Source organism: Gossypium arboreum, chromosome 3, assembly GCF_025698485.1.
Source record: "Gossypium arboreum isolate Shixiya-1 chromosome 3, ASM2569848v2, whole genome shotgun sequence".
In the NCBI taxonomy this organism is placed as follows: domain Eukaryota; kingdom Viridiplantae; phylum Streptophyta; class Magnoliopsida; order Malvales; family Malvaceae; genus Gossypium; species Gossypium arboreum.
In genome coordinates, this window is record NC_069072.1 from 4544810 (window position 1) to 4614552 (window position 69743).

The following is a 69743-nucleotide window of genomic DNA, read 5'->3' on the forward strand; positions in this document are numbered from 1 at the left end:
AAGAAATCTCTGAACTCTTCCAATCCTATGACATGCCATCTATATCTGACTCAGCCTGATACAGTTAATATTATTTAATTTCACTTTCCAAATACAACCAAAATTGAATTATCATATTTTCACACATAGATATATTCATTTCAATTCAATAATCAATACTTTCATAATATATATATATCAATTCAATCCATTCAATTAATTTTAATCCAATTCAATGTCAAAGTGTCAAATACTCACCTCAACACTTACCATATGCATTAAATCAAAAAATACAACAATTAATAACTAGTGTCGGATTATAGAAATACAAACTAAAAATTCTGAGCTATTCGATATCGACTTTATCTTTCCCCTTTTTAGTCAAAGATTTTGGTACGACATTAGCTACAAAATTATGACAATTAAAATTCATCAATACAACACAATTCAATTTCATATTGCATATTTCAACATTTGCCTAATTTTCAATTTATTCCCTAATCGTGACTAACTTTATTTCTTTACAAATGATTTTATATTTTCACACAAATTTCACTTTTAACTAAATTTAACTCATTATTTTCACTTAAATCCCTAATTTTAGAATTTTTACAATTTAGTCCTTATTATTCAAAATTTACAATTTATTCTACAATTTAGTCATTTTCATTTCTAGCTTAAAATCTATCAATTTAATCCTAATACTAAAATTATTCAACATTAATAAAATTTAAGAACTTAATAATTGCTAAAATTTTGACATGGGTCGGGTAGTACTTAACACCGGAATTCCAAAAACATAAAAATTATAAGAAAAAGGGACTAAATTGACTAACCAATTGAACTTGAAACTTTGAAACCCCTAAGCTTTCGCATTTGTTTCTTTCTTCGTTCTCTTTTTCTTTTTCTTTCTTTCCTTTCTGTTTCGTTTTACTTTCTCTCTTTCTTTTTCTTTATTTCATTTACTTATTCATTTGTTTTATTATATAATATATATACTTAAATATTAAGTAAACATATTATAATATATATTTTAACTTTAGTTATTATAATATATATAATAATAAAATTCACATCTTATGTCGCCTTAATAAAAATAATGGCATAATTCTTTTTAGTCCCTTTAATTTTTCTTTAATCTATAATTCAACTTTCACCCTATATGTAATTTAGTCCTTATACCTAATTACTCTTAATTCATGCAAATTCACTTAACCAAAACCTAATTAACTACACAACTAGCTTTGTAAATATTCTTAATAAATATTTATGATCAGTCTAATTTATGAGAACAGGGTCTCGAGAATACACTTTTTGACACTCCTGATTATCGGGTCATTACAAAATTAGTGCCCGGTGTAACAGCCCGATTTTGGGCCTAATCAGAATAGTGGTCTCGGGACTACAAATCCGAAGTCAAAGAAATTATTTTATTATTATTTTGATATTATAGCATGTTTTTAAGAGTGCATGAAAATTTGGTGAAGTAATTTTAGCGTTTGTGAGCTTAGTTGCGTAAAATGACTAAATCGCATAAAATGCAAAAGTCTTATTTTGATAGCTAAAAGTGCCAAATAGCTAGAGAACCTAAATTGGGGGTCTTTAAAGGGAAATTAGACCCTTTAGGGAGGCATGTCCGGCCATAGGAGACAAAGGTGGTAAAATTTTCAAAGTTTGGTAATTTAGGTGACTTATTTTGACTAAAATAGGAGTAAATAAAGGAAAGATGATATCATCCTTTTTTCACCTTCTTTCTCCACTGAAAATCAGCCATTGAAAGGGGTTTGAAAGCTTGAAAATTTTAGCAACTTGTAATCCTTACAAGTAAGTGATTTTGATAGTTTTTCTTGATGATTTTTATATTTTTAAGACCCTAGAAGCATGAGCTTTCAAATGAGGGTACTATTTTGCAAAATTATTAAGTGTTTAGGGTTTTTCCATGAAAAGATTTGTAATTTTTGCTGAGTTTTTAAGGAAGAAAATGAGTCTTGGGTGTCTAATAAACAACTTTTGTGAAAGATGTTAGCATGAAAACACCTAAAATGACTATTTTGCATAAGTTGTAAAATAGATGATAAGTGTGTGAAATAGTGAGAATTTGGATATGCTATAAGAGTAAAAAGGGGTCGTCTAGGCCTAATATGTGAAGAAATTCGATAAAAATTAATTTCCGGGCTTAGGGGTAAAATGGTCATTTTGCAAAAGTCTAGGGGCAAATTGGACATTTTGCCCAAATATGAATTGTAGAGTCTATGTTGATAAAGTGATTAAATAAGTGTACTTTTTTTATTATAGATCAAGAAATACTGAATCCAAACCTAGACCGAGGGAAAGCCAAGCAAATCGACTAGTCGCCACATTTTGTAATCTGAGGTAAGTTGTGTGTAAATAGTACAACTACATTAATAATATATGTATTTGAATTGTATTGAAACTATTATAGCATAAATTGCTTGATTGTGGAAATAAGAAAATGTGATGAGAATAGAGATAGTAGAATTCCCGGTTGAACCTTAGGAAATAAATCGGATATTCATGCCATGACGTTTGGGTACATGCATCAGCCACACATGGCATCGGCATTGAGACGAGTGCTAGTGTAAGACATGTTTGGGACATGCATCGACTACGAGATGTACCAGTGTAAGACTATGTCTGGGATATGGCATCGGCACAGATATGCTAGAACTTGTATAAGACCATAACTGGGACATGGCATCAGCACTTGGCCCCATGTTTGACGCTAAATGAGTATTCGGTAATGTTCTAAATGGTTCAACGGTGAAAGTATGATTTCAAGTTAATAAGGAAAGTATAACCGAGTTGTGAATGGTATAGGTACCTATATGGTATGTATGAAATGTGAGCTCAATATATGCTATATGAAGTGTTTTGAATATTGATGACTAAGTTTTGCTTATGCCACTTGTGTATTGTGATACTTGTTGATGAATGAGAAAGTTATGTTGTATATTTATTTATATGCAACTTACTAAGCTTTGTGCTTACTTCCTCTCCTTTTTCATTTTCTTATAGTGTCGTCTATTTAGCTCAAGGACCAAAAGAAGTCAGAGATATCGATCACACTATCAATCGAAGCATTCGGTATAGTTTGATTTATATTTTTGAATATGGCATGTATAAGGCTTAGACTTTACTATTTTTGTGTCATTGAGAACAGGCCAAATGTGTTGGCTTGGGTTGGAAACCCTTCATTTTGTATTAAGTCTGGAATGATGGCAAATATTCATTTTGATATATGCAAATGAAGTTACTCTCATGAATGAGTAATTGCTTAATTGATATGTAGTCTATTGTGGCTGATTGGTTTAAATAAATTATTCTTGTATTGGTGTGGTTGCTATTATATAGGTTATGTAAGTATGGGTGGTAAATAGGCTTGGTAAATAGTCTTATATTGTCCACATGGGTAGACACACGGGCATGTGTCTAGGCTGTGTGTGACACACGGTCTGCCCTTTGAGCGTGTGGTTCGGCCGTGTGTCCCCTGCACGTAAAATTTTCAAGTCGATTTGCATTGTAGTAAACGCACGGGTAGAGACACGGCCGTGTGTTTTAGCTGTGTGAAGGACACGGCCTAGCACACGGGCGTGTGCCTTGGCCGTGTGACCCTTAAGAAATGCTGACATCAGAAACATAATGTCTAGGTTTTTGCACATGGGTTAGGACAAGGGCGTGTCATGGCCGTGTGAAGGACACGAGCCAGGGACACGGGTGTGTGCCAGACCGTATGAAAACCCCTTGTAGGTATAAATTAGGAATTAATTTCACACGGGTGTCGGACACGGGTGTGTCCCTGTATTGCCTAGGCCGTACAAGCCACACGGGTTAACGGCACGACCATGTTGAATTGGTCACACAGGCGTGTTGCCCCTCCCACACGAGCATGTGCCCTTGTGTCAAGTATCATTTATCTAAAGTTGACTAAAGAACCCGATTTGGTTCCAAATGATTTCTGATGTGTGTTTTGGGCCTCGTAGGCCTATATTAAGGACGTGTTGATAAGCTTGAGAAAGTTTTAAATTTGTCCAAGTCTTGGAGACTCAGAATTTGGTCGTAAGCACGAGTTTAAGTTAGGTAATGCCTCGTACTCCATCCCGGCATAGGATACGGGTATGGGGTGTTACACCCAGTAAGATCTCCTCTCGGTCTCACTAATCTTAATTTCCCTTAGGGCATCAATCATAATTTTTAAAGTCTATTTGATTTAGTCCTTTAACCCGAAAATCACATTCCCCGTATTTCCATCAACCAACCACCTATGATTTAGCTACTCATGTTCATATTCAAACCCAATAACAACAAGAAATTAAATGAAAGTATCATTAACTTAAACCCTAAGTAAATCAATAAAAACCCAAGCTTTCTTGCAAAAACTTGACTAGCATAACAATGAAGGCAAGAACAATAAACAAAAACACCAAAGAAATGATTTTTAACCAAGGAAATTAAAGAAAACTGAATAAAATTAACATGCGATTAAAATGTAAACAAAAGAGGTTGAAGGTTTAACTAAACAAATAAACTCTAGCTACAATTAAAACTAACTTAACTACCAACTATGAAACTAAGAAAAGAAAAGAAAATGTGCAAGAAAAATAAAACCTAAGCTATGGATAAGAGAAGATAAAACTAAAACCCTAAAAGAGAAAGAGAAAACATAAGAAAACTAAACTAAACTACGGCTTATATCTAATGTATGTCTCTCAGCCAATTTTGGCTTCTTTTAGCTATTTTTTTACCCTACTTCTTATGCCCAAAGTACTCCTCAATGTGTGTTTTTTATTAGTGTTGAAGTTGGACAAGTTTACCCCTGCTGTCATTTTTCTTGTCACTTTTGTCTATTCTCGTCAGGGGTATCGCGATACCCATGGTCATGTATCACAATAACCACATCAGTCTTGACTTAAAGGATTCCTTGAGAGTTTGATATCATGATTCCTATAGCTGGTATCTCGATACCACTAGGAATGGCCTTGATCCTCTTCAATTTAGCGGTGTTAGGGGTATCACGACTTCTAAGTTTCGATAGTGCAATACCCTTTTCTAGGTGATGTTTTCGCTTATGTTCAAGCCTCTAATGACTGCCTACAACATTCAATCAATTATTAGGTCCTCGATGACGTATTTAGCCATTTCGGGTCTCAAAAGTAATCAAAAACATACTAATTCACTTATTAAAGCTAAGAACGAAAATTAAGTAAAAACATAAAGAATATATATAAATTGCTCAAAAGCAAGCTTGTTAACTGTACTAGGGAGGCTAATTTGACATATTAAATTACGATAGATCAGTGGTGAAACGTTATTCACAACAACAAGGTTTAGGTTATGATGACACATTTTCTCCCGTTGCTCGGTTTGAAACAATAAAATTTCTAATTGCATTACCCGCTCAATTAAATTGGCCCATTTACTAATTTTATGTGAAGTCAGCATTTTTAAATCAAGAACTCGAAGAGAAAGTGTATGTTTCTCAGTTGGAAGGTTTTGTTGTTTGTGGGAAAAAAGAACAAGTAAGAACAAACCTACCCATACCTTCTTTTATAGCTTAAAGAAAGCTTCATGGGTGGAGTACAACAAAATAAACTTATACTTTCTTTTTAATGGCTTCGAGAAAAGTAAGAATGAACATACTCTTTACATGGATTTCTCTCATTAATAAGTTTAAATTGTGTAGGGAAAGAAAGTTTGAGATGTCAGACTTGGGTCTGTTGCATTTTTTTCTTGGGTTAAAAGTGAAGCAAGTTAAAGACGAAATTTTTGTGTAACAAGGGAAATATACAACTGATTTACTTAAAATATTCAACATATTAAATTGCAAAATTGCAACGACCCCAATGAACTTGAACAAGAAGTTGTAGATAGATGATGGGACTAAAAAAGCTAATATAAGTCACTTTAGAACCATGGTTGATAGCTTGATCTATTCGACTCAAACAAGGCCTGACATAACCTTTCTAGTTAGGGTAATTTCAAGATTTATACACGAGCCTTCAAAGCATCATCTTGGGGGCAGCAAAACGAGTTTTGCTCTATAGGGCTGAAACAATTGATTTTGGGTTATGGTATGAAAAAGTTCCAAATTTCAAGCTAGATGGGTTCAGAACAATTATTTGACTAGGTGTTTGGAAGATAGAAGAAACACTTTAAGTTACATATTCAATCTTAGATTGACTATTTTCTGGAGTTTAAACAAGCTACAATAGCCTTGTCTTCATTATAAGCTGAGTATGCAGAAGCAACAACATTAGCATGTCAAGGAATATGGTTGAGAAGAATTTAGTTGATCTTGGTCAATAATAAAATGGAGCAATTGATATTTATTGCGACAACAAAGCGTAAATTGTTATGTCCAAAAATCTAGCATATCATGGAAGAATATAGCATATTGAGATTCAAGTTCACTTTATTCGTGAACTTGTAGCAAATGGGTGATCAAGTTGCAATATTGTAATACAAATAAGCAAGTAGTTGGCATTTTGTAACGACCTGATTTTTAGTAATGTCGGAACAATGATTTTAGAACTCTATTTCTGTAAACTGAGTTTGTAAATATTAAATAAAGATATTTTCGAAATTATTATATAGGTGAATTGAAATTTGGGTAGTCAATTTAGTTAAAATTGTGATTAATTAAGGTTTAAAGACTAAATTGTAAAGTCTAATCACTATAGATTTTTAATTAGAAAATTGCTTGGGGACTTAAATTGCAATTAACCAAAAATTCAAAACAACAATTAAACCATGTTTAAATATAAACTCATGGACGGTAGTGTTAATAATTAATTAACTAAGTAAATTTGATTTAATTAACATAAAACACGATTTATTTTTTAATTAACACAACTTATTTTTTAATTACAACTTAACCTATGTATAAAATAAAAAAATTTGGTGGAAAGAGAGATAACTTCATCTCTTCCAACTGGCCACAAGAACAAAAGAAACGACTTTACGCCATTTTTGGGTTTTTAGACTCTTTTGGTCCTTTATTCAAGTAAGTCCCTAGTTATTTTTATAGATTTTTTTATATTGAAAACCTGATTAAGCTAACCCAAGGATTAATTTGAGCAATTATTAAAGTTTCAATGATATGCCATTGTTGAAAATTGAAAGTTTTAGATGTTAAATTGATAGAAATTAAGCTTAGTTTTAAAAAGGACTAAATTGTAAAGCTTGGTTTTATGTGGACACTATGACGCAAAATATCATGATTGCATTCCCATCTAAGTGTATTCATTAGAGATATAAGGAGTTTCCAACAACGATATGGAACTATTAATCAACTTGCATATCGAGTCCGGTGTTCCAATTTGTGAATCCATTAAAGGGCTCCTAGGCGAGCTTCAAATATCAACCCCCATATTCTTTTTCAATGCTGTCAAGCTCAACTTACAACTCCACTCTTCCAATACCATTAGACTCATGAAGTGCAATAATTGTTTCTAGATCATCATCATATGCTACATGATTAATTGCAAAATATCTCACTAGATTGTCACAAGTAATAAATTTATACCTCAACAAGCCTATTGGAGCTCCAATTTTTTGACCAATTTTGCATCTCATATCCACTAACTTGATATCCTTTCTAAACATCATGTTAATCAGACTTTCATGCTTGAAGATTACATCGATATTCATATCTCAAATCCAACCATTATTGTTCACCACATCACAAAACATGTTACTCATTTTGTAGATTATAGAAGGTAGATAAAGATTGCAAATTATTTAAAAGATAATACCAAGAAGAAGATAACAATGCTCAAGGAAAGAAGTTGAAAAAACTTAGTTCTCCCCTTGAACTGCTGTGACGATGTTTATATATAATCTTCAGCCCCGACAACTTTGTCATTATTATTTCAATTAATCATTATTATTTCAATTAACTCTTTACTAAACCGCAAGCCTTGTTCCATCATCAAGTTTCCATCAACTCATCCAGAAACTTGTTGTATTGTCTCAATCTTCCATCTACTCAACCAAAAGCGTTCAGTGCCTTTTTCTATCATCAGGCTTCCATCAACTCATCTAGAGACTTGTTTTATCATCTCAATCTCCCATCTGCTCAATCAGAAGCCTCTAGTTCCATCATGCTAGGCTCTCATCATCCCAAGTATGCATGCATGTACAGCAAAACTATATTACTTCAATCTTATGTGAACCCTTAATTAATTGGTTGCCTTCATGTGAGCCCTAACATTTGATAGGTTGCCATAGTCTAACCCTAACATTGATTGGTTGCCTTACCCTAATAAGAATACTAAAGTCGGCCCCTCAGGGTGCTGACTTCAACTATATCCCTAAATAATTTCTATACCCAACTAATTTGCAAAATAGATTTTGAAACTAGTATATATGGTTAATAAAGCCTTGTTGTTATTTCCTCGTAATAATCAACGTATGTAGAAATATGTTATCACGACTCTATCAATAATGAAGGGCGAAATGATTATTAAGCAATTATTGTGAAATAAGTCAAACCACAAATGGATAACTAATGGAGCAACTATTATAACTAAAAGCTAAAATCTTAAAGTGTAAGTAAGATATTACAAAAATTCAAATATTAAATCCATTGAAAAATATAATGATACAATTAACAAGAATACTAACATTGCATAAATACATAGGGAAAAAATCATGTGTACTATTTTTTTTTTAAATTGCTTAAAATATTTTTTAGATTTTTTCATCAGCTTACGCTAATTGAGAAAATAACCATCACCCCCACGATTTACTGCATAAAACTGCAGTTAAATTAGTTAATGGCAGAGCAAATTCTTCGAATTTCGCCGTTAGTGCCCGTCTTCACACCAATGTTGCTCATCTTCACCATGGACCTTGCAAATTCCACGTTAAAGTTCAAAGGCCGCGAGCCTCTCTCACCCAAGAAGCGCTGCACAAAAGTCCTGGTGGAGGGATCAGTCCACAATTTTTGATCGGACTCTAGTATTCCCCGACCATTCCTCAAGTTGGCGAAGAAGGAGGTGTCGAACCTGTTTCCACTACCAGTGTCCAAATCAATGCGCCTTGAGCCGTCACCGTTTTGTGGGCAAAGTGCTTGCAGTTGAGGCACGAATGCTGAGTTGATTGTGGGGTCTGGACCACCGTTGGTGAAGTTGTATAATCTGTAGCTAAAAAGCTGGCAAGCTGAAGTCCCTATGGTGTGTCCTCCTGCAACAACAAGGAACAAATGTTAAGTCAACCAGACTCGATATTAATCAGATAAAAGCTTTGGAACATTATTGAAGCAAAATTACTTACCAACGAGAGCAACAAGGTCTTGAGTGTTAAGACCAAAGGCGGCGAACTTTTGCTTTTGAGAATCAATGGACTCTCTAAATCCAGGCAAAATGGTGGTATCCGATGCCAATGAAACCCTCCCATCTCTGCGTCCAGTAGGAACCGCCCAGTTTATTCCTCTCGTCTGCATTTCATATATGCAAGAAATACATAATCAGCCATTCATTGACAGAGCTTTTAGTAGTATATGATTAAGAAAACGTAGTAATGTTTACCAGAAAGACGGAGTCACGAGCTGCAAGGGTTAGAATATCAGCGCATGAGACGACACCAGGACATGTAGCTTCGAGCTGAGTTTTGGCATCGTCAATAACTTCATACCCTCTCAACAATCTGTTTGGAGGGGCAGTTTTCTCCGTATTAGGGCCATCAATGAGGATGGAGGCGTCACATCCCTGAACAAAGCAGTCATGGAAGTGCATCCTCAGCAAGCCAGGTGCAATGTTAGGATTAGAACGGAAATGGGACTGAACTGTTGACCTAACAATGGATTCAGCTCGAGGGCATGTTCTTGCATAGAACCCAACTCGAGTTCCCTGAGCTTGCACCAATGCAGCAGCCATGGCAAGCATGACAGTCATTGCAAGGAAGAAACGTGGGTTGGTGTGAGCACCCTTCATTATCGTAGTTAGTAGACTGGGATTATAATTAAGGATAAAGAGCTAAGAGAAAGATATGGTGTGTGTGTCCAGTGGATGTAATTGATTGTGAGTTTGTGGGATGGGAGAGCAGAGCAGAGGTGGGGGTTTATTTATAAACCAAAAATTTAGTCAACATAGAGAAAAAGTAAAGAAAGCCGGCTATAAGAAAAGGGAAAAATGGGCTAATTCAAAATAACAATAATGGAGGAATGATGAGTTGGTAGACAATTAGCATGTAGCTGCTTGCCTGCTTCTGCTTAAGCATAGTCGAAACGAAAAGCAAATTGCAATGGCGAGCTGTCTTTCAGCTTCACGTGAAGACCTAGTAATTTTTTCAAACATCATCTATTTAATAACACAGATATAAAATTATTATTTTTATTTTATGTATGTTAAAAAAAATGTATATGTAATTAGATATGTACGACTCAATTGAACTTGCCAACTGGCTAATTTGAAGGTGACAGCTAACTGCAGGCTTGCAATGTATTAAGATTTTCACTTGATTAAGATTTAAGACTCGTTAATTTTATATAATTCTTAAATCCATCGAATAAGACAAGACATTATCTTACCAACTAATTTTTATATATTTTCAAGAAATCTTATCAAATAATAAACAACTCATCTACGCCAAATTTGTCACATTAAATTGGGTAGCAAACTATAACTCTATTAATTTAAGATTTAAAATTAAATCTAAATGACATTATGAATAATATAAAAATTTATACATTATCACTATATCAAATAACATCCAATATAAATTATATATATTCATGTAGATGTCATCTATTTATTGTATGATTCAATAAAAATAAAATAATGAGGACCCTAAAAGGCCACTATATCTAAAAGTCTGTGTAATCTATGGAAAAGGAATGATTGTAATATTATTAAATTGCGCAAGTGTTTGTTTTAATGGGATAAATAAAGTAATTAATTAATTTTTGTAGTAAATAATGATTAAAACTGTTCGTGATTATCTGTTTAATATATACAGTGTTTTCCGAATTTAGAACATAAAATAACCCAAAATGTGAAATTTCGTTAACGCGTGCATTGGATTCCATGCAAATCCCTTTGTTGAAAGACATGAAAAAACCTGCTTTACTTTTCTACTCCTTAGCTTCATTTCCGTGTAGCATCAACAGTAGTAAATACCACTTTATTCTTAGAAATATATAAATTCAAAGAATGGTTTTAGGAAAAATATAAATATAAATTCAAAGAATGGTTTTAAGCAAAAATATTAAAGTTCATTTAAAAAATTAACAGACCTCAAGTAAAATTTTTTAGCTTAGATTTGGCTTGATTTGAATTTGCAAAAAAGAAAAAATATATATTGTTTAGTTATTGTTTTTACTCATGTTTTGTCAGTGTTTTATTATTTTTTCATTATTTTGTTGTTATTTCACTATTATGTTACTATTATTTTGTTATTACTGATTGAATATTATATAACTCTTGTTTTATTTTTAATATTTTGATGTATTATTATTTTTATATAAAAATTAATAAGAATGGGCAAAAAAATTCACCAAATTTTATATGCTGTCTTCGATGTTAAAAATAAATTATGGTATTGTATATTTTAAAATGTTGAAGAAAGGTTATGAGTAATTTTTTATAATGTGTAAAAATTAAAACGGTTTTAGTTTTTAGCTATAGTTTCAACAATTGTAATTTTGCTATGTTATGATAGAAGAGGATAAGCTCGCCCTACTTATAGTCAAGAGGTTACCTTGTACAAATGAATCACTTCACCGTACATTGCATGATCACCTTGTCTAAGCTAAGGGATGAGTAAAATTCGATTCAATTCGAAAATATTAAAAAAATTAAAATTCGAGTTAATCAAATTGAATTATTCGAGTTATTCAAATTATTCGAGTCAATTTGAATAAGAAATTTCAGATTTCGAGTTCGAGTCGAGTTGAATTTTTACAATTTGAATAACAGATTAGTATAAATACCCTTTTGGTTCCTATCAATTTTGAAAATGAGCAAATTGGTCTCTCTCTTAACAAAAATTACAAAAAATAAAATAATTTTAAATCTTCAAAATAATTTTAAAATTAAAATATTTATAAAATTCAAAAATTTGTATTTTTAAAAATTATATTTTTTAAAATCTAAAAGTATATAAAAAAGTTGAAATTTTAAAATTTTATACAATAATAATTTTGGAATCTAAATAAGTGATTAATGATTTTAAGTTTATCATACTAAAACATCTTATTATTATTATTATTATTATTATTATTATTATTATTATGCTTTAAAAAGTTTTCAAATATATATGTTTTCAAATTTATGTGCTCTAACATAGAAATAGTTATATTGTAACAAGATTTTAAGTTGACATGATTATTAATTTTTCTAATTTAACTCGAACAATTTCACTCAATTCGACCAAAACGCTCACACTTAATTTGAATTATTCGAAAATCCAAATTAGAAAAAGCAAAATTACATCGTTTTAATAAATGTTTACCTGATTTAAAGTAAAAAGTCAAAACTATCAAGTTAAAAGGCAAAACTACGTTGTTTTAATAAAAGTTTACCCGGTAGTCTTACTTACCTTCCCGAATCGCCCCACTTTCCCTTTTTCCTTTACTCAAAATTAATCTAAAAGCTTGTACTTCGTCTACTAGTTAAATAGTCGATCCATGTAAATGCAACATTTAACATAAATAATAAGATTCGTTAACTTGACTCAACTTGAAATTTTTTTACTCGATTCAGCTCGATTAAAAAAAAATTCAAATTGAGTTCAATTACTAAATTAGAATTCGTCAACTCGACTAACTCGAAATTTTTTAACTCAATTCTACTCGACTTAATCGAATACTCACCCTTAATCTAAATTACACTCTTTATCAACACATCTTCCCTATAAGCTTAGCATTTGTGTACATCGAATCTCCCTATCACATCTAAATATATTTTTGGAAGACACCATGAATAAAATACCTATTCTTCTTAGCAATACACCTATTTTAAGCTATCCATATTGTCGAAACCATTTTTAAATTTAAAAGCGAAACGGGGATCGACTTTTTAAAATAAAGTGCGGAGTCGCCACCAATCTTTTTTGTTTAGGTGTGATTGGATCACAAAAAAGTTTGGTCATTTTAATAAAACATTTTGGTTTACTAAAACAACGATTTTGGCCTACGTAAATTTGAGAAAACAGGTTCGGGAGCTGGTTACGTATGAGGAAGGATTAGCACCCTCATTACGCCCAAAATTGGTACCAAATTGATTAAATACTGTCCTTATGTCTGAGATTTAAAAAAATGTTTTTCGAAATGTGATTCCTTTTATAAACATTTGAATAGCCCAAGTTGGTAGTCAAAATTCTCTTGTTTCAGAGGAATACAGCATCACGTCTAGCACGATAGGACACGATCCTTTATACCCTCGAAAACTCAATAATTTCGACTTCCAAAAGTTTATATGTTGAAAATCATAAAAGGATGCCTAATTATTTAGTCCAACAAAAAAACCGAAACCCAGCACAGTAGGGCACGATTCCTCGAATTTCTAGACATTGAACATTGCCTTGTTTTAGAATTTAGAAAACGTGAGTGAAATTCTAAAGGGATATTCGATTATTTTGAATAAACGGGAAATTGCAACCCAGCACGATAGGATACTATTCCTCGAATTTCCAAACATCGAACATTACCTTCGTTTTGAAGAATTTTTAAAGACATGAGTGAAATTCCAAAGGAATATTCGATTGTTTTGAACAAACGGGAAATCGCAACCCAACACGATAGGGCATGATTTTCGAATTGCCAAACATCGAGCATTGCCTTCGTTTTAAAGAATTTTTAAATGAGCAATTATAAAAATAGCTCAAAAAATGTTAATGCGACTTGAAATAAAACGAAATTAATCTTAAAGATTTGGACCTTATAAAGCCACATTTCGTAAACCAAGTGGAAAACAATGATATGGGATAATATACACACATAAAATACAATACTTGATGAATGAGGATAATGTGTCTTATTTAATCAACTAACGAAGTAAACAATTAAGCATAACTAACCTAAAAAATATAACCCGATTATGATCATGCATGGGAAATAATTGATATAATAATACAATGATGAAAATAATAATATAACAATACAACACAACAAAACAATACACACAATAATATGCCACAATAATATACATAGCATGATATAAAACAATCAATGCAAGATGTAAAAAAACAAAACAAAATGGCAATTAGAAGCTAATGTGCTATAAAACGATTTTAAAATAATGACAAATAAATGAACACGTAATATATATAAGTTGACAAATTTGCATAAAAACTAGGGATATATTTTTATTGAAATAGATATTATAGAAATAAAGGTTGAATCAAATCATATGCAAAATATTTTAAACAGAAATTTATTTAAAATTGACAAGGTACATGATAACTTAAATAATATATAATATGAAAGAATAATAAAATACAAGATAAGATATAATACACATAATAGATTTACAAAACATGCATATATAAATAAATTACTTGTAAAAATAGCATGAGATTAATAATATATATATATAAAAAGGTTAACCTATAAATTATATACATACCATTATATAAAAACATTTAAATGAGATACTATATAAAACATAAAAATAATATAATATAAAGAAACATTTCAAAATAATAACTTTATAATTACAAAGATGAAGTTCCTAAAATAGTTTCATATATACATAAAGAAAAATACTTAGCGAATCATAAAGCAAGAAGTATTTTAAAATAAAAAATCTATTAAAGTAATAGGTTTATTAATATATATATTAATATTTGAACAAGAGGTTATATAAGAGTATTAGAATAGCTTAATGCAAAAGAAATTTAAAATGATGATTTTATAAAATAAAGTCATGCATGTACAAACATATATATATAGAAATAAAAATATTGTACAAAATATTAAAATAATCTAATAAAAAATCTTCAAAATGATTGTATGAATAAGTAATTAAGAATAAAAAGGGCCTAAATTTTTGTTCAAGCTCGATACGAGATAAAAATGTTAAACTCGACCGGTCATATTAAATTTTTTATACTATTTTTATATAAAACAAATTTAATAAATATAATATATCAAGTATACTAAAACATTAAAATAAATGTTTCCCAAAAATTAAAAATACATTAAAAAGTCTTTATACTTAAATAACAGTTGCAACTTAGCAAAGCAGATGCCTCTAAAATAGTAGAAAAATTAATAATAAAATAAGAGTTATACAATATCCAAATAATAACAAAATAGTAGTAACATAATAGTAAAACAGCAACAAAACAATAGCAAACAACAATAGGAAAAAAACTTTAGGCAGATTCGGGTGGGGTCGGACAAAAAAAAATCTTACCCGAAGCCCAACCAATTTAGAAAATGGGCCTTATTTTTTGTCCAAACTTATATTTTTTTCCAAACCCTCCCACTTTCCAGACCGACCTTTGGGCATAAGTGAATGGCCCGACTCATAATTAAATCTACTTTGCCTCTATCTAACATGTGAATATGCCTCTATTTATAAGTTTAAGTATTTCTATAAATCTAAATATTAATTCTTTGTATTTCTAGTTTGCATGGTCCAATCATTGATCCCAAAAATTTCTATAATAAAATTAGGTAGGTCACAAGTATAGTTCCTTAGCCACGATTCCGCTATTTACTTTTACTAAAAATTGAAAAAAAAATGACTGAAATAGAGGAGAAATTGTATTCTCCTAATGGGTAGAAAGAGTAAAGTAAGTACGACTTTACATGCTTTGCTTATCTAGAAAGTAAGAAAGATGATAACTGAATCCGTGAATCCTTTTTTAGTCTTTCATTGAATGATAAATAACTACAAGTGACAGAGATACACGATTTAAATAACGAAAGATCTATTATTTAAAATTTGTATCTAGAATGAATGTAAAGGTAGGAACAAGACTAGATATAATTAGATCATTATAAGCACATCCAAAATCTTTATAGATAGAGCCAATCATTAGTTCCCAACTGGGGGGCGAATGAAATCCTATACATAAATATATTAATAAAAGAATAGAAAAAGCTTTTATTGTGTTGCTTAAATTATATAGTTCTTGAACCCAAGAGTTAAGAATAAGAAGTTCTTCATTCCCCAAAATAGAATAACCACTTAGAATAACGAAACAGATTAGATTGGTGAGAATTCGTTACTTGAACGAAACTAAATCTTGTGGAATCATATTGAATATTTGACGATACATTCCATACTTGCTAAAAAATCGATCCCTGTTTACCAACCATATATTGTCTAACCAAATCCAATTCTCTCTCGATGTGTTCCACAAAATATCCGATTCGTGTGGATTCTTCCCCCAACTAACGAAGAGATCTTGGCGGAATTGCCACATATGAAATTGAGCACAATTTTGTAACGAAATAGCCCACTTGCCTCTCGAGAAGAGATGGGAAACATGCTCAATATAATTTGATTGAATAGTTGTCCCAGTTCCTTGTTGTTTGAAGAAACTCTCCACTTCGATTGGTATTTTTTCACGAAAAGCAAATATGAGATTTCAAATAGCTGTCCCGAGTTCAAGTTAATTATATTTTACCTCTCACTCGAAGAAAGACGATTAAACAATTCGAAATCATGATCCTTGCAGATTGAATTATCCATATAATATACAAAAAGAAACTCCAGATATCAAATTTTAAAATATTTTGATTATAAATTTTGTATAAAGAATGAAAATTACCTCATAATCATATTTATTTATCTCAAAAGATTTTAATTTTTAATTAAATTAATATTTGATTCACGTAAATATATTTTAGGTTGAAATCCACCATCATAGTTTCTTTGATAATAATTAAAAAAGAAAAAACACTTAATAGTATGAACATGTTGATTCCATGTAGTGCATGAAACGCGTTCGAGCGAGAGAAACCATTTCAAGATATTAAAAAAAAAAAAAGGAAAGGAGAATGGGAAAAAGATAGATTTGAGGCAGCCGAAAAGAGGAACGTCAACGTCAATGCCACCCTATTAGTAAGTAAATCAGAAGGCCAAGACAAATTAAACTTCGTCATCATCATTCTGTCACGCATTTTGCCGCTTGGGTTTTATCATGTCTCACCAACTCTACTTAATCCCACTTTAACATATAATTAGCTAAAAGCCGAAGACAACTAAAATTATATATAGTTTATTTATTTACAAAAAAGCTGACTATTTTAAATACATTGTTGAACGCTATATCTTACAAAACAATTGTATACAATAAGTGAATTACATTTGAAATGTTTTAATGGCATATTTGACAAAATTGAATATCGATAATGACAATATATCATAAAAAAGAAAAGAAAAATAGAGTATATAGATTTTACGTAGAAACTTTTTAGAAAAAATTATAAGTAGAGAAAAAATTTCATTATGTCAATTCAAATAATTATAAGGAGTATAGAGTGCGTCTATTTATAGGTTTAGAAAATATTATTCTAATCAACATCTAATCGAAATAATACAATAATGTTAAAACACCTTATTCAAATCAATATCAAATAGATGAAGTAAACTTCTATACAGATTCTTCTTGTGCAGCCTGTACCGTACTATCTTAACCCGAATTCTCAATGGACAAGTTCTCCAGCCCTTGACCTTCGCCCTCATGGATCCCCATCTTACTACATATATTTTATTTTAATAAAAATTTGGGTCAGAACTTTAACATTAATTTTAACTTAATCAACTAAAATCATAAAAAAATCATAAAAAGAAGAAGGATAAAAAGATGGAACGCTAATTGATAAAAGGTGCAAGAGAGTAGTTTGTCATTTCATCTCTCTTTCGAGTAGCTCATTTTGATCCATTCATGGAACTATTCCTTTCTTGGACGAAGAAACTATTCATAAACCAACACCTAATTAGCACCATATAGTGGAATCCACTTTAAAGTTTTTAAATGATATCATTTAACCATTTAATTAATATAACTTTGGTCACTTACTCTTGCAAAGTATTGTGTTTACTAATTAACCATTTAAATGATTCTTGCCTATCTGCGAAGCAGTCCAAGTCAAAGGGAAATAAATTAGATAAACACTACTCAAATCCCATTCGTGATCGACGACTTTGTCACTAGGTAGGAAAAATAGTGATATGGGACTCACATGCATGCAAGTTGATAATGCGAGAGAAAGTAAGCTTCTTTTGGCTTTACATTTGGCATGTACCCCAAAACCCAAAGTCTTAGCTGATCCATTTTGAATCTCTCTCTCGTATACACAGTAGCTGTAAAAGTATAGCTGACTTTCTTTTGCCTATATAAGTACTACTCAATTGTCAATCCTGAATCAAAAGCCTCATCTCTCAGACATTATCTTAATCAAGGTTTTTTATAAGCTCTTAGACAAGTACATCGTCTCTTACAACAATGGATGTCAGTTGTTTCAGCCAAAATGTCCTTTTAGTTACCCTATTGCTTGCCATAGCTGTCAGCTTGGTGGAAAGCCAGGGCACCAGGGTTGGGTTCTACTCAACTTCATGTCCTCGAGTTGAGTCCATCGTAAGGTCGACGGTTCAATCCCATTTCGGGTCTGATCCCACTATTGCTCCTGGTTTGCTCCGTATGCATTTCCATGACTGCTTTGTCCATGGATGCGATGCTTCCATCCTTATTGATGGACCTGGCACTGAGAAAACCGCCCCACCGAACCTCTTGTTGAGAGGTTACGAAGTCATTGATGATGCCAAGACTCAGCTTGAAGCTGCATGCCCTGGAGTTGTTTCGTGTGCTGATATCTTAGCCCTCGCTGCTCGTGATTCTGTAGTTCTGGAAACTATATGTTCCTTTGATCTTCGTTTCGGATGAAAGAATTAATAAGGATTATACGTAGTTTAATTATTGGTTAATAATGTATGATGCAGTGCAGTGGAGCCAGCTGGGCAGTGCCGACAGGCCGCCGAGATGGAACGGTTTCACAGGCTTCTGATGCGGCCAATTTGCCAGGCTTCCGTGACTCAGTCGATGTGCAGAAGCAAAAATTTGCAGCAAAGGGTCTCAATACTCAAGATCTAGTCACCCTTGTTGGTAAGCATTTAGGTTTCTATTTCATTCGAATTTAACCCTTAATTAAAAATTTCACACTGTAACTGATGAAATTCAATGCATTTTATGTACTCCAGGAGGCCACACGATCGGTACTACAGCCTGCCAATTCTTCAGATACAGGCTTTACAACTTCACCACGACCGGAAACGGAGCCGACCCTTCTATCACAGCCGCATTCGTTTCCCAGCTTCAAGCGCTGTGTCCGCAGAACGGTGATGGGTCAAGGAGGATTGGATTGGACACAGGCAGCGTTAACAGATTTGATAACTCTTTCTTTGCCAACTTGAGAGATGGGAAGGGAATACTGGAATCTGATCAAAGGTTATGGACTGATGCTTCTACCAAGACCTTTGTCCAACGATTCTTGGGCATTAGAGGCTTACTTGGATTGACCTTTAACATTGAATTTGGAAGGTCCATGGTGAAGATGAGTAACATTGAAGTGAAGACAGGCACTGTGGGTGAAATCCGCAAAGTTTGTTCTAAAGTTAATTAAACCAAACATAATTTGATGTTTTTATCAGCGTAAGCTGATAAAAGGTAAAAGCTCTTCATTCAAAATAATACAATCAGATACGTGTTTATGGATAGATACGCAAGTGACTGATCGAAGGGAAGCACTTGATTTATACAATCAGATATGTGTGTGTCTATATCAATTTATTAAGGGCTGGGAATGCTTTTCAGAAGTGTTTTTGAGAAGTGCTGTAGAAAAATATTTTTGAAAAGTACTTTTGAGAAGTGTTTTTGAAAAATTTAAGTGTTTGGTATTGCTGTCAAAAAGTATTTTTGAAAAGTAAAATGTCCATTTTAGACATGATACTATAAAGTAACAAATATATATTTAAATAATATTTAAATTAATTAATATTATAATATTTTAGCAAAAATATAAAAATAATTTATTATAACTTATTGTTAATATTTTAATATATAATATTAATTTTAAATATTTCTAAGTAATTAATATTAATTATTTATTAAATTTCATAATTATTTCATAAAATCAAAGACAGAAGAATGGAAGCAAAAAAGATAAAATTTACTGGTAGTGAAAAGAGGAACAAACCAGAGGAAAAATAAAGTTCAAACAAAAAAGAAGACAAAAGAGAAAAGGTGAAAAAAATATCTTGTAACATATAGAAATTATAAAGTTAAAAAGGTAAATTAATAGTCAAAACTGTTTTTTGGCTGAGAAAAATTAATTTTTCCTGCTTCTGAAGCTAGCTAAAAATACTTAATTTAAGTCAAAAAAAATTTACCACTGTTAACTTTTTTTTATTGCTTTTAGAGAAAAAATACTTAATTATGCATAAATTCATCTCAAATGGAATAAAGAACTGCCCTAAGTGAGATTGCTTAAAAGCAGCCTAATTTGTTTATAGCTGGAATTGCTGACCTTTTAGTTTTGAAAAGCTATGGATTTTGTCTATGTTAATTAATTCGATGGGTATCCATACGACATGCAACGCATGTAATGTCGAGAAAATTCGCGACATGGCTCCCTGCGTGGCTGCTATCTTCTCTATATTTATACTCCAACCTAAAGAAATTAATTCTATAAGCACTTAATCATTAATAATTTCTTGATAAAGCAAAAATTTTTATAAAAAATACTTATTCTCTTAGAAAAGAATTTAAGTTCAAATTTAAAAATAAAAAATGTAATATGAATTTCTAAAATTTAATTATCGTACATATTTATTTAATATTTTTAGGCTGAGTAAAAATAATTGAGAAATTAAAACCAATTTAAATTTAAAAATAATCAAACCGAATGGAATTTTATTGTTTATTTAATTTATAATTAATTTTAATTTTTATAATGTAAAAATATTTTATATTTTAAATAGTGAAAAAAACTTAAAAGTTTTATATAAAAAATATTTTTCAAAAATACTTTATAAGAGTTATTAATTATTTTTTATTTATTAGGAAATTATAAATCTTTTAAAATTTTAAAGCGAATCCTCCTAATTTCATAGCATAATGTATTTTTACAAATTGGATTGATATTTATAGTAATCTATATTTATATTAAGCCTTGTTGAATTAAAAAAAAAAATGGCTGCAAGTGGAGTTGGTGGTCTCTCTTGGCCAACCAATTAACTAATTAGGCAAATTTGTCCAAAAAGAAAAATCATAACTATAAATAATGGGGCAAAGTGCATGTTGAAAAGTTCATATTTTCCCTCCTCGTTGCAAAAGAAAATTTTTTTTTTTTTTGCCAATCTTAATTTTTTTTTTTTTGCCAATCTTAAGTTTACTCTTTTTTTTTTCTCTAAATGTTTTCTTTCACTACCCAGAAGCAAAGTTGTGCTACATTACGACTTTCATGTACAACAAATCACTACCCTGTACATTACTCTAATAACTCCCAATGAATACAAAGCTAGGAATTAATCAAATCTTTCCTTTTAATATTTTTTCCTCTAACATTCCAGATTCCTTTGATTATCTATCTGAAATGCTATATGAGAAATTTGATTTATTTGAAATTTTTAGGATTTAAATCCTAGGAAGGTCATGTGATCACATTTTTAAGTCATTTTTCTAGTTTTGGACCCAAGGGGTGAAAATCATTCTGCCCATCATGAGCATTTTTGTCATTTGACACATTTTTTTTTATAGTTTAATAGAGAATGTGTGGTGATGAGATGATTTTAAGCCTTTGAAAAAATATTTCTAAATTAAATTAAATTAAATTAAGGTCACACAAAAAGGAAGTTTGACCTTTGACCAAGATTTTTATATTTTAAAATACAAATAAAAGATGAGGGAGTCTGCGGTATTTTAGTGTTCATTCTCAGGCCCGGTGCATTTTGATTAAAGGGGAGTTTCTCAAGAGGGCATTCGGATTTGGTGTTTAATACGTGGAGATTGTTGAGGTAGTTTTTGAGCAATGCCTTGACCAGTGTCAATTAGTTTAGACATTACTTGTTCAAAAAATTTATCATGTTTAATTTAACAAATTTTGGCAACAAAAATTCTTGTGCTTTTATTTTAGTTGTTACTTTGGATTTTTTTAGCCCATATTTAGTATTCAAATTATTCATAGCAATATATCTTAAAGATTGATTTGGATTAGATCAAGCAAACCAACTTTTATAATTTGAGAAAGCTGAGCCGAGTAACTTGGTAACATATCCTGAAAATTTGAAGACTTGTCCTAGTCATATTGAAGATATTATTTATGCTGATTGTCTTATTATTTTGATGGAAATTTGATTGTAATTAATATTTATCTTAACAAGCCTTAAAATCTTATACATTGAAACGCTTGGGGAGAATTTCAGTACTTATTTTGTTATTTAGAATTTGTTTCTTAATGTGTATTGGGTAAGTAATCAAGTAAGCTAATTGGTTGATGTCCTAAGTTTTGAGAGGGAATATTTAGAATATTTAAATCTTAAGAACAAAAGTGAGGTTGCTAATTTAATTGGTGTTAGTACTTATAATCACTCATTGTACAAAATGTTAAGATAGTGAATTACCTCTCTATATAAAACTACACACATGTAAGAAACAAAATTGCTTAAACATATCTAGTGTTGATTATTTTTGTGCTTCATTTTTCATTGGAGCTTGAAGCAGTTAGTCACTACTAAGTTTCTACTTGCAATTATCAATTTTGGATCTAACAATCAGAAGAACCATTTTATAATTAGACGGATAGCATGTTGGCACACATTTTTATTTCTAAGTTTTTTTTTTTATTTTTTATTTTTTGCCAAAATTTTAAGATTTTTATGTCTAGATCAATTGGAACTCAGTAATTTCCATGAGAAACTAACAAATATCTTTCTTTTTTTGCCATGAATATTTATTACCAGATGGTTCCTGATTTGTTCTCTTTAATTTTTAGCAAATTCACCTTTCATTATGTCTGAGAAATTCCATGGAAATGATAGTATACTACATCAGTAGACAGAATCTGTATTTAATCAATGAACATCAGATATTTTACTTTAGAATTTTTAACTATTGAGGGAACTCATCAGCTCAACAAACACCATTTCCAGTTTTTTTTCTTGCTCAACTCTCCTTACGTCCAAGACATAACTCAGTTATCTACATCCAAACAGATCCTTAAAGTTTTCTTTTACAATCCAAGAGCACCAAGGGGTGTCTTTCCTTGGCCAGCCTCAAAGTAGAAAATCAACATGGCTAACATCGCAATTCTAGCATGCTTAATCTCAGCAAGCTTAAGTCTCTCGAGCTTGTCAAAATCAGGGACGTAAACCCCATTCTGGATGGTTCCTGCTAGCCCCAATGGGTCAAAGAACTTGCCTCCTGGGTACCCTTGCTCACCTGTGGCGTTGGCGAAGTTCTCAGCGGTCTTAGACCATGGAGTTGCCCATTCCACTGATTGTGATTGGGGGTTGAAGAAATCAACCCACCGCTTGCTTTCAACCCAGCCCATAAGGATGAGCTGAGTACCAAGGAGTGAGCCGAAAGAGAATGGAGCTATCGCACCTGGGTCAGCTCCTGCCTCGAACCATGGAATGCCACTCCAAGCTTGGCCGACGAAGATGCCGACGACAGCAGCCATGGCCCAACGTCCATGGATCAGCTCAGCTTCTCGGTACCATTTGAGGAATGCTGGGTCTTTTCCAAGACCTAGTGGGTCAAATCCGTAGTCTCCAGGGAGCCTGAAAAAGCAAACTTTATACTAAGAACTGCAAACCACAAAGACTAAAACAAGGGAAAGGGGAGATTTAAACGGAAAAGGAACACATACGATCCATCGAGCCACTCAGGGTCAATGAAGTTGCCACCACCTCTAACAGCAGGGATCCAAGACTTTTTAGGTGCGGCGGCTGCCACAACGATCAACTTTCTAGTTCCAGCAGTAGGGGAGGGCGAGCCTTTGGCCCCAATGCTGGCACCCAAAAGGGCTTGGCTCCTCTTTCCCCCACAAAGAAATGAAGAGCCTAATCCATTTAGTACAGCCCCAGATGTAGCAGCCATTGTTGTTTGTTCTCTCTAAAATCTCTGAACCTTCTGGACACGCTTGTGGTGGAAAATGGTGGGAATCAAAGGATTTGTAGAAAGACAAGTAGGATGATGAAATCTTAAGAGGAAATCTAAGGGAGTAAGGAGGATAGATTTCGGACCAATGGGGAGTTAAGGTCAATCTACATCTCTATGTTGCTCCCAACCACGTGGAACGTGTATTGGCCTCTTCTTGTTTTTGATCCTTTGATTCCTGGATATGATTTACCCTTGTGGGTCCTGTTTTCCTCCATATGATAATAACCTTCCCCCAACAATAATAGTAATTATAAAAATATATGTTTGTATTTAATATATTGTAATTTATAATTATAATGAATATATTGTAATTTATATATTATTGAGTGAATTATGTTATAACATATGGTAATAAATTAATGATAATTTTAAATTTATTAAAAATACATATTATTATTTTTAATAGGTGATTTTCTTATCATTTATTAATAATTATTTATACCAACAAATATTTAATGCAGTTAGAAAACATATCATCATTAAATTAAATTAAATAAAATTGTAAAAATTTATAAATAAATATTAATAATTTTATTTAAATATAATTTAATAATCATTAATTATAATTATAATAATAATTCACAAATTTAAGATCTCAAATTTAAGATTTAAGATCTAAGCTCTCATGTTTGTACATTATTTTTTTATCAAATTTATATAAAAATATAACATGTAAGAGTATCATAAATCAATTTGCCACTAGGTGTCGACTGTTTTCATAATTATTGAAAATAAACATAATAATTATTTTTAATATGTGATATTCATTGTCTATATATTAAATATCGCATATATGGATCATTTTTTTCTTTTATTGGATGCTTTGAATTTATGAAGTCTTTGGTCATTGTCGTCATAAATAAAACTTGCAGGTCAGTTATTTTCAAAAAAAAAAATTGCATGTCAGTTTAATCCCTATTTCTCTAAAACATCTTTCTCAATGACTGGTTTTTTCATGGTAAACCCCAAAAATAAAAATATAAAATGGGAAATTTCAAATAATTTAATTCTGTGTTTAAAATATGCAGCAAGTTTTTACATTTTATAAATTAGGGTTCTGTTTTTATATTTTTATATTTTAAAATTAAGGTTAAATTGTTAATTCGCTAAAATTATTTAGTTAAATTTAAGTTTATTATAATATTATTTTTAATTACATGAGTATTAAGTAAATATTTTTTATTTTAAAATATTACACCAATAAATTTAACAAAAAATGACATTGTTAACAGTTAAACCTAAATTTTGAGATCTAAAAAGTAAAGTTTTCTTGAAATAAAAGTACAAAGACTAAATTTTAAATTTATGAAAAGTACAAGGACCTATGGCATATTTTAACATAGAGTGTGTCTAATAAACTATTAAAAACTTCACCAATAATTTTTTTAATTGTGTTTGATAACTACTTATAACTTAATGTGAACAATATTAAGAATATTATTTTGAAATAAATTAAATCTTCATTTTATTAAAAATTAAAATATTCAAATTTTGTCTTTTTAGTTTTGTCCAAAACGATTCAAAATAAAATAAATAATATCATATTAATAAGATTAAAATAATAATAAAATGAATTTTCAAAATCCAAGATTACTATTATCAAACAAAATAATTCTATTCATGCTTAATTTTTACGAAATATATATCAAACAATTTTATAATATAAATTCATACACTACTTTTAGCAAGGGATAATATAATTTTGGCCTCTTAACTTGACAACTAGGTACACTTTGGTAACTATTCTTATTAATTTTCCAAAGATGATTTAGTACAATCTCAGGATGTCATATTCAATTAATAAAGACAAGTTGTTGAACAAATTAAACATGTTCCCAATTCAACTAGTTCAATCGGTTTGACTGTCAGACTAAGAACAATTAAATAAATAATAAAAATTCATAAAAATCTAAAAATATTATTAAATCGATTCAACTTGTTCAACTATTTATATTTATTCTAGTTTTCGATTTTTATCAATTTCAAGCAGTTTTCCAGTCAATTAGTTTAACCCCTTTGTTCAAACCTTATATCAATCAATTTTTGATTCGTCCAATCTAATCTTGTTCCAATAACACTGGTCACATCATCAAATCTTGACAAACTTTAAATTTAAAGATCAAAATAGATCTAATTTTCAAGTAAAAGAAAAAAAAAACCAACTACAACACTGCCGTGGTGAAGCTACAAAGGGCTCCAAGTTTTTACGATGGTTATAAAAAAAGGACTGGATTGATGAATAAAATCAAAATTAAATTGTGCTTTCCTATATCATGAGTTTATTCTCTTTATTTTCATCTCTTCATTTTAGTTTTATATTTTTTAAATTTAATATTTTAATACTAACTAATAAATATTAAATTAAGTTAAGTTTTTTTTTATTTTCAAAATATGATTTGACAAATATATTATCATATGTAGTAAAATGTATTTTTTATTTCTCCATATGACTAAAATGAAATTTAGTTAATAAATTTAACTATTGTCATTTGTGTTAAGACTAAAATTCGAAAAAGTATATGAATTAAAAATGATGCAATTAAAAACATGAATTATTGAACAACTTTATGCTTAGTACATAATTGATAACATAATTTATCCAAATAAATTTAACTATTACTATTTGGGTCGAGGATTGAAATTTCAAATTTTGAAAAGGACACAAACTAAAATTGACCAATTCGAAAAGTACATAAACTAAAATTTACAAAATTAAAGTAAAAGAACTAAATCTAAAACTTACGCACTATTTGGTACCTGAATTTTTTTTTTTTTTTAGATTTGATACTTGAATATAATTTAATACCTTGGATTTTTTTAAAAAAATTTGATAGCTGAATTATTTTTTGCTTCAATTAAGTACTTAATTTTGGCTTCAACGTTTAATTTGATGCTTAATTTTTTTGTCCTAATACTTACGTCTTTCTATTAGAACACATATATTAAACATTCTTTAATCACATGATTCTATTTGGTTTAGGTAGGTACCAAATTAAATATTAAAATCATATTCAAATTTGATTAAAAAAATACAAGTAAATTAAAGTATTAAAGGGTACATTAATCCAATAAATGAATCCAACGACTATGCATGGCAGCCGCCACCAAAGCGTGGAAAAGGATCTTTGTTTTTCAGTTTCTTTAATAGGAGGGGGAAAAGAACCCTAGCGTTTTTAGGAGACAGTTAACTACCTTAACCCATCTTTCCTATTTTATCTCAACCTACCACTCTCTTTCTCTCACATTCAGTTTTTTTTTTTCATTATTTTTTCGTGATTTTATCAAGTATCTGTCTTCTAAAAAATAAAAAATCTCTTTGTGTCTCCAGTCTCGACAGGTCAAGAACCACTGAAACTTTTGACAATTTTCCATCCTTGAAATCCCTTTTCTAAGTTTCCTTGTAATTGTTTTCCCATTTGCATTTCTGGTTTTGCTTGTTTTCCTTTTCAACAACTACCATGGCTTTAAGTTCATATTACTCCAACTGCGAAACCGATGTTCAGAATCTTAACTCGGAACCAACTCATCAAATTACAAAAGCAGTTCAAGCTGATGATCATCATGAACAACAACAACAGCATCTTCAATATTACTGTGATCCACCATTTGAGCTCCCTTTAACTTTTCTCGATCCTTGCATTGACCTAAACAACAATTTCCTTCACCCTGAAAACTACAGTGCCCCTTTACTCCCTTACGACCCTTTAATCACCCCATACGATTACTTCAGCTCTTATCCATGCCCTAAACGCCACAAACTCATCGAAGATCATTGTTTGATGCCTGGTTTCTTTGATGGGGTTGCTCTAAATTCTTGCCCTCAAAGCATGAATGGTGTTTATAACTTGGAAGGAACACACACAGTAGGAAACTGTAAGAAAATTAGCGATGAAAAGTGTGTGTCGGTACAAAGCATTGCGGCGAGAGAGCGGCGGAGGAAGATAACTAAGAAGACTCAAGAACTTGGGAAGCTTGTACCTGGTGGGACTAAGATGAACACTGCTGAAATGCTTCAAGCTGCTTTTAAATATGTCAAGTATTTACAAGCTCAACTTGGAATCCTTCAACTTATGAACTCCTTTCCAGTAACTTTCTCGGCTATTTCTTACTCTCTTTTTTTCTTTTCTTTTCTTTTATTTTATTTTTGTAATTAGATTACTGTCATCATTTATTAAAAAAAAAAAAAGGAAAATTTCAATTTCCTCTACCCCAAGTATATAGAAACCTAGATTTTCATTCTTAAGAAACCTTTCCGATATCTATCAATTTCGATCATATTATTGGTTTCTTTAAAAAAATTATAGTAATTTAATTTTTATCAAAAGTAAGCAATTAAAGAACATTATTTTGGACATTATTGTTTTCCATCAATTGTACGTAATTTTGATTGTTATAATAATAAATTTAGCTCTCAAATTTTAGACATTTAATTTGTCAATGTGATCCCAAATTTAGTGTACAACATTTGCCTATATGTGCAAATGTTGAGCCTAAATTTATTGAATCTTTTAGAACCAAGATCAAATTGACAAGACATGTAAACATCAAGGGCTAAATGTGCTGTTTTACCAATCAAAATTATGTACGATTGACGAAAATTATCTTTAGTTGTTAATGTTTAAAATTGACAAAGATTAAATTGCTCTTTTTTTTAAAAAAGGGCCCAATTGAGAGGGATTGGGGAGGTATTTTTACCATTATATGATTGGTAAAATAAGCAAATTAAGGGGTTTAATTATAAATGCAGGAAAATAAGGAAGGGAATCGCAAGGACAAGGAAAGCATGCAAATTGTAACATCTTCAAAGGTACAAGAAAAGCTTTACATAGAAGAAAAGTGTTTGGTTCCAAAGGATTTTGTTCTGTCTTTGACAACACTCTCAAGGCCTCCACTCTCTGATGAACTCACTCGCCTTTTGTCTTCTTCACCTTAGCTAGTTAGCTCGCCATTGCTGAAATTACTCTCTCACGTACGGTTCTTCTACATTTAACCAATTATGTTCTTTTTTTTATTTGATTAACGATCTCTGTACTTAGTGTTTTTTTTTTCTCCCAACATATGTAAGTATCTTTGATTTCATATGAATTGCCTAACAAATAGAATTTGAGATTCTATGTTGGAAGTTTCAAAATAACTAGACCTCCATTTATTAGCTCAAATGAGCATAACAGATTAACTGGGCGCTCGAAATTCGCAACCAACTGCAGCTAAATTTTTGCTATTGGATAAAACCTTCTATTTACGGGAAAATGAGGGTTGAACTCAAGGGGAAACTAGAACAATTTTTTAGGCGGTGGAATTAAATTTTAATTTTTTATAGTTTATATTTTTATAATTTTTAAAAAATTAAATTGAATTTTTATAATTTTAAGGGTTCAAAAAAATTTTACCTTTGTTAATTTAAAATTTTTAAAAAATTTTAAAAAGCCTAAATAACAATTTTTCATTTTAGAGGGGCTGGCGTGGATTCGCCTCTGGTTCAAGTATGCTAAAACATATTAACTCTTATTTAAGCCTATTGAAGCATATGACCTCCAAATATTGTTTACTTTTATTTTATTTTTATATTTTTAACAATACTAGTGAATTTTCAATTTTGGTACCCTTTTACTTTTTAATTATGTAAAAAAAGTTAAATATCAATTTTGGTGTCTATACTACGTCTAAATTTGAGATCCGATCTTTATAATTGATTTTTTTATATAATTTGGTAACTCAATGTTTATAATTCTATTGGTTTATCTAAATACTTTATTGTAATTAAAATGTTAATGTAAATTTAAAGAATTGTTAACATTGTTAAACTTTTGTTAATTTCAAGTCTATTATGACGTCATTTTTTGCGACATGATTATCTAGTAAGTACTTTTTCTAAAATATTTAGAATGTCGCATCAATAAATTTAACAAAGTTAACAATTAGACTTGAATTTTAAATTGAAAAATAGATAGACAAAATTCTTAAAAATAAAAATGGGGATTAAATGTCAAATATAGAGAGAGTACAAAAACTTAGAATATATCGTAACATTTGAATTTTAACTATTTAGCCCAAAAATGATGAACTCAACGTGCGTGGGTTGAAAAACTAGTTTAATAAATTAAAATTTTTACTAATGTTACATTTCATTAATTAAATGTACAATGATAAATTCATCCCTCAATATTTATGTCTTTTGTCAGTTTAGCATTTATTCTTTTCTTTAGCTAAATTTGACCATTAACTATTCAAAAAAAATTTCAAATACCTTTTTTTTAATGGAAACACTGACTAAAAAATTGTTTTTTAACGAAATTAATGTGACAACCCATGTGCTAGTCTATGTGTACATGATAGTATTTATCTTATATGTCACGTTGCCAAATAATTTAAAAATAATAAAATATTCAACAAAGTTCAATATGTATATAAAGTTCATAAAAATTTTAAAAATATATGATACCATTTGAGCTGTAATGGTTTAAAATTTAAGGTCTTAGTTAAAAAAAGAGAGTAATTCCTAACTCTTTTTAAAATATTAATAGTCAAATTTGACTATTTTTAAATTAATGCCAAATTTTGCTAAAAATAAAGGCTAAATTAAGAAAAAATATAAATATTAGTGCTACATAGGTTATTGGTATATAACACAAGGAGAAAACTTATTTAACACATGTTCTAAAATAATTAGACAAGAATACTTAATAAAATTCAAAATTGAGATTAAAAGGTTACTAAAAACTCTTACAAAATAAAACCTCTTAAAAATAAACAAAAATATTTTATTTTTCTTTACCATAAACAATTACAAGTGACTAAAAATTATGATAGTTTATAACTAATTCATGATTAAAGCATATGAACACGTGTAATCTTAAAAATTTTAACCGCCGGTAATATATTATCTAACTTATTCTTACTGTTTTACTCAAAAAGAAATTTTGATCTGCACTGTTGCCATTTCTACAGAGAATAAGGGACCTCATCACCAAAATCGCAACAACATCCCCCAACTAGGCACTACTATTTGTGGCGTCAGAAAGAAAATGCGGGGAAAAAAATATGTGCTCTAATTTTTTTTTTCTTTTGTTAATTTTTTTCCTACTAATATTTTCTTCTTCTGACACGTGTAAAACTGTAGATTTGAACCCCTGGTCATCAACAGCCGATCCCCGCTTCAATCATTCTCCTTATCCATAATATCACGCTAAGAACAGTAGAATAACCTATGAATTCCCCAGCTTTAAAGCTTAAACTCATTCTAAAATAAGCTTTCACCGTTGCGTTTAGTCTTTTGTAAAATGGTAGTATAAATTATGCAATGGCTGCCGATCCTTTCTTCTTCGCCTCTCTTGAAGCTCGCTCCATGAGTTTTCCCAGCTGCAACAACTCACTCTTCTGGAGCTTCCGCTTCCCTCAATTGCATTTTCACACACTTCGCTTCTCTCCTCCCAAACTTAAATTCAATCACCAGTTCGTCGTTTCCAAGTGCTCAAGTTCCGATTCCGTTTCTGCTGATGTAGATATCATTTCAGCAACCGGTACGCCGTTTAAAATGATCACTTTAATTCTTTTCTTTTCTTTTCTTTTTTGTTTACTCTCGAATGATCGAATTCGAATCTACTGTTTGTTGAATCAACTATTGTTAAGAACAACATAATGTTATGATGTTTGAAAGTGTGTTGCACTTTTAGTAACTGGTGAATTTCAAGTAAAAGAAGCTTAGATTAAATTTGGTTCGTTAGGATAATTGTAAGCGTTGGTGAAATGTGCAGAGCATTCTGATGGCAGCGTTATCTTCCGGTTTGGAAATGCGAGTGAAATGGCAATAATTGAAGATCAAACGCAAACAACCGATGAAAGTGCTAAGGTTGTTGCCAAAGTTGGTGGCAAAGATTTGGACAAGGTAGATAAGAGCAGTATTAAAGCGGTTGGTGTTTCTGATGGAGATGCTGCAGCTGTGGAACCTATGAAGAAGAAAGTTGGCCGTAATTTTCAGGTTAAATCTCAACCTAAGAGAAAACTAAGACGAAATGCAACCAAAGTAACTGAAGTTGTTAAAGAGAAACCTGCCTCTGTTGTCAGTGATGACAGAAAGGTTGAGAAAAAATCAGTTGATTCTTCTAAGAATATAAATACTAAAGATCAACTTGATGAGCTTGGGGATGTTGTAAAAGTAGAAAATAATGTTGTCCCCAAGGAAAATGGTGAGTGCATTAGTAAAACTGAGGGTTCTAGTAAATTGAATGTGGCATTAGATCAGGAATTAGTTCATCATGTAGAAATGGTTTCTACTCCATTGACAGCTTCTGTTGTTGAAAGTGAAACTACTACTCTATTAGGTTCACCAGAGTTGGGTTCCAAAGTTGAAGTGCCCCATGGTGTTAAGTTACAGGAGTCAAATAAGGGTGGTTCTGAAGGAAGTGGTGAGAATGATGGTAAAACTGAGGATACTGCTCTGAATATGGTATCAGAGATGGATTTAGCTCCTGATATAGAAAAGGTTTCTCCCCCACTGGGAGCTTCTGATATTGGAAGTGAAATTACAACTGAATCGGCTCCTTCAGAGTCTGGTTTGGAAAGTGAAGTTCCCCACAGTGTTAAGTTGGAAGAAGAAGAAAACGCTGGTGCTGAGGAAAATGGTGAGGGGTTTGGTAAAATTGAGTGTACTATTTTGAATACAGAGTCTAAGATGGCTTTAGTTCTTGATACAGAAAAGGCTGCGCTTCCACTTGAAGTTTCTGCTATTGAAAGTGAAATTACAACTGAATTAGCTCCTTCAGAGTCCAGTTCCAAAAGTGAAGTTCCCCACAGTGTTAAGTTGGAAGAGGATGAAAATGCTGGTGCTGAGGAAAAAGGTGAGGGAATTGGTAAAATTGAATGTTCTATTTTGAATACAGAGTCTAAGATGGCTTTAGTTCCTGATACAGAAAAGGCTTCTCCTCCACTGGAAGCTTTTGCTATTGAAAGTGAAACTACAACTGCATTAGCTCCTTCAGAGTCCAGTTCCAAAAGTAAAGTTCCCCAGAGTGTTCAGTTGGAAAAGGAAGAAAATACTGGTGCTGAGGAAGAAGGTGAGGGAATTGGTAAAATTGAGTTTACAATTTTGAATACGGAGTCTAAGATAGCTTTAGTTACTGATACAGAAAAGGCTTCTCCTCCACTGGAAGCTTCTGCCATTGAAAGTGAAATTACAACTGAATCAGCTCCTTTAGAGTCCGGTTCCAAAAGTGAAGATCCCCAGAGTGTTAAGTTGGAAGAGGAAGAAGACACTAGTGCTGAGGAAAAAGGTGAAAGAATTGGTAAATTTGAGTGTACTACTTCGAATATGGAGTCTAAGATGGCTTTAGTTCCTGATTTAGAAAAGGCTTCTCCTCCATTGGAAGCTCCTGCTAGTGGAAGTGAAACTAGAACTGAATTAGCTTCTTTAGAGCTTAGTTCCAAAAGCGAAGTTTCTCACAGTGTTAATCTGGAGGAGGAAGAAAATAGTGGTGCCGGGGAAAATGGTGAGAGAATTGGTAAAATTGAAAGTATTACTTTGAATATGGAATCTAAGATGGACTTAGCAGTGGGAGAGGTTTGTGCTCAAGTAGCAGATTCTGAAAATAGCATTGAAAGTGAAATTGAAATTCAATCTACTTCTTTAGGAGCCTGCTCCAATATTGAAATGCCTAATAATCTTGAGTTCCAGGAAAGCGGAAAGGATGATGCTGGTGAAGAAGTTGCTCAAAAATCTGTGCCTTCCAAAGAACATAGCAATGAAGAAAGCATAAATGCATCAAAAATGTTAGTGATGATAGAGGATGCGACTGAAGGTGAAGTTGGTGAAATTAAGTTGAACTCCACTTTATCTGAGGTTGAGTCAGTTCTCAATGAGGCCACAGTCCATACAACAACGAATCAATCTGTTGATAGTGACATAGTCAAGAGCTCAAAAATGGTTAGTTCTCTATTTTTGTTTATATTAGCAGCTACAACTTGTCCCTTTTGGGTGTTTATATTCAATTTGGATATCCCAGTCAAATATAAATGTAATACTACAAATAATAACAAAATTGATGATGGGATATTGAATGGTTTTCCCTCTTCTTCTAGGTCAAATAATTTTACATAGAAAGTAATCATCAATAATCCTTATTGCTTTTTTATGCCATCAAAGCTGTTAAGACTAAGGCCTAAAGAATATCACAGTGAGGATCCCGTTTTTGTGTGACTAACCCAAGATTCAAATAAAAAATATGTGCTTTATCTAAACATTCTGGCTGTCTAGTTGCTAGAGAAGTTCTGTTATTATCAGCAAAGCAATAAAAATAGATTTAGGATTTAACTATCTAATATAGAGTTATAATACAAGACTTGGGCATGTTTTGGGTTTAATTGTCTTAAAAACGTCTTTAAAATTGTGGAATTCTCATGAGTATGACTAGTTGTTGGTAACATATTTTTATTTTCTTCAGAGTTTTATGCTTTATTAAGTTCCAGAAACCCAGAACTACCTTTAAAAAATATTGATTGGGCTTCATATGGTTTCTCCGTCCTAATTGTCAAATGCTGCCTGCTTGTGCATGTCACCGGTTTTTGTCTATATAATACTTTATTTTGAAGCCTATTGCATTATCATCGCAAGCAAAGAACTCACTCATTGAGGATCTGAATTTATTTGTGCTCTCAAATCAAATTGCCTGGAGTAATATGTATATTTGTTGTTTGTAGTTGGATGAGGGTGTGGCTTTCTCAATTTCCCAAGCAGAGATAACTGAGGCTGATGCACAAAGTGATAACAAAGTCAGACAGCTGACAATGCTTAAAGGTGTAGAGTTACAGTCTGGTGGAACTTTGGAAAGGTAAACTACTCTATTGTCAAACGAATACACAAAGAGGTTCCTGTCTATCTTATAGATCAATGCATCAGTTATTTCTTATAGATCATTGCATTGAGTTCAGGTTGAAATTTTTCTACTTATGCTTGTCTTTTGGTCATATTGTTGCTGTTCTCTATGATTTACTCTTTTAAATAATTGGTTGATCTTTCTCCCTTCAACATTTTGTCAAGTTCTCTTACATCCTCAACTTTTTTTCTAAATGTGTTCAAACAGGGAGGAAATCTCAACAGCAGGATTTTTCTTATATTCTGGTGCTGCTCTGTTGCCAAATCCGACTAAGGTACTTAGGATAGTCATAATCAGTTTTACCTCTTCAACTAATTGTTTTAATTTGCCAGAATCATGAAAACTTTGGAATTATGGTCGAAGTGGATAAAAATAAACCAAAACTCTTTGTTAAATTTACCGTCAGGTTTTGTCTAGCTTGACTTTTTAACATTTTCAGATCAATATAATGCCAAAAAAATGCATCTCGTTATTGAGAGTAGCTTAATGAACTTTGGATGTAAAAGTAACAATTAATACCTTAGAAATTTTTAATTTTGAAAGATATCAGTTGCTTGGGCACTTTGATGTATATTTGACTTGAGTTTGAGAATTCTGTTTGAGTAATTCAAATAGTAATAATTCCAGGCCTTCGCAGGTGGAGAGGATGCTTATTTTATTTCCTGCCAGAATTGGCTAGGTGTTGCTGATGGACTTGGTCAGTGGTCATTTGAAGGTATTATTCTTTTTTATTATCCTTATTTTTGTTTTCACCAGGACCAATTCTTTGTATGGAATGAGTTTATGTTTCATTTTTATCCTTGCACTGCAAACCAGGAAAGAGTTGCTAGGAAATATATCAAATTTACATTAAATATATGTTGAATCCCTGGCAGCATACTGGAACGCATAATAAATGTCATCGTATGTTTTGCACTGTCTGGACTGAATTATTTGTTTCCTATCTTATCCTTCAGGGATTAGTGTTGGAGTATATGCAAAAGAACTTATGGAAAACTGTGAAAGAATTGTGTCTGATAGAAATGGAGTTCCAATAACTGACCCAGTTGAGATCCTTAATAGAGCTGCAGCAAATACTCAATCTTGTGGTTCGTCTACGGTTTTGGTTGCTTACTTTGATGATCAGGTATGTTGTCCTTCAACTTGACACTCTTTTCTCCTATGCAAATTTCAATTAGTCGTTATATCATAGAACTAACTTACAACCTAATCCTAACCAAACAAAGACTCACAGTTTGCAAACAAGTCTGGGATTTTACTAACAAGCCTTGAGTCGAGAAATTTAAGCAAACCTAATTAACTTCACTAGAGGAATGGTAACTTGATATACAAATAGACTTGTCATTTGATGAAAACTTAATTGCTCAACTTTTCTGAATTTTTTTTCTATGAACTTTTTGTCTGCGCAAAGTACAAGGTTAATGAGTTAACAAAACATTTTCAAATTCTTATTGAGAGTCTTATTTGCATGAATGATGATTTTTCCAAAAGATTGCTTTCTTGACGTAGGAATATTACTAATCATATACAAAAAAGATTCTTCATATTCCACTAGTCTGATTGAAATAGAGTAGTTCATATTGCTATTGGATCTAAAGAAACATATTTCCAAAAGTTCATAATGTTCATGCTTACACAGAAATTTATCTTCTGTGTATTATGATTAGTAAAACTACTGTTGTCAAAATATGCATGAACTGACGACTGATGCTAATTATTAGCTAGTCAATCTACTTTGTGGGAATGAATATATTTCTTTTCTCATAGATATAATGGCTTGATTTTATTATAATTCAAAAAAGAAGAGGCTGAGAATGAACTTGGTGTTCCTTTTTACAACTCATACTTGGAAGGCTATGCCTTTATAAATCTGCAGGCTCTCCATGTGGCAAATATTGGTGATTCAGGCTTCATGATCATAAGAAACGGTGCTGTGTTTAAGAGGTCTTCTCCGATGGTTTATGAGTTGGCTTTTCCTGTACAGATTGCAAGAGGAGATCAACCCTCTGACTTTGTAGAGGTATACTGGTTGAATTCCATTTCTAAAAAGATAAAAAATCTTATTATTGCATACAAAAGATAAAAATATATTTGTAATTGCCTCCTGCACTAAAAATATATTTGTAATTGCCTCCTGCACTTTGAAAGCTGATATGATCCTATATCTTCATTTTCAAACATATATTGAGTTTCCTTTATGTTAGAAGGTGAAGGTAAAAAGTTCTTTTCTCCCCCTTTCCCATTTCCTCCTCGTATAGAGGTAAAATAATATGGGTCAATCTTTTTACACATGGCTGCTGGTTCAGGTTTACAAAGTTGAATTGTATGAAAAAGATGTGATTATCACTGCAACTGATGGACTTTTTGATAATCTTTACGAGCGAGATATAGTTTCAATTGTCTCCAAATCATTGCAAGAGAGTTTAAGGCCCCAGGTGCTTATCACTGTTTTTTTCCATTTCCATTTCCTTTCCCAAATATAGTAGTAAAATGCATAAGGTGCATGTGTGACATGAAAAGATAGTCTTATGTGCATGGTAACCCCAACATTTATTTAATGGGCAGGAAATAGCAGAACTCTTGGCAACTAGAGCGCAAGAGGTTGGTCAGTTATCATTGGTGAGGAGCCCATTGTCAGATGAAGTGCAGGCAGCTGGATACGTGGGATATAGGGGCGGCAAGCTTGATGATGTTACTGTTATTGTGTCATTGGTGAAAAGGCGATTCAGTAATCATGCACAGTAAGTTTGTTATCTTTGCCCTAGTTTAAAATTGATTAATATCATGTGGAAATTCATCATAAGATCATCATAGAAAATATGGCCGACTGTTTCAGGCTTAAGATTTTCAAAGGTGAACCCTTATTTGTCCATTTAGAATGCTATCGTCATTCCTTTTCATTAAATAAATTATCAACAGGAGTGAAAATTATTCATTGACCTGATTCTTAGGCAAAATGTCTTCATATTGGACCAGTGCTAATCCGGTTTATCAGTTCCTCTTTATAGTAAACGTCCTTGTGACAAGGTGGTAGAAGTTTTTCTGTTAAAGCGAGTTCAGTTGACCAGCTGTCTTAATTTCTATCAACCCGTTGGGATTGTCTACTCCATATTAGATTACTTTGATATTGATGTAGTCGTCATAGCAGTTTGGCATCTAAAACTGTTTCGTGATTAATGCTTGAATTTGTGAACCTGAACTCGACTGAAAAACAAAATTTGCTGCGTATTTGCTGCAGCTTATTGGGTCATGGCCTGAAGTAAAAGTTTCAGGCCGACAGATATACACCATGTCCAGAAGGTTTTCTTTCATAGAATACTTCAAGTTATTTTCATGATGAGATACAGTTTATGCTGACGGAATTGAATTAAAAAATGGCATATGTAGATGTCTTCGGTATTAATTATCCCTTTTTGGATGAATTTCTAATAAACTGCCGTCACCTCTGGTCTCTTCATATCTTCATATATCATCTGTGGATGTGGAGGACCATGCAGGATCCACTAGCTCAACTTGACTAACAACTAGAGAACTAATTAGATAATAAAATAACCTTCTGTGCACATGCATTGCCTCTGACCAAATGTATTTTGTTACACAAGACATCCATGCATGTTTGTTACACTAACTCGGGAGTGTAATACAAATGTGTCAATGCATGAATATGTTCCTTCAGGACAAAAGGGGGGAAAAAGGGAAGTGTGGGTAAACATAACATGTAGGTGTGCCAAGCATGCGGGTGGTCGAAATGATTGGTTTTCATGTATTTGCATATTACCAGATGTAGTTTATTAATAAATTGTTAGCAATAAGTTTCCTAACTTTCATTCCCTCTATTTGCTTTCTTGTCAAAGGAGCTAAGACAGCCATTCCTTGGGGGCCATGGGCTGCCATGGGTATATGTCGTCTAGCCTTCTGCTGATAACACAATAATTGAACTTGAGTTGGCACTGCACCTAGGAAGGTCAGCACAACTTCCCTAACACCCTGGCACCTTCAATTATTGAATGATACATGAAATGCAGGCATATGGGGGATTAATTGCATCTGTAAATGCAGATATTTTGACTTGGATTATCGACATAAGCTTGTTGGCCTGCAAATAACATGGAGATCTTTGAGAAATAATACAAGGGATGGATGGGAGGCTGTATAAAATTTAGATTTAAGTTTATTTATATCTTCGTACCTACCGTTTATCCTGAATCCTTTGATAACCTTATTGAATGATCATTCGATCATATCATATATTTCAGCTTGAAATTGGTGTAGTATAACGAGTTGAAAATAGCAAATAATACTCGGACAAAGCTGGCTTGAATATAGTATATTAAGAACCTGTATTTTCCCTCATGACACAATAGAATTTGATTATGTTATACCTGATTGTTTGGACCAAGCAGTAAGCCTATAAACGGTGCGGACAATCTCCTTGGAAGAACCGCTCAAACAAACCCCTCAAGCTCCTCAGGGGAGACTCCTCGGGCCAACAATTGCGTGAGCCCTTATAATCGCCACATTAAATTCTTGTCACAACATCCCATTTGAGATGACACAGGGTAAATCAATTTTACTTAGCCATGTACAATCATACCACTTGGTCACTTGACACGCGAATGGCAATTAGTCATGTGGTGTCTAGGGATAAGGGACTAAAGGTATATAAGAACTGTAAAAACTAAAGGTATAGAAGTACTGTAAAAACTAGATAGCAAGGAATTCCTTCTTAAGGCTGCTCACCCCATTCCTTCTTATTCCTTTCTTCTTTCTTACTCTCAACCCTGACCATATCGTTTGATGGTTATTCGTTTTATATCAAACAAGATGAATCGCACATCTTTACCACTTCTCTGTCTTACCCAAATAACCTCCAATAAATTAAAAATTCAACTAACTCATTTCAACTTATATAAAATAGAAAAAGATTAAAATTTCAATTAGTTCATTACGAACTTATTATTTGTTACTTCTTTAAAAAATTATTATCTATTAATAGTTTACATGATTAGTAATTTCCTATTGTTAAGAAATACATGGTTTAAGAAATTTTAATAACAAAATTTGTATAACCTAAATAATTGACTTAGATACTTAACCCACTAAGTAAATTAGTTTACCTATTGGTTTTATATAATTCCAACATGACTTTTCTAAAATGTTTCACTTTACCTTGTGTCATAAAATAAGTACAAATATATTGGAATAACACAACACACCTTTTGCCATTAAGTTTGTATAAGAAACATAATTTGTGCCATAATATATGTATAAATATATTGAAAAAGTGTTATGACAACACACTTTGTGCCATACAATATATATTAGAAACATAATTTGTACCAGGAGACACATATTTTGAAGTATTATTTTACTACTCTGTTCTGTTTTTTTTTATGATTTATTGTATTTTAGAGGTAAAATTAAAGGCTTAAGAAAAGTGATTGATTCCTCAAAATATTTTTCCCTTAATTTTCTTTCTTCCACATATATTTGATTGATTCCTCAAGACCTTTTGTAGTTTTATCAAGGTTTTTTAATAAATTTTTATTAAGTTAATATCACTTTTTAATCAGATTTTAATTTAATTATAAACTAACAAAAATCAACTTTTACAAAATAATGTCTTGTTAAATCTTTAAAAATATATACAATTGATGAGATTCAAAGATTAAAACCCAACCATCATCAATTTTATTTTATCATTTTAATTAAAATCATATAAAATTTTTATATCAATTTTTATGAATATATTACATATTTTTTCACTCACACAGTGAGTGGGATATAATCTAGTGAGTTTTTTTGTTTTTGTTTTTTTGAGGAAATAAATTTTATATATTTAAATATAGTAATCACGTGTAAACGATGGTCCATAGTCAGTCAAACTAGGAAGTTGAAGTCAAAGAAACTAAAGAAATGTGCATAAAGAAACTAGTTAGAAAATGAAACGTTTAATATTGGTACAGGAATAAAATATTGGCATTGAGCCATTAACTCAAGTCTTCTAGTTCAATCTAGAATCGATCCATTGATTTCTTTAATTAAATTATTGAATTTTGGAATAATTATTAATAGAAGTGTGGAATAAGCAATTTTGGAAATATAAATTAATGCATTATGAACTAACGCCCTATACCTGAACTAAAAGTCTTACCCATTACTCACCACTACCCAACAAAGCTAAATTGGTGGATGAATTGAGGCTTATTAACACTATCTTCCAACCAAAATTATGACAAATTGAATTTTATTCTTTTTATTAAAAATAAAAGAATTAATTTTGTATATTAAATTAAAAATTAACGTGATTGATGAGAATAATTAGACATTAACACTTAACGACGTATTATATGTACCTCATACTAATATATATAAATTAAATTTTAATAGTAAATGTGTATAAATTTTTTATAAAAAATAATTTACTACTTAATTTAAAATACAATTTACTTATTTTTTAAATAAAATAAAGAAAATATAATTTAACTTTTAGTAAAAAAATCTTTTATGATAATTTTTTAAAAAAAAAGCATTTACAAAATTTCAAAATTGAAGGCTACTATGATTACAACCCATCATAACAGGATATAAATTTCACCACTTTCATTTTTTTCTTTAAGAAAAGAAACCCCACCATTTTGGTATTTTTATGGGAAGTGGATTTTATTTTACATTTAGAGGTGGGTTGTAACTTGGAAGCATCTGGAATCCTTTCATATCACCGGTTGGCATGCATCCTACAAACACTAGCACAATCCTCTACTTCCAAGTTCCAACCATACTTTAAATGAATATTTAGATTTAAATGTTTACCTTCTTATGTTTATTTTTTAGAATAATTTATATTAGGATATGCTAAAATTAATATTTTTAAATATTAATAAAATTTTGTTATATCATCAAATCTTAAAGATATAAAATTATTATTAAACACTCATCCTTAAAAAATTATTTTATAAACTTTTCCTATTATATTATTCATGGTCCATTTCAATTATTTAATAACATTTCAACAATATTTTTCATGTGATTAACACATAGTTTTGGTAATTCTTTTACTCTCAACCCCAAACCCAAAATCATGAACCCTAAATCTAGAATTTTAAATCCATTAACCCAAAACCTTAAACCTAAAATCCTAAACTTGAACACCAAACACGTAACTTGTAACCCTAAATTGTTAAACCCAAATCTCAAACCCCAAATTCATAACCTTAAACCCAAACCCAAACCTTGAACCTTAAATCCTGAACCCTAACCCTAAATATTAAGGTTCAAGGTTTAAAATTTAGGGTTTGAGTTCAAGATCTGACGTTCTAAGTTTGGGGTTTATGATAAAATAATTACCCAAATTATGTGTCAATGACATGAAAAAATTGCACAAAAATTACTAGCTTTTTTAAAATTAGTTGCAAAAAAAGATTAACTTATTGAAAAAAATAAAATGATTAAAATTTGTAAAAGAAGAAAAGATGTTTGTTTATAATTTAAAAATTAATTATTTTAAGTAATTTAATTAAAGTTAAATGAAGTTGGAAAAGATATTAGATATAAATGAGTGTATAATAATAATTTGTTATCTTTAAAATTTAATGATGTGGCACTATTTTCTTAGTGCCTAAAAACAATATTTTTACGATTATATTAATATAATTTATTTCCTTTTCAGTTAAAGTTTATCTTCAACTTTTAAATTATCGAATTTAATCATTAATTTTCTTTAAAAAGTCAAATTATTTTTAATAAAAATATTAAATTTTAAATATTATAATTTGCATTACAATTCATATTTACTTTATTTTTATTTTATTATTTTTAGATTTTGAATTTTTATTTTTAAATATTTTTATAAAATTTAAATTATTTATTGACATAACATATAATATTAATAGATGTGGAGTGTCACGCGAATAGAATTAATCATGGGCTAGACTACCTGTCCTAGCTCGAAGGCTTACTCGAAAAGTAAGAGGATTTTGATAAAAATACAGCCCAAAAAATAGGTTAGGACAAAAAATAAGGCTCGCTTCCTTGGGTAATAATTTTTTGACTTGAGCTTGACCGAATTTGACTAAAAATTTTCCTCCTTTCTTGATGTTGTTTCTTGTTGTTTTACTATCATTTTGTCATTATATTACTACTATTTTGTTGTTATTTTTTGGATATTGTATAACTTTTATTTTATTGTTAATTTTGCTACTATTTTAGAGGCATTTGTTTGTTAAGTTGCAACTATCTTAGTGTTATTTTTAATGTATTTTCAATTTGTTGGGAAATATTTATTTTAATATTTTTAGTGTATTTGATGTATTATATTTTTAAAATTTGTTTCTGTATAAAAAAAATTTAATATGGGCAGGCAAGATTGAACTTGGAAAAAACTTTAGATCTATTTTTCGGGTTAGGTCGAGCCTAGAAAACATGCCTAAATTTTTACATCAGTCTACAGGAGTTGCCACACCAACATTATTAAAAATTATTATTTTAATTAACATTTACATTAAAATGATGTGATTTGAATATTTTTGAAAAGATAATGACTAAATTTAAGTAAAAATAATAAAATAAAAATGTAATTTATTATATAACTAATATATATGAATGAACATGGCTAGTTATTGTGAATTATAACAAGGCACAGCTGATTGGGCAGGCGTACATTAATGCATTATGAACTAACGCCCTATACCTGAACTAAAAGTCTTACCCATTACTCACCACTACCCAACAAAGCTAAATTGGTGGATGAATTGAGGCTTATTAACACTATCTTCCAACCAAAATTATGACAAATTGAATTTTATTCTTTTTATTAAAAATAAAAGAATTAATTTTGTATATTAAATTAAAAATTAACGTGATTGACAGAATAATTAGACATTAACACTTAACGACGTATTATATGTACCTCATACTAATATATATAAATTAAATTTTAATAGTAAATGTGTATAAATTTTTTATAAAAATAATTTACTACTTAATTTAAAATACAATTTACTTATTTTTTAAATAAAATAAAGAAAATATAATTTAACTTTTAGTAAAAAAATCTTTTATGATAATTTTTTAAAAAAAAAGCATTTACAAAATTTCAAAATTGAAGGCTACTATGATTACAACCCATCATAACAGGATATAAATTTCACCACTTTCATTTTTTTTCTTTAAGAAAAGAAACCCCACCATTTTGGTATTTTTATGGGAAGTGGATTTTTATTTTACATTTAGAGGTGGGTTGTAACTTGGAAGCATCTGGAATCCTTTCATATCACCGGTTGGCATGCATCCTACAAACACTAGCACAATCCTCTACTTCCAAGTTCCAACCATACTTTAAATGAATATTTAGATTTAAATGTTTACCTTCTTATGTTTATTTTTTAGAATAATTTATATTAGGATATGCTAAAATTAATATTTTTAAATATTAATAAAATTTTGTTATATCATCAAATCTTAAAGATATAAAATTATTATTAAACACTCATCCTTAAAAAATTATTTTATAAACTTTTCCTATTATATTATTCATGGTCCATTTCAATTATTTAATAACATTTCAACAATATTTTTCATGTGATTAACACATAGTTTTGGTAATTCTTTTACTCTCAACCCCAAACCCAAAATCATGAACCCTAAATCTAGAATTTTAAATCCATTAACCCAAAACCTTAAACCTAAAATCCTAAACTTGAACACCAAACACGTAACTTGTAACCCTAAATTGTTAAACCCAAATCTCAAACCCCAAATTCATAACCTTAACCCAAACCCAAACCTTGAACCTTAAATCTTAACCCTAACCCTAAATATTAAGGTTCAAGGTTTAAAATTTAGGTTTGAGTTCAAGATCTGACGTTCTAAGTTTGGGGTTTATGATAAAATAATTACCCAAATTATGTGTCAATGACATGAAAAAATTGCACAAAATTACTAGCTTTTTAAAATTAGTTGCAAAAAAAAGATTAACTTATTGAAAAAATAAAATGATTAAAATTTGTAAAAGAAGAAAAGATGTTTGTTTATAATTTAAAAATTAATTATTTTAAGTAATTTAATTAAAGTTAAATGAAGTTGGAAAAGATATTAGATATAAATGAGTGTATAATAATAATTTGTTATCTTTAAAATTTAATGATGTGGCACTATTTTCTTAGTGCCTAAAAACAATATTTTTACGATTATATTAATATAATTTATTTCCTTTCTTATTAAAGTTTATCTTCAACTTTTTAAATTATCGAATTTATTTAATTTCTTTAAAAATAATAATTTAATAAAATATTAAATTTTAAAATTAAATTTATTAAATCATATTTACTTTATTTTATTATATATTAAATTTTTAATTTATAATTTTATTTACAATATTTTATTATAAATTATATATAGATTAAACTATTTTAATATAAAAATTTAAATTATTTATTGACATAACATATAATATTAATAGATGTGGAGTGTCAACTGAATAGAATTAATCATGGCTAGACTAATCCTAGTTGCAAGGCTTACTCGAAAAGTAAGAGGATTTTGATAAAAATACACAAAAAATAGGTTAGGACAAAAAATAAGGCTCGCTTCCTTGGGTAATAATTTTTTGACTTGAGCTTGACCCGAATTTGACTAAAAAAATTTTCCCTCCTTTCTTGATGTTGTTTACTGTTGTTTTACTATCATTTTGTCATTATATTACTACTATTTTGTTGTTATTTTTTTGGATATTGTATAACTTTTATTTTATTGTTAATTTTGCTACTATTTTAGAGGCATTTGTTTGTTAAGTTGCAACTATCTTAGTGTTATTTTTTAATGTATTTTCAATTTGTTGGGAAATATTTATTTTAATATTTTTAGTGTATTTGATGTATTATATTTTTAAAATTTGTTTCAGATAAAAAAATTTAATATGACAGCAAGATTGAACTTGGAAAAACTTTAGATCTATTTTTGGGTTAGTGAGCCTAAAAACATGCCTAAATTTTTACATCAAGTTACAAGAGTTGCCACACCAACATTATTAAAAATTATTATTTTAATTAACATTTACATTAAAATGATGTGATTTGAATATTTTTGAAAAGATAATGACTAAATTTAAGTAAAAATAATAAAATAAAAATGTAATTTATTATATAACTAATATATATGAATGAACATGGCTAGTTATTGTGAATTATAACAAGGCACAGCTGATTGGGCAGGCGTACATCAAACTTTTGGAATTTGGGGCAACCATGCTATCTCTGCTTATATTAACATATTAAGCAACGTATCTATTCAAAGGATAATTAAACGTTGGTAAAGTTATTCCCTTGTTGCCTCATTCCTTTTCAATGTCAATTTTATTTTATTTTTTTGAAAAAATTATATTTTAAAAATATTTCTTTCCATTAAATAGAAAAAAAATCTTACAAATAGCATGACAGGTGGAGTTGTTTAAATTAATTGATGGAAAATTCATTCTGTTTATTTATGTTAATTTTATGAATTATAGATATATTTATACAAACAACTCTATTAAAAGAGAAGGATAAGAAATTATATAAACTGTAATTCTACATCATCTTTATTTTTTCTTAATAGGAGAGTGACAAATTAAATTTTTCTTAATCTTTAGCATTTTTAATTGGGCAATAAAAGATGAATGATGGAATAGTTTAAATAAGTAAAAAGGAAAATAAAACGAAAATCATGGGTGAAAAAAGATTTTTTTATTATAAAATATCACGATATTTATGGTGAAATTTGCATATAAATAAATTCCAGAATTTCAGTTCTTAATATTTAAGGAAAAAAGTTGTTTACTTTATTAAAAATATTTGAAAAATAAAAAAAGGCAAATTAATGTTGTTTCTTTTTCTTTCTTTTACTCCAAAATTGTACGAATCTTGTTTAGGTGAAGGAAAGTAAGAAACCACTTTGGCCAAAGTTGTCTAAAATTGTAGTACCAAAAAGTAAATGTAAACGAAAATTGTTGAAAAAGAAAAATGATTTTTGGCTATGCAAAGGAGTGGTCCAACCATAGCCTTTTTTCCCTCCTCACTCTATGGAAATTATAGAATTACAGCCATAAAATTTTATTCAATCTAATATATATTTCAGTTAAAAATCTTTTAAAATTATAATAATTTCAATAAAATCAATTTAATTTTAAAATCTAAATTTATAGTATGTAAATAATTTCTTTTAATTAATTATTTTATATAAAAAAATTTCAATCATTAAATATATATTAATATGGACAATATTTTAAATTGATATAATATAGATAGAGATATTCGATCGATTCAAAACCTTAATTGTATAATAAGTAAAATTATATTGATAAATTTAACATTGAATTGTTAAAATATCAATAATAGAAAGTTAAAAATATTAAAATTATATTAATTTTACACTAACGTAAATAACTATTTTGACAATTCATGATATATAAACTTTTATTACATTAAATAGATAAATTATGTAAACTAACAAATAAATGTAATGTTTGTAAACTAACAAATAAATGTAATGTTTATTATTTTTATAGAAGAAAAACAAGTAAAGGATCCTTCAATCTTTCAAAGGGATAAATCTCAAAATTATACATGATATTTTGATTTAATGTGTAATTATATATATAAACTTTAATTTGGTACAATTATATACGTGAATCTCTAATTGTGGTTCAAATGTATACTTGAAATTTTAATTTTGATTTAATCATGCATATTAAAGAAATAAATACATAAATTTATTTTTATATTAGATAAATATAATTTTTATGTATCAATATATAAATATAAAATAATGTTATATGAATAATTGTGTTAATAATTTATAATGATTGAATCAAATAGAAATTTCATGTAAAATTACACAAAATTAAAATCTATTTATATAATTACATATTAAACTACAATTCACGTATAATTTTAATATTTATTTTAAAAATAAAAAAATACAAAAGTTAAAATATGAATGGGTTTTTTATTAAATTTATCAAATTATTAGATAAATTTAAATCTTTTATTCATAAAATAAAATTCAAATTCAAATTTTCAATTTTCAGTTTTCAGTTTTCAATTTTATTTGCAATCAAAATTCAAAATTCAAAGAGTTTTTTTTTTTTTTGGTTTCGATATGGTAAGAAACTTGGATGAAGGGAACCTTGACACCTACACCCTTCTCCTTTTCATTGTACCGACGAGTGTGCCCACATGCCTCTCCTCTAATAAATTCCCCACTTCCACCATCCACTTCCCCGCCTTTTCTTTTCATTTCTTCCACAAATCTCCCATTTTTCTTCTCCCTAAGACGCTTCGCCCCATAACCCATCTAACAATGGTGGCCTCAAAATTCTGTTTTGCTTTTCTCTTGCTATTCTTTCAATCTTGGCCGTTGATGCTGCCCAACACCATGCTCTGGCGCCTCTCCTTCTTCCCCGTGGACTGCTCCTCTCTGATTCTCAACATGGCGGATTGTTTGTCCTTTGTGTCGAGCGGGAGCAAGACGTCGAAGCCGGAAGGAACCTGTTGTTCTGGCTTGAAAACTGTGTTGAAAGCTGGACCCCAATGCTTGTGTGAGGCTTTTAAGAGCAGTGCTTCTCTGGGTGTCACTTTGAATGTCACCAAGGCCATGACTTTGCCTGCTGCTTGCAAAGTCTCTGCTCCTTCTGCCACTCAATGTGCATGTGAGTTAAATAGCCTTTTGTTTCCGTAACCATTTTTTTTTTGGCTTTACCAACCTGTATTGTGGTTGAAAATGTAATCAATGTTTGTTCAGTATGTTGTTTGGGAAGGGATTCTTCAATTGCATGGGGGTTTTCAAATAGTGAAAAAATTGTAAAATCTTCACCAAAGTTGTCATCTTTTTGGAGAAAATCCCCTGCAAAGCTTTTGCTTTTGCTTTTGCATGTGTAAAAAATGGTGAATTTCATACATTAATTCATTAACATGGAAAAACAGTAAAAGAAAAAGAATAGAAAAGAACAGGATTTTGGGTCTTAGCAGTACTGATGATTCTTCTTTCCTTTTTTTTTGTTTTTACAGTGTCTCTCAGTCCTACTGGTGCACCAGGTATTATTTTCTGATAAATCTGATCCTTGTTCTTACCAGAAATGTAACTCGGAACCTTATTGGTGATGACCCTTTTACTGAACAACTTAACTTGTAGGTATCGCACCTATAAACTTTAATTTGGTACAATTATATACGTGAATCTCTAATTGTGGTTCAAATGTATACTTGAAATTTTAATTTTGATTTAATCATGCATATTAAAGAAATAAATACATAAATTTATTTTTATATTAGATAAATATAATTTTTATGTATCAATATATAAATATAAAATAATGTTATATGAATAATTGTGTTAATAATTTATAATGATTGAATCAAATAGAAATTTCATGTAAAATTACACAAAATTAAAATCTATTTATATAATTACATATTAAACTACAATTCACGTATAATTTTAATATTTATTTTAAAAATAAAAAAATACAAAAGTTAAAATATGAATGGGTTTTTTATTAAATTTATCAAATTATTAGATAAATTTAAATCTTTTATTCATAAAATAAAATTCAAATTCAAATTTTCAATTTTCAGTTTTCAGTTTTCAATTTTTATTTGCAATCAAAATTCAAAATTCAAAGAGTTTTTTTTTTTTTTTTTTGGTTTCGATATGGTAAGAAACTTGGATGAAGGGAACCTTGACACCTACACCCTTCTCCTTTTCATTGTACCGACGAGTGTGCCCACATGCCTCTCCTCTAATAAATTCCCCCCACTTCCACCATCCACTTCCCCCCGCCTTTTCTTTTCATTTCTTCCACAAATCTCCCATTTTTCTTCTCCCTAAGACGCTTCGCCCCATAACCCATCTAACAATGGTGGCCTCAAAATTCTGTTTTGCTTTTTCTCTTGCTATTCTTTCAATCTTGGCCGTTGATGCTGCCCAACACCATGCTCTGGCGCCCTCTCCTTCTTCCCCCGTGGACTGCTCCTCTCTGATTCTCAACATGGCGGATTGTTTGTCCTTTGTGTCGAGCGGGAGCAAGACGTCGAAGCCGGAAGGAACCTGTTGTTCTGGCTTGAAAACTGTGTTGAAAGCTGGACCCCAATGCTTGTGTGAGGCTTTTAAGAGCAGTGCTTCTCTGGGTGTCACTTTGAATGTCACCAAGGCCATGACTTTGCCTGCTGCTTGCAAAGTCTCTGCTCCTTCTGCCACTCAATGTGCATGTGAGTTAAATAGCCTTTTGTTTCCGTAACCATTTTTTTGGCTTTACCAACCTGTATTGTGGTTGAAAATGTAATCAATGTTTGTTCAGTATGTTGTTTGGGAAGGGATTCTTCAATTGCATGGGGGTTTTCAAATAGTGAAAAAATTGTAAAATCTTCACCAAAGTTGTCATCTTTTTGGAGAAAATCCCCTGCAAAGCTTTTGCTTTTGCTTTTGCATGTGTAAAAAATGGTGAATTTCATACATTAATTCATTAACATGGAAAAACAGTAAAAGAAAAAAGAATAGAAAAGAACAGGATTTTGGGTCTTAGCAGTACTGATGATTCTTCTTTCCTTTTTTTTTTTTGTTTTTACAGTGTCTCTCAGTCCTACTGGTGCACCAGGTATTATTTTCTGATAAATCTGATCCTTGTTCTTACCAGAAATGTAACTCGGAACCTTATTGGTGATGACCCTTTTTACTGAACAACTTAACTTGTAGGTATCGCACCGTCAGCAATAGCAGGTGCGCCGGCAGCATTCTCAGGAGGAGCAAATGAGGCAGCACCGGCACCATCTCCCGGCAGCTCAGGCTCTCAAGTTGTTTCTGCTTCAATGGGATCTCTTATCTTAGGCTTCATAATTATGTTAACCTCTATGTACTAGGCTACCCTCTCGTGTTGATTTACTTCGCCTTTTGTATTGATGATGAAGGTGGAGTAGGTGGCATTGATTTTGTGAGCTTTGGACCATCCTTGTGAGCATATTAGATTATATATTAGTCTGATATTTGCAACTCGTATTCTATACTAATATACCATAATGTATGTCGAATTTTTCAATGCTTAAATTTATGTATGGAAGTTTTTTGATCAAGAGACCAGCCCCCACCATGATAGAACTGGCCTTTGCTTGCCTGTGAATGTTTTAACATTCGTCAACAAAGGGTATTCTTCCATTACTTAAAGACTCGCTTTTATAAACTTTTAGGCCAAAAACTAAAGGTAATTGGCATCCCATTTTGTCGTCCAGGTCTGAGTCCTTTTTAAAGGGTTTATTGGGCTTAAATAAAACTTTCTATTAAGCTTTCATGTAAACCCTTTGATATATCCCTCCAAATATTGAATGATAAGAGACATGAACATGAATACATACATTTAGGGTTCTAATTCCATTTTCGAATAACATATCCGTACAGCATCAGCCACAGTGAGGAAGATCCTTCCCTCACCTATCAACTCTTGAAACTTTGAAGCATGGAGCTTATCAACCACTACTGGCCCTGGATTTGCTAATACCAGCTGCAATTTTTACAATTCCAGAGAATAAGACCTCAGATTTATTTACTCCACAAACTTTGAGCTTTTTCTTTTAACTGTTGATTTACCTTAATATCCCTCTTTTGAAGAGCTCTGAACAACTCTTCAAGGGCATGAATCCCACTAGTGTCGATGTCAGTAACAGCTGTAGCAATGCAATTTCGTAAGAAAAGAAATCTCCCATTGGGTAACTTGAAAAAGGAAAAAAAATGGAAGACTGCTTACGGCCCATTTCAATAATCAAATACTGAAATCTGGGTTGGGAATTTTCTTTCACATGTTCTTCTTCGTCAGCCAGCCATCTCAAAATCCTGCAAGGATTTATCCTTAACACATTTAAAATGGAGATCCCAATGTGGAAATGCTGACTGTTACCTTTCTTTTACATAGTTGGAGTTGGAAAAATAAATTGCAGAATCAACTCTAACAATGAGAATCCCTGACACTTTTGTTGCATCTGGATATTGCTGGATGTTCCTATAAACAGTAGCAGTCCTTGGTACCTTTCCAAGAATTGCTGTCCGAGGTCTTGTAACTTGTAATAGGATCTTTGCAAATGATATCGAAACCTATAGCAACATCCATGTTATTTGGATAATCCAAGTGTGAGTGTTGAATATAGATGTGTGATTGACACGAATCACTCACTGCAATTACAAGGCCGACCTCAACGGAAGAGAAAACAACACCAAAGAAGGCTCCCATACAAGCAATGAAATCGAATTTATCGATCTTCCATATTAGAGTCACTGCCTCAATGTCTACTAATCCAACCACTGCTGATATGATAATGGAAGCAAGTATTGCATTTGGGGTGTACTCGAACAGCGGTGTGATGAGCGCTAATGTCAACAGCACAACGCAGGCCATCACTATGTTAGAAACAGCTGTTTCACAACCAGACATGTAATTTACTGCTGACCGAGAGAAGGACCCTGCAATGTGCATGCATACATGAAAAAAGAACATTACAATGATTTATATGTATATATATGTGTTGAAAAGTTTGTGTTTTTGTCACCTGTGGCGACATAGCAAGATGTCATTGAACCAACAATGTTCATGGTTCCTAATGCTATCATTTCTTTGTTACCATCCAACTGGTAGTCTTTCATGGAAGCAAATGTTCTTCCAATTGCAACAGCTTCCTAATGAAAGAAAATATATAAAAATTAAGGTGATTTGAATCGTCTTAATTGAAGCAATGAAATCCGGGGCTGCGTTTTTTCGTACCGTCAATGCTATCATACCCGACACGACACCGATCTTGAAACCTTTGCCAGCATACTGTCCGGAGAAAAATATTTCTTTCACAGATGGTGGATTGATCCCCTTTCTGATATTTTTCACCTATAGAAACCACAAAAAAACCATAGGAATCTTCATTGCTTTGTAAAAAAAGATAACGGTATACGTACGATCTCAACCCCATGCTTGTCGGCTTTTGTGGCATACACTGTAACGGTGGAGATGATGACAGAGATCAATGGAGCAATGGCTGGCACCCAAAAGAATTTCTTTTGTTTTTTCCCCTGTTTCCATTTTTATATGATCATTATATTAGATGAACAATTAATAGTTCTTCATAGATGGTGAAGCAAAGGATTTGATCTTACAATGTATTTTGTAACCGAGAGGAAGATCAAAAAGGAGATTCCTATTAGTATAGTGTGCCAATTCCACTGTAGAATCAGAGTTAAACATTAGGGTTATTAGCAAAACAAAAACATGTCTAACCACAGAAATAGTAAATTACTTACACCATGACGTGCTGAACTAAATACTGAACTCATGACGGAGACAATATCGGTGTCCTTTGTAAATTTTTTTATTCCAAGTAGACCTTTAAGTTGTTGAAGTGCAATGGTGACTGCAGTACCCCCCATAAACCCAACTATGGCGGCATGAGATAGGAAGTCTATCAAGAATCCCAACCTATAACCAATCATACCAACCATTAAGCATGATATACGTAACCCGAAAAATATGTGCTCATGTATATATATATACCTGAAAAATCCGAGTATGAACTGAGTGAGGCCAGCAAAGAAAGTAGCCGTGAATGCAAGGTGACGGTAACCGACCGGATTAGCAGAAGAGTCGATTTCATCCTGCAGGAGACTACCAAGCAAAAGAGACACCACTGCCACCGGTCCGATAGCGATATCCCGTGAGCTTCCCATGAATGCATATACCAGAGGTGGAACAAAGCTACTATCTGTCATGGAATTGAAATCAAGTTCCTTGATCAGTAACTAAATGATTAATTGATTGGTTCCTAGCTTAGTAACTTGTAAGAAACATACATAGTCCATATTGGGGTTCCAAATTGGCAAGCTTTGCATATCCAATGTCCTGTTTTGAATAAAAAAAAAGTTGAATAAAAGAGAAAATTTTCTACTACATTAATTTATGGGTAAACTACATTATTAGTCACTAAACTATGGGCAACTTTTCATTTTGATCACTTAACTAAAAATGTTACAATTTTATCACTGAACTATTTAAAAGTTTTTATTTAAGTCATTAAATTATTCAAAAAGAAAGTTTTTATTTAAGTCGCTAGACTGTTAAATCTTTTTTTAAAAAGAAGTTCCGCTAGCAAGCTCTAACTGTCAATTTGACGGTCAGTACGGTGGATCATTACCCTTCGACGAGTAGAAGAACATACCTTAAATCCAAATCGATCTAACAGTCAATGTCAAAGATCGGAGAAAAAAATTGTTTAAATTTTGGTTAATAGATTTATAACATCCAAAGTTGTTTCGTAAAAAAAAAACAACTTAACTGTAGAAGAGAAAGAAAAAGAGCTTTCAATTGGTGCAAGCAGTGCGAATAGAGAAAGCCATATAACATCGATTTTAACAACCTAATAACTTAAATTAAAACTTTTGAATAGTTTAGTGGATAAATTATAACTTTTTTAGTTAAGTAACCAAAACAAAAATTTACCCATAATTTAGTGACTAATAGTATAGTTTACCCTTAATTTATTTCACAGATTGGGGGATACCTGTGGAATGCAAAGACTTGCAATAGTAAGTCCAGCAATCAAGTCGCCTTTGAATTTAGAAAGATTATAGTGTTTTCCCCATTCTAATATAGGAAATATTGCTTGAAGGCCCAGAATAAACTTTTTTGAGCTCGGTTGATCCTTGAAATGTCGCAAAGGATCATCTGCAAATAAAGTTTCCTTCACAGCTGCTGCAATTTCTTTTAACAGGTTTTGCTTCAGAGGCACTCCCACATCGTGAACATACGGCGAACTCCGAGGGGACGACGAACTCTGACACGACGACGAACTACTAATCGTTTCCACACCCTTGAAGCCATGCTCATCACTCACATTCTTAGCCATTCTGTTAGAATTGTGTCGAATACATGTATATTTTTCTAGATTTAGTAATTGAACAGTTCTTATAAAAAGATGTCTAGATTCATCACACTTGCATCGTTTTTATGTGGACTCTAAGCCACTGGAAACAAAAGGGGGAAAAAACCAATATATTTTCTATTTAAGAAAGACAACAGTTGAGACGTGAACATAGCATGAAATGTTGGGTAAATTAATTACAAAGTCAAAAGAAAATGTAGAAAAATATTGCGTTTTCTTCTTACATTCGAGATTTAATGCTTTCTTAATTTAGTCATTATATATACTATATATATCCTAGGTTGAATACATTGATCTCGAAATTAATTTATAACCAAAAAAAAAAAATGTGAAGTTGACTACGAAATTGGGGTAATATGCTTTTTTTCCCCTTCCATTCATCACCTCTTTAATGTGTGTCGTTTTTTCTTGGTTAAATGCTGCTATTAGTCCCTATACTTTGCAAAAGCTATAGATTTAGTCCCTGTACTTTTCATATTTTAGAATTTCAGTCATCATTAAGTTTAGATTTTAGAATTTCAGTCATCATTAAGTTTTGTTTTGTTTTTTTTTTTCCAAAATCTTATGCGCAAAGTATATTATCATATGTATAATGGCATGTCAATTTATTATTTCTATATATTACTAACTAAAAATTCAGGCAATAGATTAACGACTATTATTTGTGTCAAGACTGAAATTTAAAATTTGTGATTTAGAATTAGAAAAATATAGATTAAATCTATAATTGTGCGTATAGTACAAGATTAGTGATTGAATTTAAACAAACAAATTTGACAACTACTATTTGGGTTAGGATTAAAATTTCAAAATTTGAAAAATATAAGAACTAAAATTGACCAATTCAAAAGTATAGGAACTAAAATTGGTCAAATTAAAATTCAAGCATACTACAAATACTGATAGCAAAATTTAACCTTTTGTTATTACAATTTATAATCACTCAATTTAGTTAAATAACCCTGATTTAGATTTTAGGAAAAATAGTTAATTTAGCTTAATTTTTATCATTTTTCACTTTGTGGTGTCTAAAAATAGCATTTTAACCAAAATTTAAAAGTTGACGGTAAAATAAATTTTAAAAATATTAAAATTAAAATCAAAATCAAAAATAAATTTATTATTATTACTAAATTTTATATTTGCATTTAAGCAAATACCATGTGTAGCGCATGATATGGATATATTGTTGCTTTAAAAACCACGATAACAAGAGCTTCTATATTTGTATTTAATACACTAAAATAAATAATCATATTAAAATATATCATCAATAAATTAATTAAAATTATAAAAATAAATATAATTATTATTTTAACATGTTACATCTTATGATTCATTAACAATTTAATACACTACTAATAAATCAAAATATAAATCTAATTTTTTATTTCATAGGCTAGATAGTGAAGAATTAGATTAGGTAACTTCAATTATTATTTAAAATAAATAAATACAGATAATTTTCATGATATCAAGTTGAATAATATAATACTTACTATATAATTGGCGGCCCATAATAATAAAATTCAGTGTCAAACCATGCATGGGAACGTCGACATCCCTATACCTATCATCACTTCACAATTTTCACATATTCCAAGTCCACACCTACTTACCCATCGTTTTTATTACCACACACTAAATATTAAAATGAATTTTGCTTTGTTTTCCATTTTCGTCCCAAAGAGGCATTTCAACAAGGCCAGAACTCAGCCTTTTTCACCTTTGAAATGCTCTCCAATACACCCACCGGCGATACGTGCCCCATCACCGTCACCCTCTTGGTTTCAATGTCTATACTGAATGATGTAACCCCTGATTTTCCAATCCACAAAAGAAAAAGGAAACAAATCACGAAATAAAATTTCATCGTATTTATTGTTTTAGCAAAGGTAGCTGAATCGATGCTTGTTGACCAATATCATGGGAGCTTTATGTACTGTTGGTTTAATCCATGTGAAAACAATTGCTAGTTAACTATATGTTTTTTTTTTTTACAACTGGTTGGTTGGCTCAGCTTTTGAGCTTGAAGGTAACATTCAATGCCCTCTTGGTGGTTGGTGCTACATGCAACTTGTAAAACAAGTTGAAAATGATATGACGAAAAGATAATAAGGTCTGTCCTTGACTCTTTTATACGAAATAAGTGGTGGGCCAATGCAGATTCATTTCTTCATAAATAACCTCACCTCCATATTGGGTGAAGAAAATAAAGAAAAAAAGCATCACAAGGTATGTTATGGTTAACTTTTAAGCTATCTTATACTTAAATGAAACGCTATGGTTTAACTGAAAATAGGTCATATTAGGTGGAGATACCAATGCTTCATGTTATGATCTTAACGTTGTGTGATAAAAAAAAGATTTAACTGAAATTACATGATGCATTTTAAGTAGAGCATGCATCGATTCGCCTATATATGTGTATATACCTTCCATTTTGGATAAATGTTTCTTCACTTTACCAGCACAACCTTGACAATGCATGGCGACCCGCATGACAACCACCTGCCATAAAAAAGGGTTATATAGCCATTTACAAGATCTGTTTGTTAAACATTGGTTCTTTTGAAGATGATGTATACGTATGTGTCATGTGTCTATGTTTTATTGAAGCAAATATTATTGGCATAATCGAATACATGATGATGACCACCTGGAAAACATGCTCCGATGAAGCTAGTTGAACCGGTTTCTCAAGGGTCTTCTTCGGCTTCTGTTGTTGATTTTGTTCCCTTCTTACAAAAGTGGTGACAATTGGCCTCTTGTCAGCTCCAACAAGCCTAGAATACCTAGAATTGTTGATTACTCTTTTATCATCATCATCATCACCTACACGGAGTCTGTCGGCCCTTCTCGGCATCACAACGGAGCGAGGATCGGCCGCCATGCACGCAGTGTTTACTGCCGTGGACTGGCACATGAAGCCTCTCATCATCTTCCCATTCTTCATCTTTGAAACAATGAGAGTAGTGGGGAGGAAAGGAAAGAATTTTCAACATAAACAGCTAAGGAGAGAGAGCTATTTAACATATGGAAATCAAAAGTAGGCTCTGATTTAATGAGTAAAAAATGTGAGAAAGTGTCTATAAAAATAGAAAAGGAAATATGCATGCATATACGCACATTTATGACTTTAGCTAACGGGATCTTGGGGCAGCGATAGTATAATTCTTATCCGCTCTTCATATTTACGATGAATACGCATTTAAATATAAAAGTATATATATCGTAGGATCAATTATTGTGCGGTGGAGTTTGAGAATGTTGAATTATACCCATTCTATTATTAATTATATCCTTTCTTTTGTTGAAAATTTTTATAACAAAACACAGAAAAAAGTATTTTCATTGATGGAGATACAACACTTTAAAAAAGCTTTTAAAAAAATCGACTCCCATGGAAAATAAAAAATTGATCAAATGGTAACATACTTATGTTGAGAGATCGATGGGCTGTACTCAAAAACATCTCTAAAAGTTGTCCTTGGACGACTATATGTATATTAATTAATGAAATCAAAATTCATGTTTGCAAAAGATTTTGGAGTTGAAACCTTCAATATTAAGAGTTGTAGCAGGTGGTAAAGTATAATGGTTGCAATGCAGGGTTAAATCTTAAATGCGTTTAGTCAAAAGGGCAAAATGTTGAGCAATAAATAAAGAATGATAAAGCAAATTATGGTGGAGAAGGAGAAAGGAATAAAGAAGAAAATATTCAGTTAAAAGAGCCAGAACAATAAATGAATGAAGGGAGGTAAAAGAGTGAAGGACTGCAAAAACACAGGAGCTGGGAACCAACTAACATGTCAGAATCAGACCAATCTCTCACTGTCCATCTCTGTTGTGCGTGTTCCATATGAGAGCTTTTAAATAAAGAAAAAAAAAATGAAACCAACAATTAAAAAAAAACTAAAAATACGTTAGTAGGAAATTGAAAAATTATATCCACCACTAATTGAATTATCAAACTATGTTATTTGGGCAAAAGTTAAAAAAGTGAAATAGAAAATAATTTAAAATAAAAAATCAACTGCTTAGAAATTAATTTTTTTAAAAGAAATTGGTCGCATAAAAATAAAAAATATTAACATTTGGAAAAAATTAAAATTGATTAAAAATTGTAAAAAGAAGAAAAGAGGTTTGTTTATTATTTTAAAAATAATTATTTTAAATAATTTAATTAAAAGTTAAATTAAGTTGAAGAAAGTATTATATATAGATGGGTATAATAATATTTTGTTTAATAATACTTTTAGTATGATTTTAACATAAGTTATTCCTTTTATGTTTTAGGTGACATCTATTTTACTTGACGCGACACTGCATTTTATTATAACAAACATATCATTTTTTAAATTAATTGTATTCTTAGTATTATTTTGATAATTTTCCCCCTGATGCTACTACTTTGTATTTACAATCTTGGGAATGGATATAATTTTAAATTAGTATGACAAGAATCATCCACGACGGGGTGGTGGCGCAGTTGGCCAGCGCGTAGGTCTCATAGCTTAGTGAGTGATCCTGAGGTCGAGAGTTCGAGCCTCTCTCACCCCAAAAAAACTCTTTTTTAGTCTTCATGCTAATGATTCAATATATAATAGTACATAGTTGAAACTAAAAGAAATGGTTAGAGAATGATGGTTTAATAATACAACATGCAGTATACAATAATTGCGAAGCAAACAAAATGGACCCAAAAGTTATTAAATTATATACATCAACCATGATGAGAAATGGGAATGGCATGTGAAACAGTTACCATTTGCCATTCTTAAATTCCACCACCAAGAGTTCCTTCCATTTCAATCAACCCTACAAAAATGTCAGAAACAAACGAGGACCACTCCCCACCTTAACTCCCACTAGTTTTGGATTAAATCAATATAGGTTTTATTATTCCAAGTTCTGTGGAGTTAAATTTTTACGGATTTTATCATTTTTTATTTTAATTATTTTAAGTTGATATCATTTTAATTTATTTATTCTAATAATTTTATATTCAATTCGAATTTTGATTCAACTCATTTTTATGGGTTACTAAAGTCAAATAAGATTACTAACTGCTTAGAGTTGCAAGTCGTCGTTGTGCGGATGCTTAAAATTTGGAGGAGCATAAACATGGACCCCCCGATTTTGCATGTTTGCTTAATCTCTCAAGTTAAGATTTTCAAACATGGTGGAAAAAATCTAATGAAGTTTGTGACTTTCAGCCAATCAAAATCTTTTCTTTATCTCCTTCCACCAATCAAACTCTTCACCCTCCATAATTTATTATTATTTCCCTTCTTCCGTCTTCTTCACTGCCCTGTTCCAACTCTGCTATTAACTGCTCAACAACTCTCAGCAGCTCTACTGTGCAACACCATCGCACCATCCTAACGCCTAAACCAGCGCACTCCCCAAACTTGTTCCAGCTCCTTCACCACCAAGGCTCGCCATAACAGCACCGAGCGTCCCCACCGGCAATATCCTTCAACCGCGACATATTTCTCTTTTTCTCACGTTAAAACTCTCTGATAAAGTTGTGGTAAATCACATTTGATATGGACTGGTTTCAACTATTCTTCAAGAGTGGACTGAACAAATGAGAGATATGTTGTAGGTAAGAAAGCGTTCCGTCATGAGGATTTTAATACCGCTATAGTGTGTTATTTCTGTAGAAGTGAAAGGATTTTAAAATCACAATTATGGTGATTGTTGTAACCAAACATGTGAGTTTCATGTATGGTAGAAAGTTTTGAATTGTGCTTTTTTTCCAAGTATGTAATGTTATATTCTGCCAGGAAGGGAATTGTTTTCGCACTGGCACTCCTATTTGGCTCTGTCATCACTCATCACATCTTTATTTTCTTTTGTTGTATCTTAATGAAAAAAAGCAAGAACATAATGGTGAAATCATTCCATTTTGATTCATGGTCACTGTTGTTAATATGAACTGCCATTGTCCTTACATTTCCTTTTTCTGTTCAAGTCTTTGCATTTCTTATTGATCCTTAAATTGCATAATAAATAAAATGTCAGAATATAGTGATACCAACTGTTGTGTGTAACTCTTGCAACCAGCCTCGTGGCTTTTGTTAATTACACAAACAAAAAAATATGAGATTTGAATTTATTCTTGTACAAGAACAAAAACTCAATGGAGACTTAAGCCAAAGACAGTGCAATCTTGAACTAAGAAACATATAGCTTAGGCTCAGCTTTTCTATCAATGAAGAGGCTCATAAGCTTTTCTCCAACAGTTGAGCAAGCGTGTCAATGTGAGTTGTACACAGTGAAGAACATGAAAGGAGAAAAATAATAAATTATGGAGGGGGAGGAGTTTGATGGGTTGAAGGAGATGAAAGAAAACAAGGAGAGGAGTGAGTTTTCAACCTTATTTATTTTATTTTATTATTTTTATTTCAGTCAAAATGGTGATGGATATGTCGCTTGTGATATTTTTATTAGCTAAATTTTTTTATTAAAAGCTTTATCAAAATAATACTTTATTTACTAAATTGAGATAAAAGAAAGTTTAGATACTAAAGTGAGAAATGAGTATATTTCAAGAGCTAAATCATAAATTAAATCATTAAATTATTAAATAAATATAATTTTATTTTAGGTACGATAATAATAATTAATAGTGTTAAAACCAATATTTTATAATTAATAAAAATTAAATGTGTGAGATTAACATTATATATATAAAGATAATATCAATATATTGGTAATCTAAGTTATAATGTATAAATTTATTTATTTATTTATTAATAATACTTATTATTTAATTAGCCTTTTGGTTCATATTAAATTTTAAATTAATTCTCACTTAATTAGTGTTACGATTATATATCAATTAAAACTAATATTTACCACTATAAATATATATGTATTAGTAATACATTTTCATTCAAAATAACATCTAAAAATTACTAAAAAATAATACTTTAGCATTATTTAATAGGAATTGTTTTCATCACCAAAAAAGATTGTAGGTGAAATTTTGACTCACATATAAATAAAATTTATTTTATCTAATTACTTTACATTTTACTATTAGTTGTTTTCTAATTCTTTTTCATTATTTTTAAAATATTATTTTATCCTCTCAATTATTTAAATTAAATAAATTATTTTTAATTAGCAAATATTTTTAATTTTATAAAAATATGTTATTTAATAAATTTAAAAGAAACACATAAAATCACGCGTGTAACACAAGTATATGAGAGCTGTTTAAATAAAATGAAAAAGTCAAAAAACAGTTAATCATTGAATACATTATTTAGAAAAACAACACTGTTATCTTTAAATTTGTATTTTGTGATATTGTTGTTCATGGGTGAGTATTTGATTGAGTCGAGTCGAGTCGAGTCGAGTCAAATCGAGTAAAAAAATTTTGAGTTAGTCGAATTGACGAATCCTATTTTAGCAACTAAACTCAATTTAAAATTTTTTCAAATCAAATAAAAAAATTTTGAGTCGAGTTAACAAATCCTATTATTTATACTCAATATTGCATTTACATAGACCGATTATTTAACTATCAGATGAAGTACAAGATTATATAACTACATAAACAATATAATAGTTTTGCTTTTAAACTTAATAGGTAAAAATTTATCAAAATGACGTAGTTTTACCTCTTAACTTAGTTTTAACTTTAATTTAGAAAAGGTAAATAGTTATTAAAACGATGTAATTTTACCTTTTGTTATTCAAATTTTCGGATAACTCAGACTGTGTAATTCATTCTAGTTAAATCGAAAAATTTGATTTTTTTTTTTATTCGAGTTGATCTGAATAACTCAGATGACTCAAACTATTTAATTATAATTTTGATTTTTTTAATTAACATTTAAGAATCTTTGCTTCAAACGCGTTTTCTCTGTCTGTTTTTTAACACGTCTCTTTCACAATTCCCTTTAACTTTCTTCTCCAGATTAAGAGTTTTCTAGTGTTTTTTTTCTTTCTCCTTTTCAATTTTTTCTCTTTTCGACCGCGTTGAGTGTGCTTTGGAATGGAAGATGATTTAGCCAACCTGCGTGTAACAGTCCGGTTTTGACCTTAGTCGGAATAGTAGTTTCGGGACCACATATCTGAGTCAGAAAAATATTTTAATAATATTTTTCGTGCCTTTTATAAGTGAATTTACATTTGTGAAAATCTCGTCTGAAAATTTAATTGTTTGTGTTCTTAATTTGCAAAAAGGACCTAATCGCGTAAAAGGTAAAAGCTTTGTGCTAGATGTTAAAAGTACTTATTTGATTTGGCTTATTAAATGAGAGGTCTTTATGTTATTATTTGACCATTGAAAGTTTGAATGGACATTAATAACCATTCATTATGTGATTTTATAATGGTTTAATAATGGTTATAATAGTAAAATGTTTAATAAGTTAATATATGTTAAAATAAAACATGCAAATAGGCATTATATGTTGTTTTTGTGCCGAAAATTGAAGAAAAAAAGAAAAATAAAAGATTTTTAGGGTTCGACAAGTTTAAAGCTTAATTGAGGTATGTTTTTATTTCGGTTTTTGATAATTTCTATGTTTCTGTAATCGTTGCTTCGTATACTATCAAACCCATGCTTCAATTTCTGATTTTGGTGATAATTTTGAAATGTTCCATTGATGAAACTATGAATTTTGTGATGTTAGTTGATAAATTATGGAAGCTTGATGTTGGGTTTAAATGTTTTGTTTTTGGATTTTTGATGAAATTTAGTAATTTAGGCTAAATTGTGAAAATATTATTTTGAGGGACTAAAATGTGAAATAAATGAAAAGTGTGGACTAGTATGAGTACTAGAAGAATTTGGCTAAGCTTGTGTATATGCAAATTATGTGTATTTTGTGATTTTATGAAATAGGGACTAAAGTGTCGAAATGTGAAAATGTGAGGGCTAGTTTGCAAATTGCCCTAAATATGTGTTTATGGATTGAATTGAATTATCTGGTGAATAAAAGGGTTAATTTTGAAAACATATAGATCAAGAAAAGAGGAATTCAGACTTGGATCGAGGAAAGTCGAAGGTTATCGAGTAGACAGTCCAAGTCGACAAATTTCGAGTACGAGGTAAGTTCGTACTTAAAATATGATATTAAGTAAGTTTTGATGCCTTTATTACACATGGGTTGTATATAATTGAATTGGATAATATGGTGATGAATCGAAAGTTTTGACACTAAGTGTGCGATTTAAACTAATTTTAGCACTAAGTGTGCGATTTAAATAGCTTCGGCTACTTGAGGCACTAAGTGTGCGATACCGACTTAATCTCAATTATTTGAAATGACACTAAGTGTGCAGAAATATTTAGCTTCGGCTAATCTTATAACACTAAGTGTGCAGATGTCTAAAATACGAATAAGTTATGGAAGGTCTTATAACATTCAACAAGAGGTAAGTACGAAAATGAACAAGTACGGAAAGATTCAGGTATGTATAATACCTAAGTGGTAGATGAAGTTATGTATGTGAATTTCATTGAGTTGATATGGTTTTATGGATTGAAATGGTGCAAATACTCATATGTTGTTATTTTATGTTCATATACTATTAATGATTTGAGTACGAGCTTACTAAGCTTTTTGAAAGCTTACTTCGTGTATTGTGTTTAAATTGTTTTGTAGATATCGAAGCTACCAAGCTCAGGGATCGTCAAGGATTGTCACCATACTATCGAACCTCATTTTGGTACTTTTGGAAATGTATATATATATTTTAAGTATGGCATGTATAGGCTAGTAGTTGTGGAGTATGTTTTGTGATGGATATATTTAGCCATGTGATTTGGCTAATTTGTGTTTCAACTTATGGTTGTGAAAGGCTTATGATATGTAATGTTAATTTGAAATTGTGATATGTTTTAGTTGGATAATGGAGAAGGTAAGTTTGGTGAGTTCATGGTATAAGAATGAATGATGTTTTTGATATAATCTTACATTATGTCTTAGTATAAATTGTTAAGGTTTATAAGTATGTAAATAATTGATAATATTATAGTATAAATGATATGTGTTTCAGCATGAGAAAAATGGTTGATTGGGTTGTACACATATGCTTGATTCATTGTTTGTAGGTTGACCCATAATGGGGTGGCAAGTTGGCTTAAACTAAGCCTACATTGTGCCACACGGCCATAACACACGGGCGTGTCTGTTGGTCGTGGGCTTAAGTCAGTAGCTAGCTAAGAACTACACGGCCATAGCACATGGGCGTGTCTTTTGGCCGTGGGTGAAAGTCAGTATGTATGCTCTATTTTGGCACGGCTGGATTACATGGGTGTGTCTGGTACCCGTGTAAAGCACACGGCCTAATCAAACGGGCATGTGACCTTACAGAATAGAAAATTTTTCTAAGTGTTGAAATTTGTGAATGTGTTTGGTCTAGTTCTGACCTCTTCCTAATCCATGTCTTAGGTCTCGTTGACTTAAGAAAAGGACTTTATGTTGATGTTTGACTATGATGTTATGATGTTTGTGAAATGAATGCTAAATGTTCTGATATGTCTAGTAATGCCTTGTAACCCTAGTCCGATGATGGATACAGGTTAGGGGTGTTACACTACGTCTTTTGAATGAAGAAGAAGAGGCGTTCCAGGAGGATGCCACGGTAGTGGATCGAAACTACCAATACTACTTGGTGGGGAGATGTCTCACTGATAGTGTTGTCCATTTTTCCTCTTTACGGAACAAAATGGCTGATTTGTGGCACCCAATTGGAGGAATATGTATCACGGATCTAGGAGACAAAAGGTATATTTTCCAATTTTTCCATGAGGTTATTATGCAAAAGGTACTGTCCAGAACACCTTAGTTTTTTAATAACCATTTACTTATACTGCAAGCAGTCCAAAAAGGAGAGAATCTGTCAGCCATTTTATTAAACTTTACTGAATTTTGAGTCCAAGTTCATGATTTGCCACTAGGTCTTATATCTGAAACTATGGCAAAATAGTTTAGCGATTTCTTGGGGAAATTTTTAGAATATGATACTGCTTTTCCGACGTTGGGTTTTAAAAGTTTTATGCGTATTCGTATTAGGTTAGATGTACATATTCCTTTAAAACGAAAGAAGAAGATTTGGATTGAGAAAGATACAACTGTTTATGCCCAGTTTCAATATGAAAGTTGAGCCTTTTTTATTTTATTTGTGGTAAACTGGGACATGGAGAGAGTTTCTGTCCTTACAGATTGCGGATTGAACCAGCTAAGATTGTTTTTGGGTGGGATGTATCCTTGCGCGCGATGGCACGGCGGCAAAATACGGTGACGAACAGGTGGCTCTGTTAGGCTGATGGTTCACAATGGAACAGTGCAAATATGGAAGGCAATGTTCAGAGTAGTAAATGGGCGCATAATTTTGAGAGTAATTTTAGGGGGGATTCAAGAAATCAACTTTCAAATACTAATTTATTCCCACAAAAATCAAATCAACAGATTTTGGCCAAAGAATCTGATAATTTTGCGCAATTTGGGCTGTGGGGCTTTAAATGGCAAAGATACTGGAAATGGGCTTATGGATTTGGTATTAGAAGAGGAAAATGACCCGTTATTTAATTTAGAAGGTAAGAAAATGCCACGAAAAGTAGAGGGATCATTAACTCTTATGGGAAATATTGCGGAAGCAGGTCAATTGGATTTAACGGCTAGCTCTGAGGACCAGAGCAGCCGATTGCAATAAAAGTCCTTAGTTGGAATGTTTGTGGTTGGGGGAGGCCACAGACTATAAAGAGGCTCAAAAACAAATTGAGAGCCATAAATTCACGAATTTTATTTTTGATGGAAACAAAGTTAAGTGCAAAGAAGATGAAAATTGTGAGATTTAAATGCAGTTTCGAAAATGGTATTGATGTTGGGTCGGTGAGATAAAAAAGAGACCTTTCTTTGGGCTAGAAAGGAAACTCTTTGATTCATCTTAAGAGTTTCTCTTCTTTTCACATTGATGCTGAGATTCACTATGATGAATGTGATGCTATTTGGCGTTTAACAGGTTTTTATGGGAACCCGGAAAAGAAGAGTAGATGTGAGTTGTGAGATTTACTCAGAAGATTGGGGCAAAAACAAACGATCCCTTGGATTGTTTTGGGTGACTTTAACGAAATTATGAATTCTTTCGAGAAGAAGGGTGGTCGACTAAGGGCTGAACGCCAGATGAATGAGTTTAAAACGGCTTTGGATGACTGCGGACTTATTGATCTTAGGTATATCGGTCGCTAGTTTACATGGGAACAAGGAAAGGTCTTGTCAACAAATATTAGGAAGAGGTTGGATCAAGGGGTTACAACATTGAATTAGGTTAATCTTTGTCCTAACTACCAACTAGAACATTTGACTCATTTTTTTTGGATCACTGTCTTATCCTTTTGTATACCTTGGGTAAGCAAAGGGTTTCGGGCATTAAAAATAAACCGTTCCGGTTTGAGGCTAAGTGGTGCTTAGAAGACTCTTTTGAGGAAGAAGTTAGGAGAATTTGGAATGATATTTCTGGAAGTGTTCCTAATAAGCTTAGACGATTGGGTCAGCAGCTTCAAAGGTGGAGTTGTTCCAAAGCTATAGGCAAAAAGAAAAATTGAGAGATTCTCGAAGAAAGGCTTAATTGTCTTTATGAGTTGGAACCAACTGATGAGATTTTGGGTGAAATTATCGATATTCAATTGGGCCTGAATTTAGAGGCTGATCAAGAAGAAATTTTTTGGGAACAACAGGCTCGTGTCAATTGGCTAAAAAATGGTGACAGAAACACCAGTTACTTTCATAAAGTTGTTGTTCAACGTCAGCTCCATGGTCAAATCAAAGAGCTAGAAGGGGAAAATGGAGAAAGAATTTTCACGACTGAGGAAATACTTAAGTTTGCGTCAAAATTATTTGGTAAGCTCTTTCGACCTCAGATTCGGGTCCTGATGAGCGGGTTTTTGATTTAATGGAAGAGTTAATGATGACATGAATAAATTCCTTCTCCAACAATTTACAGAGGAAGATATTTCTCGTATAGTTAAATCCATGGCGCCACTAAAAGCCCCAAGGACTGATGGTTTTTCAGCAATATTCTTCCAAAGGTACTAGCATATTTTTGGATCAGACATTTCTAGATACTGTTTATCTGTTTTGAGTGGTGATACTGAAATAGGTGATATTAATAAAACACGCATTGTTTTGATCCCCAAAATCAATAAGCCTAAGACTCTCTCACATTTTAGGCCAATAAGTCTTTGTAATGTTATTTACAAAATTGTCTTTGTAATGTTATTTACAAAATTGTCTTGAAAGTCTTGGTGAATTGTATGAGTTCTATTTTGGGAAGTTGCATAAATGAAGCCTAATGGGCTTTTATCCCAGGAAGACAAATTTCGGATAATGTTTTAATCGCTTATAAGGTCCTTCATTCCTTGAAGATGAAGAAGAAAGGTAAGAAGGGGAATTTTGCGCTTAAACTCATATAAGTAAAGTGTATGATCGCGTTGAATGAGAGTTTTTAACCGGGATGATGACTCACTTGGGATTTCATGCGGATCGGATTATCTTTATTATGACATGTGTTTGTTCAATTTCCTATTCGGTGAGTCTCAATGGGTTAAATAACGACTGGTTTTCACCATCTAGAGGACTAAGGCAGGGTGATCCACTTAGCCCTTACATTTTTTCTTATTTATGTAGAAAGTTTTTCAACACTAATCAATGATGCTAAGTAAAAGGGTTTGATATAGGGGGCTGCTATTGGAAGGGAAAGATTTTCCATCAATCATTTATTCTTTGTGAATGATTGCATCCTTTTTGGAGATGCTTCTCAAGAAGGTGCAAATGTGGTTCACGAGGTTATTAAGGAATATGAGGCAATATCGGGCCAAAGAGTGAATTTTGAAAAGTCATTGATCTATTTTGGGGCCAATGTTGATGCTAATGTCAAGGATATTATAACCAATACTTTAGGTGTGAGGGTAGCTTCAAACCTTGAGAAATATCTAGGACTTTCTGTGATGGTCGGTTGAAAGAAGAACTGGGCTTTTGTTAACTTTATAGACTAGTTTAAGAGATGTATCGCAAGATAAAGTTTACGCTATTTGTCTATGGAGAGAAAGGAAGTTTTTGTTAAAGCGGTCTTACAGTCTATTCCGGTTTATGTTATGCAGTGTTTCGCTTTGCCGAAACTATACTTACAAACTTGAAGGCATCATGAACAAGTTTTGGTGGTCTAATAACAAGTCGAATAAGGGAATTCATTGGAGCAACTATGACGCGTTATGTAAGCCAAAAAATGTTGGTGGGCTGGGGTTCAAAAACTTGTTTTTGTTTAATAAAGCCTTATTAACAAAACAGGTGTGGTGTATTTTAACCCAACCCAGTTGCCTTTTAGCCAAAGTTCTTAAACCCCGTTACTTTCCTAATTCAGACATTTTATCAGCTAAGATAGGTTCTTACCCTTCGTTTACTTGGAGGAGCATTTGCAGTGCTCAAGACCTAATTAAAGATGGAATTTTATGTCAAATTGGTAATGGCTCTCGTGTTAACATATGGAATGACCCTTGGCTTCCTGGAATAGAGAAAATTAGAGTATCAGTCAATCGTATTTTACCGAATTGGACGACAATTAATAAGCTGATTAATGAAGATACTAATACCTGGAACAGAGATCTGGTTTTTAATATTGTTGATAATGAGCAGGCAAATAGTATTCTGTCCATTCCGCTTTCTGAAGCTCGGCCGTAGGATATACTGGTCTAAAAGTATGAGGGTTCTGGAGATTACTCCGTTAGAAGCGGTTATCGAGTCCTTGTTACAGAGTATTTATAGGGCAACAATTACATCACGCCTAATACTGAGGC

The 69743-nt window shown here is 31.2% G+C and overlaps 9 protein-coding genes and 1 non-coding gene across 11 annotated transcripts; 6 read left to right on the top strand and 4 right to left on the bottom strand.

Moving 5' to 3' along the window:
• Positions 1–8553: 8553 nt before the first annotated feature.
• LOC108475255 (peroxidase N1-like) lies at positions 8554–10038 on the bottom strand. Its single transcript, XM_017777230.2, has 3 exons — positions 9528–10038; positions 9274–9436; positions 8554–9183 (listed from the first exon to the last, which is right to left on the bottom strand). The coding sequence occupies exons 1-3, from the start codon at positions 9930–9932 to the stop codon at positions 8768–8770; spliced, it is 984 nt and encodes a 327-aa protein (XP_017632719.2). The 5' UTR covers positions 9933–10038; the 3' UTR covers positions 8554–8767.
• An 8287-nt stretch (positions 10039–18325) lies between these two features.
• Positions 18326–19863, top strand: LOC108475520 (peroxidase N1-like). The gene is made up of 3 exons (XM_053026178.1): positions 18326–18814; positions 18907–19059; positions 19155–19863. Exons 1-3 carry the CDS (start codon positions 18403–18405, stop codon positions 19574–19576), a joined length of 987 nt encoding a protein of 328 aa, XP_052882138.1. The 5' UTR covers positions 18326–18402; the 3' UTR covers positions 19577–19863.
• A 3156-nt stretch (positions 19864–23019) lies between these two features.
• LOC108476043 (chlorophyll a-b binding protein CP24 10A, chloroplastic) lies at positions 23020–24196 on the bottom strand. The gene is made up of 2 exons (XM_017778107.2): positions 23822–24196; positions 23020–23732 (listed from the first exon to the last, which is right to left on the bottom strand). Exons 1-2 carry the CDS (start codon positions 24049–24051, stop codon positions 23183–23185), a joined length of 780 nt encoding a protein of 259 aa, XP_017633596.1. The 5' UTR covers positions 24052–24196; the 3' UTR covers positions 23020–23182.
• A 3376-nt stretch (positions 24197–27572) lies between these two features.
• Positions 27573–29047, top strand: LOC108475039 (transcription factor bHLH53-like). The gene is made up of 2 exons (XM_017777051.1): positions 27573–28199; positions 28862–29047. The coding sequence occupies exons 1-2, from the start codon at positions 27573–27575 to the stop codon at positions 29045–29047; spliced, it is 813 nt and encodes a 270-aa protein (XP_017632540.1).
• Positions 29048–31255: 2208 nt separating this feature from the next.
• On the top strand, positions 31256–39259 carry LOC108476044 (probable protein phosphatase 2C 62). 2 transcript variants are annotated; one of them, XM_017778108.2, is made up of 11 exons: positions 31256–31634; positions 31869–34033; positions 34807–34937; positions 35190–35256; positions 35610–35697; positions 35939–36108; positions 36859–37002; positions 37289–37417; positions 37548–37723; positions 38837–38946; positions 39042–39259. In XM_017778108.2, exons 1-10 carry the CDS (start codon positions 31415–31417, stop codon positions 38841–38843), a joined length of 3297 nt encoding a protein of 1098 aa, XP_017633597.1. In that variant the 5' UTR covers positions 31256–31414; the 3' UTR covers positions 38844–38946; positions 39042–39259. The 2 variants fall into 2 exon arrangements, with proteins under 2 accessions (XP_017633597.1, XP_052881390.1); XM_053025430.1 differs by having other exon boundaries at positions 37558–37723.
• A 9058-nt stretch (positions 39260–48317) lies between these two features.
• Positions 48318–49065, top strand: LOC128290491 (non-specific lipid transfer protein GPI-anchored 31-like). The gene is made up of 2 exons (XM_053026142.1): positions 48318–48666; positions 49025–49065. Exons 1-2 carry the CDS (start codon positions 48318–48320, stop codon positions 49063–49065), a joined length of 390 nt encoding a protein of 129 aa, XP_052882102.1.
• A 666-nt stretch (positions 49066–49731) lies between these two features.
• LOC108474475 (non-specific lipid transfer protein GPI-anchored 31-like) lies at positions 49732–51082 on the top strand. The gene is made up of 3 exons (XM_017776412.2): positions 49732–50224; positions 50584–50610; positions 50709–51082. Exons 1-3 carry the CDS (start codon positions 49873–49875, stop codon positions 50870–50872), a joined length of 543 nt encoding a protein of 180 aa, XP_017631901.1. The 5' UTR covers positions 49732–49872; the 3' UTR covers positions 50873–51082.
• LOC108475040 (sulfate transporter 1.3-like) lies at positions 50741–55012 on the bottom strand. The gene is made up of 14 exons (XM_017777053.2): positions 54539–55012; positions 53832–53880; positions 53536–53743; positions 53286–53460; positions 53142–53207; positions 52944–53057; positions 52759–52875; positions 52547–52673; positions 52174–52460; positions 51901–52094; positions 51751–51836; positions 51594–51670; positions 51397–51507; positions 50741–50963 (listed from the first exon to the last, which is right to left on the bottom strand). Exons 1-14 carry the CDS (start codon positions 54881–54883, stop codon positions 50892–50894), a joined length of 2028 nt encoding a protein of 675 aa, XP_017632542.1. The 5' UTR covers positions 54884–55012; the 3' UTR covers positions 50741–50891.
• Positions 55013–56338: 1326 nt separating this feature from the next.
• Positions 56339–58098, bottom strand: LOC108475700 (protein SODIUM POTASSIUM ROOT DEFECTIVE 3-like). The gene is made up of 3 exons (XM_017777682.2): positions 57579–58098; positions 57355–57430; positions 56339–56737 (listed from the first exon to the last, which is right to left on the bottom strand). Exons 1-3 carry the CDS (start codon positions 57873–57875, stop codon positions 56616–56618), a joined length of 495 nt encoding a protein of 164 aa, XP_017633171.1. The 5' UTR covers positions 57876–58098; the 3' UTR covers positions 56339–56615.
• A 1298-nt stretch (positions 58099–59396) lies between these two features.
• On the top strand, positions 59397–59482 carry TRNAM-CAU (transfer RNA methionine (anticodon CAU)). Its single transcript is given in 2 exon segments — positions 59397–59434; positions 59447–59482. It is a non-coding gene; the product is annotated as a tRNA-Met (tRNA).
• Positions 59483–69743: the final 10261 nt, after the last annotated feature.

What these genes read in the sequence shown, in the direction of transcription:
- LOC108475700 (XM_017777682.2), bottom strand. Translation starts at nt 57,875, where the DNA reads ATGAAGAATGGGAAGATGATGAGAGGCTTCATGTGCCAGTCCACGGCA. An exon ending in CATCGGAGCATGTTTTCCAG is followed by an intron (nt 57,431 to 57,578) that starts GTGGTCATCATC and finishes TTTTTATGGCAG; the next exon opens with GTGGTTGTCATGCGGGTCGC. An exon ending in ACATTTATCCAAAATGGAAG is followed by an intron (nt 56,738 to 57,354) that starts GTATATACACAT and finishes TTGGAAAATCAG; the next exon opens with GGGTTACATCATTCAGTATA.
- LOC108476044 (XM_017778108.2), top strand. Translation starts at nt 31,415, where the DNA reads ATGGCTGCCGATCCTTTCTTCTTCGCCTCTCTTGAAGCTCGCTCCATG. An exon ending in AGATATCATTTCAGCAACCG is followed by an intron (nt 31,635 to 31,868) that starts GTACGCCGTTTA and finishes TGAAATGTGCAG; the next exon opens with AGCATTCTGATGGCAGCGTT. An exon ending in TGGTCAGTGGTCATTTGAAG is followed by an intron (nt 35,698 to 35,938) that starts GTATTATTCTTT and finishes CTTATCCTTCAG; the next exon opens with GGATTAGTGTTGGAGTATAT.
- LOC108475039 (XM_017777051.1), top strand. Translation starts at nt 27,573, where the DNA reads ATGGCTTTAAGTTCATATTACTCCAACTGCGAAACCGATGTTCAGAAT. An exon ending in AACTTATGAACTCCTTTCCA is followed by an intron (nt 28,200 to 28,861) that starts GTAACTTTCTCG and finishes TTATAAATGCAG; the next exon opens with GAAAATAAGGAAGGGAATCG.
- LOC108476043 (XM_017778107.2), bottom strand. Translation starts at nt 24,051, where the DNA reads ATGGCTGCTACATCTGGGGCTGTACTAAATGGATTAGGCTCTTCATTT. An exon ending in CCTGAGTGGCTCGATGGATC is followed by an intron (nt 23,733 to 23,821) that starts GTATGTGTTCCT and finishes TTGCTTTTTCAG; the next exon opens with GCTCCCTGGAGACTACGGAT.
- LOC128290491 (XM_053026142.1), top strand. Translation starts at nt 48,318, where the DNA reads ATGGTGGCCTCAAAATTCTGTTTTGCTTTTCTCTTGCTATTCTTTCAA. An exon ending in TTCTGCCACTCAATGTGCAT is followed by an intron (nt 48,667 to 49,024) that starts GTGAGTTAAATA and finishes TTGTTTTTACAG; the next exon opens with TGTCTCTCAGTCCTACTGGT.
- LOC108475520 (XM_053026178.1), top strand. Translation starts at nt 18,403, where the DNA reads ATGGATGTCAGTTGTTTCAGCCAAAATGTCCTTTTAGTTACCCTATTG. An exon ending in TGTAGTTCTGGAAACTATAT is followed by an intron (nt 18,815 to 18,906) that starts GTTCCTTTGATC and finishes AGTGCAGTGGAG; the next exon opens with CCAGCTGGGCAGTGCCGACA. An exon ending in AGATCTAGTCACCCTTGTTG is followed by an intron (nt 19,060 to 19,154) that starts GTAAGCATTTAG and finishes TATGTACTCCAG; the next exon opens with GAGGCCACACGATCGGTACT.
- LOC108474475 (XM_017776412.2), top strand. Translation starts at nt 49,873, where the DNA reads ATGGTGGCCTCAAAATTCTGTTTTGCTTTTTCTCTTGCTATTCTTTCA. An exon ending in TTCTGCCACTCAATGTGCAT is followed by an intron (nt 50,225 to 50,583) that starts GTGAGTTAAATA and finishes TTGTTTTTACAG; the next exon opens with TGTCTCTCAGTCCTACTGGT. An exon ending in CAGTCCTACTGGTGCACCAG is followed by an intron (nt 50,611 to 50,708) that starts GTATTATTTTCT and finishes CTTAACTTGTAG; the next exon opens with GTATCGCACCGTCAGCAATA.
- LOC108475040 (XM_017777053.2), bottom strand. Translation starts at nt 54,883, where the DNA reads ATGGCTAAGAATGTGAGTGATGAGCATGGCTTCAAGGGTGTGGAAACG. An exon ending in TTCATACTCGGATTTTTCAG is followed by an intron (nt 53,461 to 53,535) that starts GTATATATATAT and finishes GATTGGTTATAG; the next exon opens with GTTGGGATTCTTGATAGACT. An exon ending in CTGTGGCTGATGCTGTACGG is followed by an intron (nt 50,964 to 51,396) that starts ATATGTTATTCG and finishes TAATATGCTCAC; the next exon opens with AAGGATGGTCCAAAGCTCAC.
- LOC108475255 (XM_017777230.2), bottom strand. Translation starts at nt 9,932, where the DNA reads ATGAAGGGTGCTCACACCAACCCACGTTTCTTCCTTGCAATGACTGTC. An exon ending in CTCGTGACTCCGTCTTTCTG is followed by an intron (nt 9,437 to 9,527) that starts GTAAACATTACT and finishes TATGAAATGCAG; the next exon opens with ACGAGAGGAATAAACTGGGC. An exon ending in AGACCTTGTTGCTCTCGTTG is followed by an intron (nt 9,184 to 9,273) that starts GTAAGTAATTTT and finishes TTGTTGTTGCAG; the next exon opens with GAGGACACACCATAGGGACT.